General features: G+C 45.9%; 1 protein-coding gene across 1 annotated transcript; it reads left to right on the top strand.

Moving 5' to 3' along the window:
• Positions 1 to 27,123: 27,123 nt before the first annotated feature.
• IFNAR2 (interferon alpha and beta receptor subunit 2) lies at positions 27,124 to 62,622 on the top strand. Its single transcript, XM_068266371.1, has 6 exons — positions 27,124 to 27,222; positions 33,775 to 33,955; positions 41,593 to 41,762; positions 52,235 to 52,409; positions 54,777 to 54,901; positions 61,598 to 62,622. Exons 1-6 carry the CDS (start codon positions 27,124 to 27,126, stop codon positions 62,339 to 62,341), a joined length of 1,494 nt encoding a protein of 497 aa, XP_068122472.1. The 3' UTR covers positions 62,342 to 62,622.
• Positions 62,623 to 72,089: the final 9,467 nt, after the last annotated feature.

Here is a 72,089-nt window from a genome sequence, read left to right as displayed (position 1 = left end):
CCCCCCGGGATCCATGCCTCATTCATTTTGATAAAGGTGAGGTACTGAACACTTTTTTTGACCTAGGTGACTTCTTCTCACTGACAATGCCTCCAGCTGCGCTGAAGGTCCTTTCTGACAGGATGCTTGAGGCAGGGCAAGCCAGAAGTTGGATGGCAAATTGTGACAGTTCTGGTCACAGGGCAAGCCTGCGTACCCAGTAGTCCAAGGGTTCATCGCTGCTCAGTGACTATATCCGCATTTAAGGCCAGGTAGTTGGCTACCTGTTGGTCGAGGAGTTGATGGAGGGTGGATCCGGAAGGGCTAAGGCAAGGCGTTGGAGTAAAGAATGTCCGCCATCATCATGAGATCGCTAGAGCAATGAGACGTTCACAGTGCGGTTGTGGTTTTTTGATGGAGTGTGGCATCCCCAATAAGAATTATTTATTTATTTCGCCAAGCATGACAGGATCGCGCCTGGAATTGGGTTTGGCACATTACAGAGCTCAACATCTACAGGGACATGAATAATAGTGCACTAAACAAGAGACATACATGATAAGCATTTAACAATATACAAAAGATAGTGGAGGCAGGCTATGAGGGCTCGGCCCATAAGTTCCAAGCGCGTCTGAGTCTAAGAAGGATGGGGTGGAGGTAACAACAACAACAACAACAACAACAAATAACATTTGTAAAGCGCTTTTCTCCCGTGGGACTCAAAGCGCATAAGCATGGCTCCGACCATCGTGGTACAGAGGAAGAATTTCATAAATCTGGAAATGCCAGGCTAAACAGGTGGCTTTTCAGTCTGGATTTGAATAGCTCCAGGGATGGTGCTGTCTTTACTGGGTGTGGTAGGGAGTTCCAAAGAGTAGGGGCAGCATGACAGAAGGCTCTGTCTCCAGATTTTTTGAGGTGCACTCTGGGAGTGACCAAGTTTATAGAACTTGCTGATCTGAGGTTGTGAGAGGTGTGGTGCAGCTTCAGCAAGTCCTTCATGTATCCAGGGCCCAGATTGTGCAGGGATTTGAATGTCAGCAGTCCAATCTTGAAGAGTATTCTCCATTCTACTGGTAGCCAGTGCAGTGAGCGAAGGATCGGTGTAATGTGACAGTGGCGAGGCTGGTTTGTTAGCAATCTGGCAGCAGCATTCTGCACTAATTGCAGGCGACGCAGGTCCTTTTTGGGGAGGCCAGCATAAAGGGCATTGCAGTAGTCCAGCCGTGATGTGATGAAGGCGTGGACTAGGGTTTGAAGATCCTCTGGGGGAATCAGATGTTTAATCTTTGCAATGTTCTTCAGATGAAAGAAGGAAGATTTAACTACAGATGAAATTTGGTTTCTGAAACTCAATTCCCCATCGATTAGTACGCCAAGGCTGCGCACAAGGTTGGAGCTGTTTATGTCTGAATTCCCAATCCTGATTGGTGTTGCTTTAGGATAGAGCTGTTTTGATGGCGAGCACTGGCTTTGGACAAACAGGACCTCAGTTTTGTCAGCATTCAGTTTCAACCAGTTATCATTCATCCATGCCTGAAGCCAGTGGCGTATCTAGGCAAAATTGCGCCCATGGCAAACACTGAAATTGCGCCCCCCCCCCCCCCATCATTTAGCGTGGGTATGGGGAGAAGAAAGGACGTACTGCGCATACACAGCGCAATATGTCTGGGTCCTTGCAGGTTATTATGCGAGTCACTTGGGTCAGCCAAAAGAACATCAATTACTGCATGAGAACAGCGAGTGACAGAGGGGAACGGAAAGTGGTATTAACTTATCTAACCTTACACTACCCACAACATATGCCTGCCTATTTAACCTTCTGCAAATGGTATCTAAAAAACTATCTTCCTTTAAGGGAACTTTACTAGTTGGACAGTAGTGGGTGAATGATTGATTAATCACTTAATATATGTAATGTTACCTTATATAACTTATTTTCACTGTGCAGCCAGATCGCTCTCTGTAGTGATGGGCTGGGCTGGGCTGGCCACCTAGCTGCTCTTCACACACACACACACACACAGACAGTCAGTGGTGTGCACTATGTGCACTCGCTGTCTGCGTCACCTGACCGCCTGCTGCACTGCAGTGCTACATACACGCACTGTCTGTCTCTCCTCCTCCTCTCCCAGCCACCCCATCAGCCCCAGCGGTATGGCAGCCAATCAGGAGGGGGATCGCACTCGCAGGGGATGACAGACAGATGCAGCAAGTCATTGGCACTAGCCTGGCCGCTGTTGCTATGGCGACCATCACGCTGGGAAGAAGAGCAGCAGGCAGCCAGCAGGGACAGAGGATCTGGTCTGGAGGCTTGAGCAGCTTTGCAGCCACAGCGCATGGAGGAGGAGGATTGCGACTGGCACTGTCTGGACTCTGGCAGCCGCAGCAAGTAGACTCCATGTGGTGCCCAGGTGCCGACATTACTATGGCAACCAGATGCTGGGGGCGGGCCGGCAGCGCAGCGGGGAGGATCAGACCGGCGGAAGTAAAGGAAAGCCCACACTGAAACAGTCCCGCTCGCTCGCCTCTCTCCTTCTGTGGGCGCCGGGCGGGCGGCACAATATACAAAACAGCGCTGGCGGTGAGCCAGCCCAGCTATTTGGGAGGGCGCATGACCACATCCATCATGCCAGCAACACTCGGCGCAAGAAACATACTTAAAGGGGTGATGTAATGATTAATGGGGATGCCCCCCCCCCCCCAGGTGAGGGGGAGGGGCGCCCATGGCAGGTGCCCTATGTGCACCCCTGTAGATACGCCCCTGCCTGAAGCTCAGCTAAGCAAGAGTTTATTTTTGGGGTAGGGTCTGTTCCACCAGGTTTGAAGGACAGGTATAGCTGTGTGTCATCGGCGTAGCAGTGGTACGTCAGGCCATGTCGTTGGATAAGTGTACCGATTGGCAACATGTAGTTGCAAACAGCAGAGGGGATAGGATTGATCCTTGTGGCACTCCGAATTGTAGAGGTGCAGGTTTGGACATTATAGGTCCTAGGGATACTCTCTGTGTTCTGTCAGTCAGGAATGATCTGAACCACTGGAGGACTGATCCACTGATGCCACAGTACTCCTGCAGTCTGTTAAGCAGGATTTTATGGTCAACTGTATCAAAAGCAGCTGAGAGATCCAACAGGATTAGGATGGAGCATTCCCCTCTGTCCCTTGCCATGAGCAGATCGTTGCAGACTTGGATGAGGGCTGTTTCACAGCTGTGGTGTTTCTTAAAGCCAGATTGTAGAGGGTCCAGGATGTTGTTTACTGACAGCCTGGTTTCAAGTTGCAGATAGACAGCCTTTTCAATAACTTTACCTAAGAAGGGGAGGTTGGAGACAGGTCTGTAGCTGCTCATAGCATCTGGATCCATGGAAGGTTTTTTAAGAAGGGGCTTGATGATTCCTTCTTTTAGAGAGGTAGGAAACCTCCCTGCTTGCAGAGAGCAATTTACTATTTTGTGAAATGCTGGACCAAGCAGGTCAGGGCATTTCAGCATATGTTTAGTTGGTCCAGGGTCCAGGTCGCAGGTTGTCTGGCGGAGACGACAGAGGATGTCTGAGATCTCTTCCTCACTAATACTTTTGAAGTCAGTCCAGGGTGTTAGGTTGTTTTTGCAGCTATTTCCATTAGTTGCATGAGGTAAGACGTGGGTGGAGTTCAGGAGATTGACTGCTGAAGGGAAAAAAGAGTTCCTGTGCCTCGTGGTCCTGGTGGGGATGACCCGGATTCTTCGCCCTGACCGCAGGCGGCTGAAGTAGCAGTGGCCAGGATGTGAGGGGTCCATGGCTATCTTCAGCGCCCTCTTGTGTAGTCTCGAAGTGTAGAGTAGATCACGCGGAGGAAGGGATTTCCGGATGATTTTCTCTGCTGATCTAATGACCCTCTGGAGTTTTTGTCTATCGCTGGCGGAGGAACCAGCACAGACCAGGATGGAAGAGCAGAGGATAGATTCTGTGGTGGCAGAGAAGAATCTTGTGAGGACATGATGGGGCATGCCAAACTTTTTCAGCTGACGGAGAAAGAAGAGTCTTTTCTGGGCATTTGCCACGGTGGAGCTGGTGTTAGCCTTCCACCTCGGGTCGTTTGAGATGGTGGTACTCAGGAGGCGGACGCAGGGAACTATCGCCACTTCAGTTCCGTCAATGTGGATTGGTGATGGTGAAGGGGCATGCTTCCTTAAGTCTATTATCTCCACAGTTTTAGCTGCGTTAAGGACCAACCTGTTCTCCCTGCACCAGTGGCAGATACTGTCTACCTGCTGACGATAGGCACTCTCGTCTTCTTTAGTGATAAGGCCAACGATAGTTTGATAACCTTGACAGTCCGCTGTAGATCTGCAGTTGTTGGTGTAGAGGGAGAACAGCATTGGAGACAGGACGCAGCCTTGTGGAGCCCCCATGTTCGTGGTCCGTGGTTGGGAGGAAATGTCACCCAGCTTGACAGATTGTGACCTGTGGGATAGGAAGTCCGTGATCCAAAGGTGTAGGCTGGAATGGACACCGAGTGTAGCTAGACCCTCCTGAAGTCTGCGTGGACAGATGGTGTTAAATGTCGAACTAAAGTCCAGGAGGAGGACTCTGGCATACGAGTCTGGCCTGTCCAGGTGGTTGCTGATGAGCTCCAGGCAGATATTGATGGCATCGTCGGTGGACCTGGTTTCCCTGTATGCAAATTGGAATGGGTCTAGGAGGGGCATGGTGGAGGACTTCAGAAAGGACAGGACAACCCTTTCGAGTATCTTCATGATAACGGAAGTTAGTCCAACAGGCCTGAAGTTATTGAGGTCAGTGACGCCCTGCTTTTTGAGGACTGGGATGATGATGGACCTCTTAAAGGGGAACTGAAGAGAGAGGTATATGGAGGCTGCCATGTTTATTTCCTTTTAGACAATACCAGTTGCCTGGCAGCCCTGCTGATCCTCTGCCTCTAATACTATTAGCCATAGCCCCTGAACAAGCATGCAGCAGATCAGGTGTTTCAGTGGATCAGACTTATAAGTCTGATCTGACAAGACTAGCTGCATGCTTGTTTCTGGTTTTAATCAGATACTACTGCAGAGAAATAGACCAGCAGGGCTGCCAGGCAACTGGTATTGATTAAAAGGAAATAAACAGGACAGCCTCCATATACCTCTCTCTTCAGTTCCCCTTTAAAGCAGGCAGGAACCTTGCCCAGCTGAAGTGACTTGTTGAAAATAGTGGTGAGAATAGGGGCAAGTTGTCTAGAACAGGACTTCAGGCAGGCAGGGGACACTCTGTCTGGGCCAGAGGCTTTCCTGGAGTTCATAGCTGACAGGTGATGTGACGTCAGATTCACAGACGTTCACAGCCATGGGTGGTGGGCTTAGACTCAAGGTGAGGTCCGCATGGGCCAGAGGGGAAGTGGGCGGTGACAGATCCCCCGCCGGCGAGTCCTGGCACTTGAACCTGCAGTAGAATTTACTGAGTTCTTCAGCAAGTTCGATGCTAGGTGGAGCGTGACGGTGGGGAGGCTTGTGATTGGTGGCAGCTTTAGGGCCTTTCCATACGGCTCGTGAGTCTTTTGAGCAGAGGATTTGTTCCATCCAGTGCTGGGCCGAAATTACGCATTAGCGTAATTACGCATCATAATTCACTACAAATGCACCGTAAGCGTTACGTGTAAGGTTACGGTATTACACGTAATTAATTACGCGTAGACCGTAGGTTACGTTATTACGCGTAACAAATTACGCGTAAGACCGTAAACTCCTATTGAAATTACACAGTCTGCCGTAATCGCGTAATATTACGCTCCCGTATAATATAAAAAAGCCGCCGACTTTAAGGGTTAATAGCAAAGCCCCCTTAAGTGCTAAGAGCCTCAAATTTGGAGAATATATTAAGGAGATCAGAAGGAATAAGAGGAAAAAATTTTTTTTCAAAAAGACCTTATAGTTTTTGAGAAAATCGATGTTAAAGTTTCAAAGGAAAAATATATACATTGAAAAACCCGCCGACTTTAACGGTTAATAGCAAAGCCTGCTTAAAATTTAGGAACACCAAATTCCCAGGGTATATTAAGGGGATCAGTGGGAATAAGAGGAAAAAATTTTTTTCAAAAGACCTTTTGGATTTCCCAAGGCGCTTTATGTGTGTTTACTGCATAACGCCCATGTTTACAGTACAGGGAAGCATACTTTTCACTGTATGATTTTACTTTATGCGACGCAATGTACAGATAACGTTTGGCGCCGCTTTCCAGTTCCATTGCGATCTTGCTTTGTCAACCTAGTCTTAGGGTTGCAGGTAGCTGCTGCAACCACTAGTATGTTGGAATTAGAATAACTCTTAACCACTTCAGCCTTCAGTGTTATTGTAAACTTATGCATCCAAGCAATTTTCATATTTCAGTGCTCCTCCCATTCATTCACCAATAACTTTAACATTACTTATCACACCCAAATTATATTTTCTTTTGCCACAAGTTAGGCTTTTTGTGGGATATCTATCTATACTGTATATTATTATTATTAGCTATGGTATTCTCTGTGCATTTTAGAAGAAAAAAAATGAACTATTTCACTATTTCTCCATTTCCATCCACTATAGTTTTAAAATCAACAACGATACCATAAATAAAACCCACAAGTCTTCCTAATGCTGTGACTGCCTATAGAGCATGCCCTAGTGGCTGTGTGATATAAATGTTATTTGTCTTGTCTAATTTTTCTCTTGGATTGAGCGTAAATGGTACATGCTAGGCTAGTTTCAGCTAGTAGTGTTGGTGGTATAATGGATATGTTAGTTACCTACCATACACTGAGACCTGGGTTCAATCCCCAGCCACGGTATGTAAGCTGGCTTTTGAAATACTATAATTCCCTGGCAGATGAGACTCTCCTCCCTCCGGTAGGAGGGAATAGGTAGAAGGGGAGGAGAGGAGGAGGAGGGTGGAGCTCCAGGTATTAGAACCCTTGAAACATGATTTCTATCATTTTTCTAGCCAGTAGAAATTTTTCTAAATTTTGAAGTTCGCCTCCCCATTGAAGTGTATTGTGGTTCGCGAACTTTTTCGCGAACCGAACTTTCCGCGGAGGTTTGCGAACCGAAAATTGGAGGTTCGCGACATCACTACCTGTGACAACAGCAATTTACTCATGGGAAGACCAGCACCCACGGGGGAATAATTTGTAATGTATTAAAAATAATTTAAAAAAATGTACCTGGTGCATTTCAGTAGTAATATAAAAAAATGTAATAAATTATTTAAACTTTTTAAAATTTGGCTGGTGCATGCTAGTACAAATAGAAAAACGCGTTCATGAAAAAAAGGGCGCCAGGAAAAAATGGCCTGGCTGGATAACGAAATCTCAATAACGATAAACATTGTTAACGAAATTGGTTAAAGACACAGTAAATACTGTTTTAAAACAGATGGGAGTTGATAATGAAAATATATTAACGTTAAAAATCAATACGTAATTCAACAATACAGCTTAACCCAACCCTACCCTCACACAGAACCCTCCCCTGGTGGTAACTAAAACTAACCACTCCCCTGGTGGCGCCTAACCCTAACCACCACCCTGGTGGTGGCTAACCCTAGCCGTTTCCCGGGTGGTACCTATCCCTAACCACCCCCCTTGGTGGTGCCTAACCCTAACCACTCCCCTTGCAGAAACACCTTTTTACACATAGAAACAATAATATCTTTGATAACGTAAAATCTGTACATTCAAACAAAATAATATGACAAAAACTATCATGTTACAAGCTTTTAGAATGATAACATACTTCAACATTTTTAATGTTCTAATGTTGTTAATGATATTTTTTGGGCACCCTTTTTTTCTGCTTTTTTTTTTGGGCGTATTAATGATAATTGCATTAGAGTCTATGGTGGCACCCTTTTCACCCACTAGCCGCCAGTGTAAATTATGTAAAATTTAAAAACTTTACCTGTTACACTAGGCCTCATGCCCTCCTTGGCCACAGGGGCAGCTATTCTGCACCACTTTCAACATGCAGTATATCTTTTGCTCTTATTAACAGTGGAGTATGCAAAATGATTTGCCTGGTGCCTGTCAGTAATATGAATTTTTTTCAATGAAATTATTTAAAATGAATTAACTTTGTCTGTTACACCACACCAGGCCTCATGCCCACCTTGGCCACAGGGACAGCTATCTTGCCTTTAGCACACAGGATGTCATTGGTTCTTACTGACATTACTGACATTATGACTGAATTATGAAAAACGACTTGCCTGACGCATGACTAATTTCAAAATTAGTAAAAGTTGAAAATTTGAATAGACGATGCCTGATATTTCAGGCCATTCTTACAGTGAATGCAATTACAATGTTGTACACCACTTGACATGACATATTTGAATTTTAAAATTTTGATGACATATAATGTTCGAAAATGTATCAGATAAATTTGGAAAAACACATATTTTAGCTCTGAGGACTGGCGTTCTTTTCCGTTGGGTAGGAAGGATGGTGTGGCTGTAGAGTGGAGTCGTTGGCGTTCTTAGTTGAAATATTTACGCAACACACACTAAAGCCTGGTGCACACCAGAGGAGTTTTTCTGAGCGTTTTGAGTTTTTAAATCTGCTGCTAATGTTATCTTATGTGTCTGTGCACACTGGAGCAATGAGGTTTTGTAAAAAACCCCATAGCATTACATTGGGAAGATATTTTGAAACCTTTCAAAAGCTCTTCCCAATGTAATGCTATGGGGTTTTTTACAAAACCTCACTGCTCCAGTGTGCACAGACACACAGGATAACATTAGCAGCAGATTTAAAAACTCAAAACGCTCAGAAAAACTCCTCTGGTGTGCACCAGGCCTATGCAGGTGTGCTAGGGCATTGGATAACATGCAGAGGATAGCTGGTGGTTCTCTTTCTGCAGTTGAAATATTTGAAATGTTTATATTTGAAGTGTAATAGATACATGTGTAATGACACACATTTTTGGTCTCTGCAAAAGTGTCTGCAAATAACAATTTTGAGATCGGTAACCACAGCGGCATTTACGAATAAAAGAAAAAGCCTTTATATAAAATACGTATTTTTTTGTGGAACATTTCGCCCTTGATCCCCCTCCTCCATCCAGGTTTTGATACATTTTGTACACTTTTTAAAAGAAATTGTGGCTGCAGAGATGCCCTAAAGGTTTTTGATGTTTGCCTGCCATTAAAGTTAATAGGGTTCATCGTGAATTTCTGGTTTGTGAACTTTTGCGGTAACATTTGCGAACACAAAACCGCGAATACCTAAGGTAACAATTTGTGTATTCTATTTTAAATTCTTGCACTTTATTTTATTTTTTATTTCCTTTTTACAAGCTTTTTATTTTGTGTAGAATATATGAAAATAAAAATGTTGTTGTTTTTGACTCAGTTTCTCATTGTTGTTCACTAAAAATAATTTACAAGACAAAGACCTCAACCCTAATACACCTTAAAATCTATTCTACAGCATAACACATTTAAAATATTACCACATTGGCATCTAGCAAGCCATTAACTCCCAAGTGTGCACATGGTTGCGTAATATGTTGGCGCTTTATAAATACAATAAATAAATAATGGCTTTGTACAGGCAAATTTTTTCCACCAAGTATTTTAGCCCCATACTTTGTTTGCATAGCCCCAGAAGCGTCTGAACAGCAGAAAAGGGCCATAAATGTCACCAATATGGAAAGATAACAACCAAGACTGTTCAAAAGTGGGTGTTTAGTAAGCTAAGTTGTGCTGCAAACTTTTTTGACATTTGATCAATCATAACAAAAAATATTTTTTCATGGTGGATTGAGGCTGTCCCTACCTATTTTTTATGTGACAGGGGCCCAAGCTATAGGACACAACTTTTTTTTTTCTACAACTCATAATTAAAATTAGGTCACAGTCAGATGTCATTTGATAACAAATTGGATGCACAGCAATCCATTATTCTTAAAGGAAACCTAAACTAAGAAGTATATGGATTTTTCCTTTTAACCATTTCAGCCCGCTGGGATTTTTCACCTTATGCATCAGAGCAATTTTCAACTCCCATTCACTCGCTAATAACTTTATCACTACGTATCACAATTTATTGATCTACATCTTGTTTTTTCTGGCACTAATTAGGCTTTCTTTGGGTGGTACATTTTGCTAAGAATTATTTTTTTATAAATGCATTTTAACAGGATTAATAAGAAAAAATTGAATAAATGCATTATTTCTCAGTTTTTGTCCATTTTAGCTTTAAAATAATCCACTCTACCATAATTAAAACCTATGTATTTTATTTGCCTGTTTCTCTCGGTTATGACACTATTTAAATTTTGTCCCTATCACAATGTATGGCGCCAATATTTTATTTGGAAATAAAGGTGCATTTTTTCCATTTTGCATCCATCACTATTTACACCTTATAATTTAAAAAATGTTCGTAGTATACCCCCTTCAAATGCATATTTAAAAAGTTCAGACCCTTCGGTAACTATTTATGTCTTTTTTTTGGTGTGGGAAATAAACAGTTAATTTTTAATGTTATTATATGTGTAAATTGTAATGTAAAAAATATGTAGATGTAGTTTTACTATTTGGCCACAAGATGGTCACCTTGAATTTTTTCAAGGGACGCAGAAGATTTTACGTGCAGAAAGACTGAAGCCTCTTGTAAGAGCGCTTCGGTTTTTCTGCTGGGGACACGAATCGGTGATCGGAACCATGTTCCCGTTCACCGATCCCAGGGCTACCGGGGGACAGCATGGGGGCGCGATTGCACGCGGGAGCGCGCCGAAGTGCGGCACCGCAGCAGAGCAGCCGCCCAGATGTGAGCTTCACGTCGGGGCGGCAGAAATGGTTAAAGTAATACCTGTTGCCCGACTCTGCTGCTTATCGTGTGTCTCTAATACTTTCAGCCAAAGCTCCTGAACAAGCATGCAGATTAGGTGCTCTGACTGAAGTCAGACTGGATTAGCTGCATGCTTGTTTCAGGTCTGTGATTCAGTTACTACTGCAGCCAAACAGATCAGCAGGACTGCCAGGCAACTGGTATTGTTTAAAAGGAAACATCCATATTTCTCTCTGTTTAGGTTCCCTTTAAGGTGCTCCTATGGCTTTTTTGCAGTTCATTTAAATAGGACCTGGTTAGTGTTAGTGGTAGGTGGTGGGTGTTTAGGGTTAGGAGTGGTTATCAGAGGGTTCAAGTAAGAGTTAGGGTATGGTGGGTGATAGTAGAATATCTGTTGAAATATTGATATTCTACTAAAGTGGATAATAGAAAATCGTTCCGAGTTCTCACAGGATTATGCAAATGTATGCAGCATGAAAATGGACCAATCCAATTCCACCTTGGCAAGATGCGATTGGCTTGGTTTTTTTATGCTGCCCAATTGCACACAATTTGTAACAAGTGTGAACCCTGCCTCATGGATCCTGTCACTGGGAAGTGATTGTGCCACTATTACAATCAAACTCTTAGGGGTTACGTTTACCTACTGCATGTTACTGTAGTAGCCAGGAAGCCACAAGCCTCTGCCCTCCTGTATAATGACAGATGCCAGCAAGCCACATGCAGCTCCTGTGATGAGTGTAGTGGGCAGTGAATGTGCTGCTAGCTCACATCACATGTGGTCCTATGAGAAGCCTGCAGAGATGTAGGCAGAGCTGTGGTTTGGACTTTTTTTCTCCTTCTGTAAAGTCAGTGAAGTTGAATAAACAGTTTAGAGAAGATCAGACTGAACATCGGTGAGTGGAAAACAGCGTCTGTCCCAGCCTCCCCATAGCATTGTAATCCTAATGTAGATTCAGGCTAGGAGTTGGCTAGATGCCAGGTCCCTGTGCATTTTAGGTGGACGTGAACTCTTGCACAGGACAGAAGGAAAACATACAGAAATGCACCCTGTATGTATTTAGAGAGTTTAGTCTTATTCCACCTCATCTGTGACTAATCATAACTGTAATTTGATCTCTCAGCTGTGTCAGCTGGCTGACTCGGCAGAGCAGCTGAATTGTAAACACAGGATGTTAACCCTATGTCTGCTTCCATGACAGCAGGAAGTCGACACACTGCTGATGTATTGAAGGATTTGTATCAGCTGTAACAAAGAAATGTTTTTCTTTATAGGTTATTGTGCTGTTGCTTATCTTTTAGAGCAGAGAGGAAGTTCAAAGTTTAGGTCCACTTTAATTAGAATCTCTCCTTTTTGCATTATTTTATTAAATGTACCTAAAAAACTGTTTGCTCTGGAGACTTGCTGAAACTGAATTTAAATAATGCGGATGGTGTAGTATTGTTCTCTGTACACTGGAGGGCACATTAGGCCTTTGCCTGAATGCCCTATGCCTAAAAATGCCTGACAGAATGTTCCCGTTGCTAGAAACCGGGGCACTATGGCCAGTGTAGACCCTTTGTCACCTGTTTTATCAGCAGTGGCATAGCGGATGCAGAGGTTGTGACTGCACCTGGGCCCCTGGACCAAATAGGCCCATTAGGGGTAGAGATGTCGCGAACATCAAATTTTGGGTTCGCGAAGAGCAAACGCAAACTTCCGCTAATGTTCTCGAACAGGCGAACCCGGTGAACTGCCATAGACTTCAAAGGGCAGGCACATTTTAAAACTTTTTCTGGCCACAAATGTGATGGAAAAGTTGTTTCAAGGGGTCGAACACCTGGACTGTGGCATGCCGGAGGGGGATCCATGCCAAAAGTCCCGCCAAAAATTAGTTGGCGCAAAGTCGGGTTTTATTCCTAAAGGGCAGAAATCACAGTAAATACCTACAAATAATGCACTGGAGTGGTACTGTGCCTGCAACTTAATGTGGTCACAATAGCAGTAGTGTGCACAGCTCTGGGTGTCATTGGGCTGTGGAGTGTTACACATGAAATAAAAAACAGGAGACCAATGCACTAGCCCTCAAAAGGTCTATTTGGGGTGCTTTCAGCAAGTAGTCAGTGAGGAACAAGAACACAGGCCTAGCTAATGCTTTCCCTACTTATCTGCAGCAAGTCTGACCCTGCTCTCACTAGCAGAGAATGAATCCAATATGGCCACCGCAACTGCTTGTTAATTAGGGGGTACTAGCTGATTGGCTGCCATGTGTCTGCTGACTGTGAGGTAAGGGGTCAAAGTTTGGGTCCATGATGAAGTATAGGTGCAGTGGCATAGCTAGAGATCATGGGTCCTCATAGCAAAACTTTCATGGGGCCAGGGGCGTAGCAATAGACCCTGCAAGGGATGCAGCTGCAGGGGGGGGCAGAAGCTGCAGGGGCCCCATGGGGAAAGGAGTTTCTTTTCCCTGTCCTTACAGACTGACAACTAAGGGTATGGAGAAAAAAATTCTGCTCTCTACACATTTTTTGTAATGACTGCATCTGCTCAGCCACTGATAAGGAATCGTACAAAGGTTTGCAGACACAGATTTGACAGTCCCTATTCAGTGTTCAGTAGGGTCAAGGGGGACCTCCATCCAAAGTTTCGCAGGGGGGACCAATGAGTTCTAGTTACGCCACTGCATGGGGCCCTCAGATGCAGGCACTCTTAGGCAATGCCATCTGCCCCTACCCTATGGATATGAGTTATTTGGGCAATTTACATTATGATGCAATCAAAACTGCTCCGAGTTCATGGGCAGTGAGACAATGTCAGAGGGTGGAGAAACACAAAAAAATGTATGGTGAATACATTGAGTACTCACTTGGGCACCCTCTGCTCCAGGGCTGCTATGACTATTGCTACGCCCCTGTATAAGGGGCGGGTCGAACACGCCAAATGTTCGCAGTTCACCAAAAACCGCGAACAGCAGAACTTCGCCAGGAACTGTCCGCTGGCGAACTGTTTGGGCCATCTCTAATTAGAGGGCCCTCCTTTATCCATCTTATTAGCTTTTAATTGGCGCTATGCTGGTAATGAACACCTCTATGTGTACAATAAATACAGTAGCAGTAAAAGTATGTGAACCCTTTGGAATTATATGGATTTCTGCACAAATTGGTCATAGAATGTGATCTGATCTTCATCTAAGTCATAACAATAGACAGTCACAGTCTACTTAAACTAATACCACACAAATAATTAAATGTTTCCATGTTTTTATTGAACACACCATGTAAACATTCACAGTGCAGGTGAAAAAAAAATGAACCCCTAGACTAATGTCATCTCCAATAGCTAATTGGAGTGAGGTGTCAGCCAGCTGGAGTCCAATCAATGAGATGAGATTGGAGGTGTTGGTTACAGCTGTCCTGCCCTATAAAAAAACACACACACCAGCTTTGGGTTTGCTTTTCCCAAGAAGCGTTGCCTGATGTGAATGATGCCTCGCACAAAAGAGCTCTCAGAAGACCTACCATTAAGAATTGTTGACTTACATAAAGCTGGAAAGGGTTATAAAAGAATCTCCAAAAGCCCTGCTGTTCATCAGTCCATGGTAAGTGTAGATGTGTCTGTACAGTGGCTGTCTCCTCAATTTCACAGCAAATTCTGTGTTTTAACAAGGGTACAGATATCAGTTAGGAATGGGACCCACTAGCGCATTTTTGGCAGCGTTTTGGGTTTGCCAACAATCACTGGCTATTCTCAAAAACGCTTTGCCAATGAAAGCGAGTGTTTGGGAACCCACTAGCGTGGTTGCGATTAGGGGTAAGCGCTATCGCAGAACATGCAGCATTTTGAGCTCTCAATGTTAAGTATGTACCGTAAGCGCTGCAAAATCACTTTTGCAAAACAATTTTGCAGCGCTTTGGGGGGGCCAAGTGATTACGATTTAAATAAACTTTATTATACTCACTAGGTGTCCAGATTTCCTGCTTCAGTCCGTAGCCCCACCTCCTAAAGAAAGAGGTCACAGGAGCTACAGAAGCACCTATGACCTCTTCCTTTATGGAGCGGGGCTACAGATGGAAGCCGAACACCTAGTGGGTATAATAAAGATTAGTGGAAAAAAAAATACGCAAATTGCTAATCGGAAGTGCTGTACAGTTTACTGTGGACCCCAGGCTGAAACTTTCCTGGTTGGCCCTTATTGTCCCAGTCCAACCTTGCCTCCATCTCTGGTGCATCGTACTGTACAGCTGCAGATGATGACATCATCACATACGGCATGAACTGTGATCATGTGACCAGAACGATAATCTAGCAATATAGCAATTGACAATACAGCTTGTTTTAATTACAACTCAAATGTGTTGTTGTAGAGTAATGTGCAGAGAGGGATTAAGAGATAATGGGGCCTAAAGGTGGCAACACACCATACAATTTTTAAAATATCTTTTCAATTCAAGAGTTGCAATCAATTTTTCTGACCGATTGTAACATTTTAAAAATCTGACCAATGTACCAATCACCAATTATTAAAAAAAACTAGTAGACCCAAGCCCGTTTTAAAAACAGGCTCTAGGTCTGTTTTTTTTCGCGCACCGCCGCAGCCGCCTGGCTCACTGGCCCCGTCCTCCAGTCCCAACTGTTGTCCGAGCTACACAGAGACAGCGCTACGCAGGGACACAGGGGTTTTATTATATGTAATAATTGAAAACTCTGAGAAAATTGCATGGAAGTATATATATAAGAAAACTGACAATCTACCCTACACCATTCAATTTTCATAAAAACTGATCAGAAAAATCCAGCAGACTTTTGTAGGATAAAAATGGGAAATAAGACCAAATTTCTTGCTCGAATGAAAAAAAACTTTAAAATTTTTCGGAAAATCCAATCAATTTTATAAAATTGCCGTAAAATCGGATCATTTTATTGTATGGTGTGTGTGGCTACCTTTAGGCAAGGTAATAGATTGTGGACCTTTTAGTAAGCTGAAGTGAAGAGGTCAAAGAAGTTGCTTGGGGCCCCTTCACAACCACTAGGCCCCAACCACCTGCCTTGGTTGCCTGGTGGATAATCCTGCTCTGTCGGTGCTCTAAGCCATGGACTTAATATGTTGTTAATAACAATGAAAATGACCATTCCTTCCTATGCATTTATGAAATGTGTTTCTTTTGTGTGTGTTGCTGTTACTGTTTAAAGGTTTGCCCAGCTGGATCTCGGGAATGGGCCGTCTACAAACCCTTCTGCAGTTCTGCCACCTGCCACTGTTAGGTCAGTGCTTGTGCTTCAATTATTAATATGCGGATGAGAACACATACATACTGTATACTGTTATACCCTCCCAAACTGTGTGTCTATCTGCCCCCGTGGTTATTTTGTTTACTCTTTACTTGGTAGCTGGTCTTAAAGAGAACCAGAGGCGGGGTTCTAGGAATGAAATCCCAATACAGAGGCTGGGTCTACCTAAAGAGCCCAGCCTCTGTTGCTATTTAGATTCCCTCTAATTACCCCCTGCGCTCAGCGAGACCCCATAATTCACAGCCGCACTGTGCGGCTGTGTTTACCTTTGTAACGTCAGTCTCCGCTCTCCCCCGCCTCCTGCAGAGCTCCGGTCCCCGCCCACGTCCCTTCCCTCCAATCAGCGTGGAGGGAAGGGACACAGGCGGGGACCAGAGCGATGCAGGAGGCGGGGGAGAGTGGAGACTGGCATTACAAAGGTAAACATCAGCCGCTGCTGACACACTCAGTGTCGGCAGCGCGGCTGTGAATTTTGGGGTCTCGCTGAGCGCAGGGGGGGCTTAGGGGGAATCTAAATAGCAACAGAGGCTGGGCTCTTTAGGCAGACCCAGCCTCTGTATGGGGATTTCATTCCTAGAACCCCGCCTCTGGTTCTCTTTAAATTGGAACTAAAGTTAGTTTATTTACTTATAGAGTACCTGTAGTTAAGTAACGTGCCCCTAGGAGGCGGTACTTGCCTCAAGAGGGGGAAGCCTCTGGATACTAATGAGGCTTCTCTTGTCCTCCTTAGCACTCCCGATTCAGTGCTGGCCCCTGGAAAGTCCCATCATCCCTTGTGAGTGCTCTGGTGAAAACTCATATCGCAATGCAATGTGCATGATCGCAAGCCATCTACTGCGCTATGCGCTGCTAATCCCATTCACTACAGTGACTGGGTCAGTGCTGCGCTTTGCCAAAAAATGCAAGCAGCAATGCGATAGCGCATCGCACTGCTGCGCACCGCATATAGTCTGAACATCAGACAGCTCAATCTATGCACGTCTGATGTTCTTGCTAATCGGACGCCATATGCGATGCCGAAATAAGTAACGCATCTAGGGGTTTATTTATAAAGGTTACTTTTTTCACATTAACTGTAAGCAGTGCTAATGCAGGAGATAAACAAATGAGATATTCATGAGATAAACAGATAAGGAGAGCTAAACCATGATTTAAGTCAGTTAAGGAGAGTTATACAGTGAATTATGGCCTCGATTCATCATTGTCTTTGAGATAACTTTTTCCAGTTTGTTAAATTACCGAATTATAAGTTTATCGATTTCTAATTTTCTAGTTGTATTCATCAAGGTTTTTCCGCATTCGGTGTGAATTCGATAAAATATCGGTAACAATTCGGTAACCATTCAGTAACGTGTCGATATTTCCATTTTACAGCGGTCATTTTACACAAGGCCATAAGATTCCCATGGAATTGTGGGTAAAAGGTAATACCTGGACCAGGATTCTGGAAGTGGCTTTGGGACAATCCCACAATTTTGCCATCTATGGCTTGATAGGAGCCTTTTCTAAAAAAAAAAAAATATAGTGCAGCTACCAAATTTGTTAACCCTGGCACTGCCTGTGTTCTCTTACAAGATGATTCAAGAGAAATGCAGATGTCCTGTTATAGCAAATAAATCCATTCTCTTGCAAATTGATGTAGTTCTAGACCTTATTCTTGCCCTTCTGCGCCTTTGAATCACTCTCAGCTGATACATAACCACTTCAAATGGCTCCATCTTCTCTGTCAGCAATGATCTGACAGGAATAACGACAGAGCAGTGAAGGAGATAACTAATCCTAAATGTAACGCTAAACCACGCCCCCACTTTCATTTTCATGAACTGCACTTTCTTCCGTTTTATCGCATCATTACCGAATGATTACCGAATGCTCGCTAACAGCTGTAGAAAACTTTGTTGAATCCTGAAATCAACTTATCGAGTTCGGTATTTTACCGAGCTGTTGGTACTTGATTCGATAAGTCTTGATGAATCGCAGCCTAAGTCAGCTAAGGCGAGCTAAATCATGAGTTAAGTCAGTTAAGGGGAGATAAATAATTTATTATTTATTTATTGTATTTATAAAGCGCATAAGGGGGCATTAGGCACAAGCGACTGTATAGGGAAAGGAATAGGCATTAGACAGCAGGGAACTATATAGGGGAGGGAGGAGAGGCACTAGAAACTAGGGGAGGAAGTGTGTGTGTGGGGGGGGGGAGGGCAAGATACACCAGTGAACTATAGAGAGGAGGGAGGGGAACATTAGAAAAAAGGAAGGGAGATGGCCACTAGACATTAAGGTTGGCCCGCGACTTGGTCCCAGAGTTCAGCTTCGTCCCACTCAGGGGCGTATCTGGGTAATATAGAGCCCGTGGCAGACATTGAAATTGCACCGCCCACTCCCCCTTAGAAAGCCCTTCACCTCTAAACCAGCATCCTTTCTTGCGTAAATGTGTTATGGTTGCCTGTGGTTTTTGGCTCAGGTTATTACTGAAGTTACTTTTTTAGAAGTATCTCTTCTTATTCCCTCTCTGTCCTCTCTTTTAACACTAAGCCAAGTACACCCTACATACATAAATTAAGTAGCCATGTTCCCCAGATAATATAATTCATCTGATCAGAGGTTTGAGTGAGGGAGAGGCATGGGGCAGGCATGGCGGCACAGTACAGGAGCAGGCATGGTGGCGCAGAAAAGGGGCAGGCTTGGGGAGCAGCACAGACTGGTGCAGCACAGGGACAGGCATGGTGTTTCAGCACAGGGGCAGGCATGGGGCGCAGCATAGGAGCAGACTTGGAGGAGCAGCACAGGACAGTGCAGCACAGGGGCAGACATGGGGCGCAGAACAGGGGCAGGCATGGGGCACAGCATAGGAGCAGGCTTGGGGGAGCAGCCCAGGGCGGTGCAGCACAGGGACAGGCATGGTGTTGCAGCACAGGGGTAGGCATGGGACGCAGCATAGGAGCAGGCTTGGGAAGCAGCACAGGGCGGGCAGCATAGGGACAGGCATGGTGTTGCAGCACAGGGACAGGCATGGGGAGCAGCACAGGGGCAGGCATGGCGCCCATGGTGCTATGGCGCCTATGGCATGATCCATGCTTGCACCCCTCTAGATACGCCTCTGTTCCCACTTTGTATTTGAGTTTGACATCGCTAGTTGAATGGGAGTTATCTGACTACAGCTGGGAAACCTATTCAAAAACACAACTGCTGACTGTGTATATCTATTAGTGTTTGGCATACATGGCACTTTGTGGTTCACGGGGCAAATGATGAACACGCCTGCCAGTTCATGAATGGGCAGATCTTGGTATGAAGGCATGTTACTTACTCCTGCATGTGTCAGTTTATTGTTCATCACTTGTATGGTTTGTATAGATAAAGAACAAAAATACACACTTCGTGCTGACTGGAGGTGAAATTAAAGGGAAGGTTCAGGGAAACGCTTAAAAAAATAAAAATCCATATCCACTTACCTGGGGCTTCCTCCAGCCCGTGGCAGGCAGGAGGTGTCCTCGCCGCCGCTCCAGAGGCTTCCGGTCGTCTTCGGTGGCCGACCCGACCTGGCCAGGCCGGCTGCCAGGTCGGGCTCTTCTGCGCTCCAAGGACGGGCTCTTCTGCGTCCCACGCGGGCGCGCTGACGTCATCGGACGTCCTCCAGGCTTTACTGCGCAGGCGCAGAACTACTGCGCCTGCGCAGTACAGCCCGGAGGACGTCCGATGACGTCAGTGCGCCCGCGTGGGACGCAGAAGAGCCCGTCCTTGGAGCACAGAAGAGCCCGACCTGGCAGCCGGCCTGGCCAGGTCGGGTCAGCCACCGAAGACGACCGGAAGCCTCTGGAGCGGCGGCGAGGGCACCTCCTGCCTGCCACGGGCTGGAGGAAGCCCCAGGTAAGTGGATATGGATTTTTATTTTTTTAAACGTTTCCCTGAACCTTCCCTTTAATCAACCCGCACTGGCTCGCCCCTCTGTTTACAATAGTAATTAACACCAAAATCAGAGGTTGGCGCTCACAATGCCACCTACCCCCCAACCTTTACTTAATAAATATTTCCCCTTTAAGATACCAAATATATATGGGTCAGTGGTTATATACACAATGTCCACTTATAAAGTTGTTTCCAGGTTTAAACCTGAATGTAAACCAGGCTGCAGCCCAAACCAGTTCCAATTCCGGTATCAACAGTCTGTATATACTAGGTGGTCCAATTACAATCTGTAGTTCAACCACAAATCACACTTCTTAGATTGCTGGCAGATTCATATGTCCAGACACAAAGCCCGTCACCACACCTCTGCGGGATACACTCACCAGATGCTTAGACCTGCTGATAGGTCAGATGGCGCTTTGGGACAGTCACAGGGTCGTCCCTCACCCCTCTGGCAAGATCCAACAGACTCCAGGGAATCCAGTGAGCTCTATATCCTCCTCAATGCACCTCAATAAAAATGCTCCACATAGCGTAATACTGTCACTTTAATTAAAACTTTTAAAATCAATTGCACTTACAATTTCCACAGCAACATCTCAGCACAGAGTAATTTATCCTGCGGGCTCTCCCCAGCCTGGCAGCTGTGACGAAACATGTAAGGCGGGGCCTAACGCGGAAGAGACAGCAGGATACACGCGGCTACGGCGGGACCCGGGACGCTAGAGGAGGACAGAGCTGACTTAGCGCGCGGCGGTCGGAAGTCCACCATAGGCGAAGGGAGACCCAAGTCAGCCGGCCACCTAGGCGGGTGAGAGTAGGGTTAGGTTAGGATATAATAAAATATCGGTAAAGATTACTACGTAATATGTTGGCGCTTTATAAATACAAAAAATATTAAATAATAATGTAAATAATTCCATCTTGCCTGTAAATTTAATGAGAACGGTATACATCTTGGCATTGGATGAATCCTAATTGACAGGAGGTGTATTTCAATGGCTGGTTTCAAGCTGCTTAGAATTCACAGTAAATTTGCAAGCAAGCCAGAATTGTTTGCATCTCATTGACCATGTCAGCTCCTAATACAATCATGTGACCCTGGGGTTCCGCACAAGTATCTGATATGGCCATACAGAAGCCTGTGTGTGCTGGTGACTCGCTGCCTAACACCTTGTACACGACTTTGTCCTTGTGTCTGTAGTGTCAGCGGTTCTGCTTCCACCGACGAATCTCACATTCACATCCCGAAATTTCCAGCACATCCTAATGTGGGAGGAGCCGAATAATCGATCTGTCATCTACTACAATGTGGAATACAAAAACACTGGTAGGGATAATATCTACTGTCTATCTATCTACCTATGTCCATCTATAGTTACAAATACAAATCAGACAGCAGGGTTAGTGCTGTAAGTACAACACTGCCCTGATTGTCTTTCCTGCTAATACTGGGGGAGTGTCCAGACTGCACCCTTCTATTGTGTGACTACTAAGAGGATTACTGGAACTAATCTGCAGCAATGCAGTCCTAGCTCTCAGCACTAGAGAGGGGGACTGGCTGTATTTGTAGCTAAGACAGCGGGCAGTGTTATACTCACAGCCCTAACCCTTTGTAATCATCATAAGTAATATGTCCAATAGGCAGATAGATCTACCAGACTGTCTCTTGATCTGTCTGTATTTCTAAACCAAGAGGTCCAAAATCAGTGCAAAGCTTGAAGTGAATAGTGACGACTGTAATCTGCTAATTACAATTACGCAAAATTACGCGTAAATTTACACAATTACGCATATACGTAATTACAAATTCGTAATTCAATTGACTTTAATTTTGTGAACAGTTTGACAGTGAATAGCAAAGCCCCCATACATGCCATTGCTACCAAAATTGCTACATATGTTAAGAAGAATAGTGGGTACAAATTACAACAAAAACTGTTCAAAAAGACCTTGTAGTTTTTGAGAAAATTTTAAAGAAACAGTTTTTAAACCCAGAAAAAAATGACCGTTTAAAAACCATTTTTGTTTTGTATATTTAAAATCGATTTTCTCAATAACTGCAAGATCTTTTTAAACAATTCTTTTTGTAACTTGTACCAACTATTCTACTTAGCATACGCAGCAATTTTGGTAGTAATAGCATGTATGGGGGCTTTTCTATTCACCTCCAAATTCGGCACAAAATGACACGTAAATTAATGCGTAATAACGAATGGTAACATTTAACAACAAAATTATTTCTGCTATTCCCGCATGGGCGTAATTTCTGCTCATCACTAGAAGTGAACCTTAACTGTACCAAAAAAATGAGTTTAACTTACCAAGGGCTTCTACCAGCCCCCTGCAGCCGCCCCGTGCCTGCGCCGTTACAAAGCGATCCCGCCGTCCCCCGTAGTAACCCTCTGTCACTTGGATGCGTGGCCCTGGTCCGCACGCCTCCTAATTGTGCTCCTGTGGACGGGCCCCTGTGGATGGAAAGGCAGCGTGCCGTTCTTTTACTGATTACAATGATGTACATTTGCATACTTCCCTACTTTTTAATATATATATGTGTATGTATGTATGTACATGAACAAAAAAATCACATTTAAAAAGATGTAGTTTTATCATTCAGACCACACTGGTCCTCTATCATCAGTAGTGTCACGGAATAGCCGTGAGAAACTAGAAGGCAATCAGTTTATTGCGCCGATCGCCCTGGATGGTAGTCAGGCCAGCGATTTAGAGATTGACATTCCGGGTTTTTTTAAATAGGAAGTTTTTTTTCCCCTGTTAGCAGCTGGCAGGAAGACTGGCCCTGTGACTGGTGATTAAGCCAGAGGTGTAAACTCAAAGTTTGTCTAAGCTGATCTCACATTCAGATGTTAATTGAAGGAGCCAACAGGGCCATTTCATAGACGGAGATCCCAAGAAGCAGACACAGCTGGACTCCAGTCAGGCTGACTCCAGCCTTAGCAGGAAGAAATGAATGTACTATATAATCTTTTGCCCATTTACAGAATACAATAAATAGGGTGGTTATGAGAGCGGTATCATTGGATCCGTAGGGTCATGCTGGATCTCTTGATACCAGTCGAGAGGGGCCCGGGGCCCCTACAACCCAGGTATGAATCTACCCAGGACCCTGATCTGCTGCACTAGCCATGTCGGATATCATATTAATCTGTATTTTCCTCCAAGTATGAAGCTGTTACCCCCCTAAATGTAACGTGTATGGTTCAGGAGTTACAGCAATTCATAAGTTTAGCTCTAAAATCTCTCAGAGGGAATGAACTGTCATTTGCTGGTAGCACAGAGGGGGCCGGCATTGCCACACCCCCAAACCAGCTTCATCAAAAGCACAGAGCCAGCAGGCGGGCTTGAGTCCTCCACCCTGAAAACATCTTGAACTCATCGGTGCCAGCTTGAGGATATGCTGGCATCCACCTGGTCTGAACTCTGAACTTTGATTGAAACCCAGAACTCTGATTTTTCCCACAAAAAGGACATCTTTCCAGGAACTAAGTATTTTTCTCCCTTCTTTTATTTTTTATACTGGCTATTACTGTTTTAATAATTGTTGATTTTAATAATTGTCTGTATATATTAATTATTTATATTGCTGTGAATAAAAGACTTCCTCCAAGTCATTCACTGTTCCGCTACCCTGCTTATCAGCACACACAGAACTGATCCCGGGTCTCTGAAGATACGCTACTGTTTGTTTGTTGTTGGCTAGACAGAATACCGTGTGTTTAACCGTTTTATTCGCAGGTCTAGTCAGTCAGTAAATCGGGTCCACTGGCCCCTACCAGTGGTGGTGGCAGATACCGTGGAATCGTGTGTACGTTGTAATTACCCGTGTCTCACAGGCTCCCTTCTGAGTTGTCTGCGGCTAATTCTTAACGGTTCCTGCGCATTGACTGCGACCAGAGTTCGCACGATCCGTGCGCTGGCACCGTTTAGAAGGCTAAGTGCGGTCAGCCACTAGGGCTCCTGTGACAGTGTTAGGCAGCGGTTGGGACCTGTGTTGTGCTGAAAGTATCTAAGATAGTGCTATCAAGAAACGAACTAATTCGTTGGTGTAGCTGGAAGGCAATATATTTTTTATATATACAGAGAGACTGTGTAGCCAGTACCCCTCCCCAAAAGTTTTATTTTATTTGGCGTGTAAATGTCCGGGAACTACAAGAAAATGTGCCTGGCGGACCTGCAAAATCTTTGCCAAGAGAGAGGCATTGATGTCGGCCGCAAGAAACAAGGGGACCTGGTAACAGAATTGTTTCAATGGGATACCCAGCAACTGCAGGAGCTGGATGTGTCTGCTGAGGTAGACGCTGACCCATCTGACTCAAGGCAAGGGGAACCAGAGACTGAGACTCCTGACCGTACAGAGGTTGTGCATCCTGAGGGCCCTGCATCAACAGTTACGCAGGAGAATGTCAGTGTGGACCCCAATCCCAGAGTTTCTGAAAGTACTCGCCCGGAACTGGCCAGTACTGGACTGTCCGTTTGTACTGATCCGATAATGCAGCAGGCATTACGACAGCTGATGGAGACGGACCTGGACAAGTACCTGCAGTACATGCGTGAGGAGCGCCAATCTGCTGCTGCTGCTGCTGCAGAACGCCACGCGGAGAGGGATGCCGCTGAGCGAGAACTGGAGCGCCAATCTGCAGAGGCGCGGGAGAGACGACAGCATGAGCTCGACATGGCAAAGGTTCAACAGGCCAGCCGGAGTTCACCGCCCAGCCTCCCTGCTGAAGGAGCTGCAGCACCCGTAAGTGCAAAATTTAAATTTGCTAATATTGAGAAAGACACAGACATTGACTTGTTTTTGCGGGCTTTTGAAAAAGCGTGCCGTCAGTATCGTCTGTCCCAAGACCAGTGGGCAAGACATCTGACACCTTTGCTGCGCTACAAAGCGCTTGATGCCTTCGCAGAATTGCCTGCGGAGAAGGATAATGATTATGCTGCTATAAAAGACGCTATCATTACTAAGTACCAGCTGACGCCAGAAGCCTATCGGAAAAAGTTCAGGGCCTGGCAGAAAAAGTCTTCTGATTCGTACCGAGATGTGGTCAGCAGCTTGCTCACCACACTCCGCCAGTGGACTCTAGGCCTCACCAAAGGGTCTTATGATGTCCTGGAGGACTTGATAGTCCTGGAACAATTTCTGAACATTTGCCCTGCTGATGTACGCCAGTTTGTGCTAGAACGCAGGCCGGCTTCAGCAACTGTCGCTGCAGACCTTGTTGAGACTTTTGCAACTACCCGGGTGTCTGATACACCCAGAACTGTCCCATCCAGCTGGAGAGGAGGTCAGCCCAATACCTCGGCAGACTCCCCTGCCCCTGTGAGCCGTCAGCCACAGAGGCCACCCAGCACAGCTTCTGCACCCAGGTCTGCAGCCTCTGGAGAGGTCACCTGTCACTACTGCCACAAGACGGGACACATGAAGTTCACCTGTCCGGAGCGGAGGCAGACCACCCCAGCACCTGGACCACCCGCACCTCGCCCGCGGCAGACACCAACCGCCAGTGTACCCCAACCAGGAGCCGCATCCAACCTGATGTTTGCCAAGGGGGCAGGGAACTCCCCCATCACAAGCAATCACCAGCTGGTTACTGTGAATGACCAGCTTGTCACGGGTTTCCGTGACACCGGAGCAGATGTCACTCTGGTGCGTGCACACCTTGTCCCCGCAGAGGCCATCATTCCTGACCAGTACCTCACCCTCACTGGAGTGGGGGGCACTCTTTCTCACATTCCCCAAGCTCGGGTGTCCATCGACTGGGGGGTGGGGGTCCACGAGAAGGTTGTTGGGATCCTGGACCAACTGCCGGTCCCTGTTTTGCTGGGGACCGACTTGGGCACGCTGGTGTCGTACTATGAACCTGCACCAAGCCCTGTGGAATGCCAGGACAGAGACGGACTCTCTGCCCACACCCAGGTACTTTGCACCCAGGGGCAAGAACAGGGGGGAGGTGGGTTGAACGTGCCCAGTTCACGGGTACCTGTGTTTGATGTACAAACTGTCTGTGATGAAAATGTTCCTGTTACTGTTATCAATGCTTGTGACAATGATGTAGGTAATGCCAATATGTGCCATTCTGAAGGGATACCTGTGCTAGCGGTAACACGCAGCCATACTGCTCAGAACCTGAGCTCAGAACAGGTGGAGGAGGAGGTTCCGGCCTCCTCCCCCTCCTCTGACCACAGGGATGGTACCCTTCAGCCCCTAACCTCATACGCCACGGGCCAGCTGGCTGAGAGTGAGAGTGCTGCATTTGTGCAAGCACTCCAGACTGACCCTAACCTCGAGGCCCTCAGAAAACAGGCTTCTGAGCCCCTCACAGACGAGGCTACGTTCAAGGTATACTGGGAAGGTGGGAAGTTGTACAGTGAGCCTGTACACCCCACCGAAGGTGAAATGGGGATGGGTACCAAGTTGCTTGTGGTACCTAGTGCCTTCCGGGGGCATGTGCTGAAGTCCGCACATGACATTCCCCTGGCCGGGCACTTGGGGATCCACAGGACACTTGATCGTATCCGGGGACATTTCTACTGGCCTCAAATGCTGATAGATGTGACGAACTACTGCCGCACATGTACCATTTGCCAAAAGGTAAAAAGGGCTGGGAATCCCCGCAAAGCTCCCTTGTGTCCACTGCCAATCATAGGTGAGCCCTTTCACAGAGTGGCAGTCGACATAATTGGACCGTTGCCCACTCCCAGCAGCAGTGGCAAAAGGTACATCCTGACGGTGGTGGATTACGCCACCCGCTATCCTGAGGCCATGGCACTTTCCTCCCTGAGGGCGGACAAGGTAGCCGACGCGCTACTTAACATTTTCTCCCGAGTCGGGTTCCCTGCGGAGATGCTCTCTGATCAGGGAACCCAGTTTATGTCCGGACTCATGGAGGCCCTGTGCAAAAAGATACAGATGACGCACATTGTCTCCAGTCCCTACCACCCGCAGACCAATGGACTGTGTGAAAGGTTCAACGGGTCGCTGAAGCAAATGCTGACCACGTTTGTTGAGTCGCAAGGTGGGAACTGGGAACGATACCTGCCTCATCTGTTGTTTGCATACAGGGAGGTGCCGCAGGAATCTACCGGGTTCTCCCCGTTCGAGCTCCTGTATGGTAGGAATGTCCGAGAACCCCTACAATTGATGCGGGAGACGTGGGAGGGCAAGGGGGACCCCACAGATGTCTCTGTAGTTGATTACGTTCTCAGGTTCAGGGACAAGATGGAGTCCCTCACAGAAATGGTAACGGAAAACATGGCCCAGGCTCAGGCCAAACAAAAACTCTGGTATGACCGCACTGCTGGAGAGAGGTCATTTGAAGTAGGTGACAAAGTATATGCCCTTCTTCCAGTGAGGCAGAACAAGCTGCAAGCGGCCTGGGAGGGACCCTACACTATAGTGCAACGGTTAAACCCTCTGACATACCTGGTGAACATGGGAGGCAGGAAACAGAAAAGCTTTCATGTCAACATGCTGAAGGCCCACCATGACAGGACCAAGTATGTGCTGCCAGTGTGCAGCCGGTTAGAGCAGGGAGAGGCAGACCCCCTGTTAGACCTGCTGGCTGACATACGAGATGTGGACAGCGACCTAAGCGTCAACCCACAACTCTCCTCGTCCCAGCAAGAGCAGTTACAGGAGGTGCTGGGTCCGTACCAGCACACCTTCTCCGGTGTCCCGGGGCGGACCAGTCTGGCAGTGCATAGGGTAGATACGGGCACCCATCCCCCCATCAGGCAATCCGCTTACCGCGTCTCCCCTGAGGTGCAAGCGGACATGCAGAAAGAGGTGAGGGAGATGCTGGAGCTAGGGGTGGTTCAAAAGTCCTGTAGTGCCTGGGCAGCCCCTGTTGTCCTGGTCCCCAAGAAGGACCAGACAACTCGGTTCTGCGTGGACTACAGGAAGTTGAACGCCATCACCACTACAGACGCCTACCCCATGCCTCGCATCGATGAGTTGTTGGATACGCTGGCGTCCGCCAGGTACCTATCAATCATGGATCTGAGCCGGGGGTACTGGCAGATACCACTTGCACCTGACGCGAGGCAGAAGTCGGCCTTCATCACCCTTTTTGGCCTCTTCGAGTTCATGATGATGCCCTTTGGGATGAAGAACGCTCCTGCCACGTTTCAGCGGGCCGTAAACGACCTGCTGGAGGGACTGCAAGGGTTCGCTGTAGCGTACTTGGATGACATTGCGGTGTTCAGCCCCACCTGGGAGGAACACCTCAAACACCTGTCCCAGGTACTAGAGAGGCTGGCCGCAGCCAATCTGACAGTTAAGCCGAGTAAGTGTCAGATTGGTATGACCGAGGTGCAGTACTTAGGTCACCGGGTGGGGGGTAACACCCTGAAACCTGACACGGTAAAAGGTTGACGCCATCCTGGCATGGCCTCGGCCTATCACGAAAAAGCAGGTCCAGGCGTTCCTGGGGACCGCCGGCTACTATAGGAAATTTGTTCCAGCCTATAGTACCCTGGCGAAGCCCCTGACCGATGCCACTAGTAAGAAACACCCCAAGGTTGTTAGCTGGACCCCCGCTTGCGAGAACGCCTTCCAAGCGTTGAAGCAGGCACTCGCGAGTGCCCCTGTGCTGCAAGCCCCGGATTTCAGTCGTCGGTTTGTTGTGCAAACCGATGCCTCTGACTACGGTCTCGGCGCAGTCCTCAGCCAGGTGGATGGAAAGGGAGATGAACACCCTATCCTCTACCTGAGCCGGAAGCTCCTGCCCCGAGAGGTAGCCTACTCCACCACTGAAAAGGAGTGCCTAGCGATCGTGTGGGCCCTACAGAAACTACAATCGTATCTGTACGGCCGCTCTTTCACGATCATTACCGACCATAACCCCCTCAGTTGGCTAAACCGTACTGCTGGGACCAATGGCAAGCTCCTACGGTGGAGCCTGTCATTGCAACAGTACGACTTTACGATCCAACACAAAGCGGGCAGCCGACACCAAAACGCTGATGGGCTGTCCCGGTGTCAGGGGGAACTAGGCCCAACAGCGCCAATGGCTGCTACGACGGATGTCTTGCTGACAACCCTCCACACAGCGTCAGGAAGGGGAGGTGTCACGGAACAGCCGTGAGAAACTAGAACGCAATCGGTTTATTGCGCCGATCGCCCTGGATGGTAGTCAGGCCAGCGATTTAGAGATTGACATTCCGGGTTTTTTTAAATAGGAAGTTTTTTTTCCCCTGTTAGCAGCTGGCAGGAAGACTGGCCCTGTGACTGCTGATTAAGCCAGAGGTGTAAACTCAAAGTTTGTCTAAGCTGATCTCACATTCAGATGTTAATTGAAGGAGCCAACAGGGCCTTTTCATAGACGGAGATCCCAAGAAGCAGACACAGCTGGACTCCAGTCAGGCTGACTCCAGCCTTAGCAGGAAGAAATGAATGTACTATATAATCTTTTGCCCATTTACAGAATACAATAAATAGGGTGGTTATGAGAGCGGTATCATTGGATCCGTAGGGTCATGCTGGATCTTTTGATACCAGTCGAGAGGGGCCCGGGGCCCCTACAACCCAGGTATGAATCTACCCAGGACCCTGATCTGCTGCACTAGCCATGTCGGATATCATATTAATCTGTATTTTCCTCCAAGTATGAAGCTGTTACCCCCCTAAATGTAACGTGTATGGTTCAGGAGTTACAGCAATTCATAAGTTTAGCTCTAAAATCTCTCAGAGGGAATGAACTGTCATTTGCTGGTAGCTCAGAGGGGGCCGGCATTGCCACACCCCCAAACCAGCTTCATCAAAAGCACAGAGCCAGCAGGCGGGCTTGAGTCCTCCACCCTGAAAACATCTTGAACTCATCGGTGCCAGCTTGAGGATATGCTGGCATCCACCTGGTCTGAACTCTGAACTTTGATTGAAACCCAGAACTCTGATTTTTCCCACAAAAAGGACATCTTTCCAGGAACTAAGTATTTTTCTCCCTTCTTTTATTTTTTATACTGGCTATTACTGTTTTAATAATTGTTGATTTTAATAATTGTCTGTATATATTAATTATTTATATTGCTGTGAATAAAAGACTTCCTCCAAGTCATTCACTGTTCCGCTACCCTGCTTATCAGCACACACAGAACTGATCCCGGGTCTCTGAAGATACGCTACTGTTTGTTTGTTGTTGGCTAGACAGAATACCGTGTGTTTAACCATTTTATTCGCAGGACTAGTCAGTCAGTAAATCGGGTCCACTGGCCCCTACCAGTGGTGGTGGCAGATACCGTGGAATCGTGTGTACGTTGTAATTACCCGTGTCTCACAGGCTCCCTTCTTAGTTGTCTGCGGCTAATTCTTAACGGTTCCTGCGCATTGACTGCGACCAGAGTTCGCACGATCCGTGCGCTGGCACCGTTTAGAAGGCTAAGTGCGGTCAGCCACTAGGGCTCCTGTGACAAGTAGTTTTTCTCCATATTAACATTTGAAAATAAGAAAATGTATCCATTTAATTGATGGGGATAATGTTCAGAGTCAGTTAAACACATTTTCAGGAGAAAAATACATATATTTACACAGATCTGGACATCTGTCTTTATAGGGGGACAAATGGGGAAGAAAGAGGGACTGGGTTCCAAAGAGTGACTATCCCTTCGAAAGAGGGACAGTTGGGAGCTACGCATTTGAAGCCCTCGAGGGCCACATAAAATGGCAAGGAGGGCTGCAATCGGCCCCTGAGCCTTGTGTTTGACACCTGTGCTTTAGATTATTAGCTTGCAAGGGCAGGGCTCTCTCGCCGTTTTGTGTTTTGGAATTTGTTATGAAATGAAGCAAATCTGATTGGCTGTTTGTGGCTTTACCCCCTTTTCTGAATTTGAACCCTAGTCACCCATTGACCAACTGTACCAGGTTTGAGGCTTGTGCCATTAACAGTGCAAGAATAGCAGCAATTAAATATTTCCCTTGAAAATCAATAGGTGAATTTTGATTGGCTTTTGTAGGCTCCACCCACTTTTCTGATTATTAATCCCTGTCACCCAGTGACCAACTGTGCAAAGTTTGAGAACCCTAACATCCAGTGTTGCCAACTCAGCCCTTTAAATACGGACGCTTTTGAATTATACATGTATTGTGGCTAGTTAGATGCAGTTTAGGCACTGGTCTGTGAGAAGCCCCAGAACCTGTATAACTTAGATGTGTCAGTATTTACAGTGGGATGCAAAAGTTTGGGCAACCTTGCTAATCGTCATGATTTTCCTGTATAAATCGTTGGTTGTTACGATAAAAAATGTCGGTTAAATATATCGTATAGGAGACACACACAGTGATATTTGATAAGTGAAATGAAGTTTATTGGATTTACATAAAGTGCGCAATAACTGTTTAATCAAAATTAGGCAGGTGCATAAATTTGGGCACTGTTGTCATTTTATTGATTCCAAAACCTGTAGAACTAATTTTTGGAACTCAAATTGGCTTGGTAAGCTCAGTGACCCCTGACCTACATACACAGGTGAATCCAATTATGAGAAAGAGTATTTAAAGGAACACTATCGATCTACATATAGTTTTTTCAGTTGAGATAGGAACTGTTTGGGAAGTGCTGCCAAGTACTGGTATATACATTTCACTGGCAACCTCTTTGTTTACTGTTATCAAAATACTTTCAAACTTTACTGACGCCAAAACTGACGGCAGACTGAGCCATGAGGAGAGGGGAAATTCCCCTCACACTTGATCAGTTAATCCTGTGTGTAACTCTGTGAGAGAGAGAGAGAGAAAGCTCACAGCTTTTGTCACAGCTTTTCATACTGTTTTTGCTTTCTGAGAAAAATACTCTGTAGCCTGATATGCAACTCTGGCTGTGCATTGAAGCAGACACCCCTTCTGCAATTGATTTGTCCCAATATAGCTAAATCCTACTCTCAATAAATTAAAGATTTTGCCTCTGATGTTTAACATGAAAAGTAGGAAAATAATTACACAGCTACTTAGACATTATTTGTACATTGTCATTTTAGAACACTTGGGCATTGATAGAATTCCTTTAAGGGGGTCAATTGTAAGTTTCCCTCCTCTTTTAGTTTATTCTGAAGAGTAGCAACATGGGGGTCTCAAAACAACTCTCAAATGACCTGCAGACAAAGATTGTTCACCATCATGGTTTAGGGGAAAGATACAGAAAGCTGTCTCGGAGATTTCAGCTGTCTGTTTCCACAGTTAGGAACATATTGAGGAAATGGAGGACCTCATGCTCAGTTCAAGCTAAGGCTCAAAGTGGCAGACCAAGAAAAATATCGGATAAACAGAAGCGACGAATGGTGAGAACAGTCAGTCAACCAACAGACCAGCCCCAAAGACCTACATCATCATCTTGCAGCAGATTGAGTCACTGTGCATCGTTCAACCATCGGGCGCACTTTACACAAGGAGATGCTGTATGCAAGAGTGATGCAGAGGAAGCCTTTTCTCCGCCCACAGCACAAACAGAGCTGTTTCAGGTATGCTAAAGTACATTTGGACAAGCCAGCTTCATTTTGGAATAAGGTGGACTGATGAAACTAAAATTGAGTTATTTGAGCATAACAAGGGGCATTATACAATCAAGGAAAAATAACACAGCATTCCAAGAAAAACACCTGCTACCTACCGTAAAATATGGTGGTGGTGCCATCATGCTGTGGGGTTGTGTGGCCAGTGCAGGGACTGGGAATCTTGTCAAGGTTGAGGGATGCATGGATTCCACTCAGTATCAGCAGATTCTGCTGATGTCCAGGAATCCCTGACAAAACTATGGTTGCGCTGGGGCTGGATCTTTCAACAAGACAATGACCCTAAATACTGCTCAAAATCCACTAAGGCATTCATGCAGAGGAACAAGTACAACGTTCTGGAATGGCCATCTCAGTCCCCAGACCTGAATATAATTGAAACTGTGGTGTGAGTTAAAGAGAGCTGTCCATGCTCGGAAGCCATCAAACCTGAATGAACTAGAGATGTATTGTAAAGAGGAATGGTCCAAAATACCTTCAACCAGAATCCAGAATCCAGACTCTCATTGGAACCCACAGGAAGCGTTCAGAGGCTGTAATGTCTGCAAAAGGAGGATCTACTAAATATTGATTTAATTTCTTGTTTGTGGTACCCAAATGTATGCACCTGCCTACTTTTGTTTAAACAATTATTGCACACTTTCTGTAAATCCAATAAACTTCATTTCACTTCTTACATATCACTGTGTGTGTCTCCTATATGATACATTTAACTGACATTTTTAATCAAAACAACCAATGATTTATACAGGAAAATCATGATGATTAACAAGGTTGCCCAAACTTTTGCACCCAACTGTAGGTGCTGCTTTAACTACCTCTGACTTATACTCGGGTCAATCATTTTTTCCCTGTTTTTTTAGGAAAAAGTTGGGGGGGTAAGCTTATACTTGAGTCCGCTTATACTCAAGTTTATACAGTAGTCGGTATGATAAATTAATTGCACATCTCTTCTGCCTGGTTGTAAAAAGGACTCCTATTAGTCAGTAGGGATGGCCCTGCTTAGAAGAACTCATGGAGAAGCATGTGATCAGTTTGATCAGCTGATAGATTTGTAAGGTTCTGATTTGCTGGTCCTGATCATGTGTTAAACCAGGAAGTCATCATAGCAAATAAGGACCTTACTAATCTATCAGCTGATCAAACTGATCACATGCTTCTCCACGAGTTCTCCTAAGCAGGGCCATCCATATTAGTCAGGCAAGTGAGTCGACACTCGACAGAACAGGCTGCAGCCATTCACTTCCTTTTTGTCTTACACTTATTTTCTCATCTCTACCTGCGTATTGAGACAGCAACGAGTCATTTCACCGTCACCAGTTGTTCCAACATCACGGCCCGCCAATGCGACCTCAGCAAAGAGTTTACAGACTGCTTCTCACATTACACTGCAAGAGTGTACAGCTTCACGCCCAATGAGAAGTCACCAAGTGCCGAACTAATGGATTCCCTGGCCCTGCAACCTTTAGACAGTAAGTACACTTTTCCAAGCTCGCCCTTCCCACACCCCCAAAAACTTTTCTTCACTTCAGTAGAGTTCCATAATTTAATCACCTGGAAAGGGTCAGACTCAAAGCTAATTATTATTATTATTTTTTATTTATAAAGCGCCAGCATCTTCCGTAGCGCTGTACATAGCGCTGTACATAGCTGTACATAGCTAATAAAAAAAAACTGCAGGTAAAGCAGGGCCATATTTACCAATAGTAAGTAGGCGGGTGTTTAGAGGGGGCTTTTACTACACAGAGGGGGCTTTTACTAAACAGGTGGTTAAATGGGATTGCATGGAACAATACACCAACACCCAAATATAAATAATACAAATACAGTATATCTAAATGACTAGCTAAAAATAAACCACAGACACTTTTATTTGGGGGTTAATTAAAAAAGGAGGGGTTGTATTGTTATTTAACCTTCCAAACTTTATAAATGCACTAGAACATTATACATACTGTATATAACCTAAAAAGTAAATACAGCTCAGTCACTGTGCTCAGGATGACCATGTCATGCACAGGTATAATAGCCCACTCACTATAATGGGCAACTATAAAGCCCAAATAATTCTTGCCTATGACAAAAAGGTGGGTGCAACAGATTGGACTGACAGCACCAATTTTGTGAGTGGGAACACAAGCTGACAGGAGTTTATATAGTGGACACCTGCCCCCCACCCCGGATTGGACCAGGTGTTTACAAACATGTAACAGCTAGAGATGGCCCAAACTGTTCACCGGCAGACAGTTCCCAGCGAATAATGTGTGTTCACATTCGTATCAGCCTTCGAACACATGGCGTGTTCGACCCGCTCCAGGTCAGGCCGAGGCAGAGGCGATAGAGGCTCCTGCCTCAGGGCGCAGTGTAAGAGGGGGGACATAACTCACTCAGCTATCATTCCTTTATTTTGTTTGAAGAAGAGAGAAAAGAGGATACAGAAGATTAGAGATTAAGGTATTGGGGGCCCTGGGGCCCATCTTTGTCTAATAGCAATCAGTGTGTGACGGCTGGGGTGGGTGGGATGGGCGCACTTTGGTGTATCAGCCTTGGATGCTGGAGGACCTTGTCCCGGCTCTGGAACCGCCCCTATACATCATCATGGAGCCAAACTTTGACCCTTACCTTACAGTCAGCAGACACGTGGCAGCCATTCAGCATACCCTCCCTCCCAGACTCCCCTGCCCCCTGTAAAAATGCTAGGATGGCAGCAATCCTATGCTCATTCGGAGGCTGCTGCTGCTTTATGAGTGAGAGCAGGGAGAGGGCTACTCAAGATAAAGTGTTAGCTAGGCATGTGTTCTTGGTCCTCACTGACTTACTTGCTGCGAAAGCACCCCAAATAGCCCTTTTGAGGGCTGGTACATCGGTCTCCTGTTTTGGGGGTTTTTTTTGTGTATGACACTCCACAGTCCACTGGCACCCAGAGCTGTGCACACTACTGCTATTGTTACCACATTAAAGGGATACTTAAAGGGGAACTGAAGAGAGAGGTATATGGAGGCTGTCATGTTTATTATCTTTTAATCAATACCAGTTACCTGGCGGCCCTGCTGGTCTATTTCTCTGCAGTAGTATCTGATTAAAACCAGAAACAAGCATGCAGCTAGTCTTGTCAGATTAGACTTATAAGTCTGAACCACTGAAACATCTGATCTGCTGCATGCTTGTTCAGGGGCTATGGCTAATAGTATTAGAGGCAGAGGATCAGCAGGGCTGCCAGGCAACTGGTATTGTCTAAAAGGAAATAAACATGACAGCCTCCATATACCTCTCTCTTCAGTTCCCCTTTAAGCCTGTGGAAAAAAAATAGTTGTACTTACCTGGGGCTTCTACCAGTCCCCTGCAGCCGTCCCGTGCCCTCGCAGTCACTCATGGATCCTCCGATCCCATGCCAGCTAGTTTCATTTTCGACCTACAGGTTTATTGCGCTTGCGCATCTCCTTCTTGGCGTTACCATCCGCAATAGCGTCCTGCGCTGGTGCAGGACACTATTGCGGATGGGGCGGAAGAAGGCTATGTGTGGCCAGGCATGTCGGTGAAACGAAACTAGCTGCCGGCGGGGGACCGAAGGATCCATGAGTGACTGTGAGGGCACGGGACAGCTGCAGGGGGCTGGTAGAAACACCAGGTAAGTACAACTGATTTTTTTTTTGCACAGACTTAAGTATCCCTTTAACTTGCAGACACAGTACCCCTCCAGTGCATTATTTTTCACTGTATTCTGATAGTACTATTGCATTTCTCTGTGTGTGACAGTCCAGCCCACTAACATCCAGAGCTGTGCACACTACTGCTATAGTTGCCACATTAACTTGCAGGCACAGTACTCCAAATAAAAAAATTAAAAAAGCCACCCGGCAGGTGTCGTCGGGGTCATGCTGCTGTGATTTCCTGCAGCCCTAGAATAATGCCCTCCAGTGTTCAGAAGGCACGTACCCTGAACTCCTAAAATTCTGAGGACGCAGTTGACTGGCTTACACAGCACACCCAATTTCTACAGCTTCCACTCGGAACCTTGACACACCATCCTCCTCCTGCTCTGATTCGGGCAACCCAGAACTTACCACTCGCCTGGCAACCACCACCACCACCACCAACACCACAGCTGCTTCACTTGATGTCAGAGGAGTTATTTACACATCAGTTTGTGTACTAGTATAACTAGTGATGCGCAAGCATTATTGCCAGAGGATGGAGATAACAGTTTTACACCTGATATATCTCAGTCAGGCGACATTACACACATGGACGTAAGGTGTCATAATGGTGATGATGTTGGTGATGTACCCGCTGATGCTTCCTTTTGTGAGGTGTCTAATACAAGTGAAGCAGTTGATGATGACGATGTGTGCATGGATGTCATGTGGGTGCTTGCAAAAAGAGATGAAGAACAGGGGGACAGTTCAGATGGGGAGACAGAGAGGAGGAGGAGAGGAGTTGGAAGCAGGGGGAGCTCGTTGTAAGGTGCTAGTGGCGCTGTCAGACAGCATGTATCAGCACCCAACACGACCTTCAACGCCTGCTGTTGCCACCACCAGAATGCCGTCCTCCCAAAGCTCACCAGTGTGGCATTTTTGTGTGTGTCTGCTTCTGATAACAGCGATGCCATTTGCAACCTTTGCCAAAGGAAACTGAGTCATAGGGAGTCCAACACTCACCTAGGTACAACTGCTTTACGAAGGCACATGATCTCTCTTCACAAATGCCTATGGGATTAACACATGAGGATAAGCAGTACAAAAAGTCAAAGCCACCATCCTCCTCCTGGTCCAGCTTCTTCAGGCACGTCAACCTCTGCTGTCCTTACACCCTCTCAACCACCCTCCACTCCGCCTCTCACCTTGACAGAAACCTAACAGGAACTCATCTGCCCACAGTCAGGTTTCTGTCAAGGACATTTTTGTGTGTAAGAAGCCAATGTCTGAGTCACCCCCTTCCCAAGCATCTAACAGCTGGCTTGTCGGAACTGTTAGCCCGCCAACTTTTACCATTCAAGCTGGTGGAGTCTGAGGCCTTTAAAAATTTGTTGCAACTGGGACACCACAGTGGAAGGTACCCAGCAAAAACTTTTTCTCCAAAAAGGCAACACCCAACCTGTACCGTAATGTGGAAAGCCAAGTCATGACATCTTCTCTGGCACACAGTGTTGGCGCAAGGATCCATGTGACCACTGATACCTGGTCTGCAAGACACGGTCAGGGCAGGTATATCACGTACACTGCGCATTGGGTAAACCTGCTGACGGCTGCCAAGCATGAATGGTGACACCGCCACGACTTGCAGACAGGCCTGCTGCCAGCCTGCCACCTCCTTTTCTCCTCCTACTCCTCCCCCATCCTCTTTGCTATCCTTCTCACCAGAGTCAGCCTTGTCGTCACTTGCTGTACTTGCGGCAATACAGAGAGAGAAGTATGAGGAGGAGGAGCCGTAGGAGGAAGGTGGCTTTGTGGAGGTGGAAGACCAACTGGAGCAGGCGTCCCAGGGGGCTTGTCCTTAACCTTCGAAGACCCTTGGTATTGTACATGGCTGGGGGGAGGAGCAGACCTTCAATGACATCAATGAGGATGAGGTCTTTCATGCTGTCCTGCCTGCTGAGAGACCCTTGTATAAAAGGGCTCAAGTAGAAGGACCAGTACTAGATGGCAACACTACCAGACCCTCATTATAAGCACAAAGTGGTGGAAATGTTACCAAATTACCAGAAGTTGGAAAGGATGCAGCATTTCCAAAACAGCCTGAAAACTATGCAGTACAATGCGTTTAAGAGTGATGTCACAGCAGGAAGGGAATCTAACAGGGAAGAGGTTCAAGTAATCCTCCTCCTCCCACGGCCACCCCAGGAAGGACAGGACACTGTGTTGGTGATGGCAGACATGCGGACCTTTTTTAGTCCAATGCATCGCCACAGCCCTTTGGGATCCACCCCTAGAGAACACCTCGACCGACAGGTAATGGACTACCTGGCCTTAACTGTGGATATCAACACTCTGAGGAGCAATGAAACTCTGGACTACTGGGTGTGCAGGCTTGACCTGTGGCCTGAGCTGTCACAATTTGCCATCGAACTTCTAGCTTGCACTGCCTCAAGCGACCAGTCAGAAAGGACCTTCAGCGCAGCAGGAGGGATTGTCACTGACAAGAGAAGTTACCTAGGTCACCAAAGTGTTGATGTAACGAATTGGTGCTGCAACTTAGACGTCTGATTATTTGTGATCTGCAGAATCACCAATAATACAGACGCTATACCTGATTATGTGGTGATCTGCAGTATCACCAATAATACTAGTATAGCTAGCTGAGAGTAAGGTGTGGTGTTTGGTGCAACAGTATAGACTACTCCAGAGGAGCTGGAGGGTCTACCAACACAAATAACAATACCTTTACCAGAGGAGCTAGCAAAGTACTAATAATGAGAGAACTAAAGAAGTTTGGCTAAACCTTAAAGGGAAGGTTCAGGGACTGTTTAAAAAAAATAAAAATCCGCATCCACTTACCTGGGGCTTCCTCCAGCCCGTGGGAGGCAGGAGGTGCCCTCGGCGCTGCTCCGCAGGCTGACGGTGGTCTCCGGTGGCCGACCCGACCTGGCCAGGCCGGCGGCCAGGTCGGGCTCCTTCCGCGTTCCAAAATGCGCCTCACGGCGGGGCGCTGACGTCATCGGACGTCCTCCGGGCTTTACTGCGCAGGCTCACTGTCGCTGCAACAACAAAAAAATGTCATGTATATATGTCAATTAACCTTCGTCACAGAGACGCTATATATGCTACCTGAGAGCTACTGTTTTGTCCCCTGTTTTATTGCCTGATGAAGCGGGCTTGGTCCTGCGAAACGCGTTGCATCTATTGGGGTACTAATAAAATGTTTATTTATGTCAGACAAGTAGTCTAGTCTGCTTTCGGAGGTAAGTCCACCACTGCCTCCCCAGCATATTTTAAAACTTTTAATTATTGTTTTTATTCTGCTGGCGCCTCTGTTCATCAAAGTCATTATAGTGTTCACCCTTGGTGGAAGGAGGACCCACCCCTACCTTTCTTCTATCTACGGAGAGCGACTTCTTAACCCTGAGTGAGGACAGGTCTAATCTCCTCACCTGCATTCACAGTGGTTGCCTCAGCGGTAACCCTTGTTTGTGAGTATAACCTTCTCACATTACATTATTCACTATTGTCCTGAGCATACTACACCATATTGGGCTCTCGGTGTCTTTTTCTTATCTAACCTTCGTCATTGTTACCTTATTTATGAAATTCTTGAAAGGATGATCGTAGCTTTACAGCCTTACGGCCCTAGTGTACATGTTGCGGTGGAAAGTCAGTACTGTAAAATAGAGGTAAAATCTGTATTATGAGCATTAGACAGTGATAAGCAAGAAATTGTAATCCAGGAGCATAGATGTCTTCATCATGTTAAAACCTCCATTTATTGGAAAAATCATTAAAAGTCATATCTATAATAGTTTGTAAGAGCAAATATCACCTTAAAGGATACCAGAGCAGAAAGCTTTAGGAGAAACAAAAGGAGCAGGCATGTATGAGGACCTGATGGACATCCCTACCCTGTTCTCCTCTGCCCAGCTCCTTCCTTACCTAAAGAGTCACCGGAGTCGGCTTCACTGCGCAGGCACTGGCCTGGCTGATTGCATCCTACAGTGCGCGACCATGGCCAGGAGCGCTCTGTGCATGCCCATGATGTCACAATGTCATGCGCATGCACAGTTGTGCGCTGTAGGACGCACGCAGCAGGGCCAGCTCCTGCACAATAAAGCCAGACTCCGCCGACCCGGTAAAGGCTGCCGGGGGCATTTAGGTAAAAAAGGAGGGGGCAGAGGAAAATGGGGGTGGAACAGTGTCCATCAGGACAGGTCAAATACATGCATGCTCCCCTCATTTCTCCGAATGGTTTTGGCTCTGGTATCCTTTAACAAAGGCACAAATACACACTGGGAGATGAGGGAGGGATGGCCAATGATGCCACTATTAGTGCTTTATCAAGACAGAGAAAATCAGCTTCTAATCACATGTTTCCCCCCCTCCCCCCCCCCCCCACAAGATTCGCTGAAATCTATCCTTGTTTATCTTATTAAAGAGGAGCTGTTAGGTATAAGGTCTCAGAGAAAATAAACACATATATCCAGAGCCGGGACAAGGTCCTCCAGCACCCAAGGCTGAGACACCAAAGTGCGCCCCCCATCCCTGTCTCCCGAGCCGTCACACACTGATTGCTATTAGACTAAGAGGCGCCACAGGGCCCACAATTTCCTCAACACCTTAATATCTAGTTATCTGGCTTGCAGTCACTGCCATGTATCCCCTTTTCTTATTTCTTTCTGCTTCAAACACAATTAGGAATGACAGCTCAATGAATTCTGCGCCCCCTCCTACACTGCGCCCTGAGGCTGGAGCCTCTCCAGCCTATGCCTCGGCCCGGCCCTGCATATATCAGTAGCTAAAGATTGGCTGTACTTACATTACATATGCATTTCACTGTCCACGTTTGGATTTCACAGAATTTGTATATAGTATATGCAGAGATAGATGCTCCTGACAGCTCATGGCAGGCTCCATGTTTTTCTGTCAAATGTGTCGTCATGTCCTGCCTGCTTCCTGATCACAGATAAGCTCCTACTTGAACAACACGGTGTGCAGTGAATATTAATGAGCCATGTGGCTAGGAACAATAGCTGACTCCTGCAGTGTACTCTGCCCGGATATTTATCAGTGCTACGCGCTGGACTGATTAGAAGCTCCTGTACCGTCTCATTAGCAGCCGAGGGGAGGGCCCCAGAATGCTTTGCAGTTTAGTATGCGGCTTGCGTCCTTATGGTTCTATAACAGCCTTTCTGATAAGCACACATCAAAGGTAACTGAGATTTTTATCTTCACTAATTGCTTTATGGCTTCCTTCTAAACTGTTTAACACAGGAGAATAGAGGTTTAAATTAGCTTCTGCAGCCTGACAGTTACTCTTTAAATAAAGAAGTTATCCACAAAAATGACAAAAATGGATAAAAAAACTCTTCACATCAGCGCACAAGCTGCACTGATAAGACAATATGTAGATGTGTATTTAGTATGCAGTCTTATTAGAAAAAAGTATTTTTTCCTATTATCAGCTGAGATGGATCCTCCAATAGTCGAAGTTTTTCCAGCGGCCACTGGTATTGAAGTTTTTATCCGCCTGCCAGTTTCATACTTATGGGATGAATCAGAAGAGCGTTATGTTTCCATACTGAACGCCTATCCAGCCATCGATTATGAGATTTCTCTGGAGCCCTCCACAAAAGTAAGATTTTTTTGCTACCCTCACTGTTCAGTAAGTACTCCCACAGCTAACAGTAGCCACACACATGGGAGGCCTCTATACAAATGTCAGGAAATCTCTGTAGAGAACCAACTCTCAGGGAATCTCTGTAGAGTACCAAATCTCAGGGAATCTCTGTATAGAACCAAATGTCAAAGGATCTCGGGAGAGAATAAAATCTCAGGGAATCTCTATAAAGCACCAAATCTTAAGGAATCTCTGTAGAGTACCGACTCTCAGGGAATCTCTGTATAGAACCAAATCTCAAAGGATCTAGGAAGGGTACAAAATCTCAGGGAATCTTCATAAAAGCACCAAATCTCAGGGAATCTCTGCAGAGTACCAACTCTCAGGGAATCTCTGTATATAACCAAATCTCAAAGGATCTCGAGAGAGAACAAAATATCAGGCAATCTCTGTATAGAACCAAATCTCAGGTAATCTCTGTAGAGTACCTAATCTCAGGGAATCTTTGTAGGGAACCAAATTTCAGGGAACCTCTAAAGCAGCCCTTCTTAACCTGGGTTCCATGGTATTTCTCCCTCTGGTAAAACTGGCCTCAGTTGGTGGGGTGAAAAATTATCTCCTTGGTTCCTCTTCTATAAAAAGAAGGCCTAAACTGGGGGTCAGAATAATATGGAGCGCAGTAATTATAAAAAAGTATGATATTGAGGCAGTATAATAGAGAGCCCTATTATAGGGGTGTACTACAATAACCCCTTGTTTCCCCGACGCACAGCTGAGGCAATTAAGCCTCATTTAAATCACGTATTCGAGGGCTTCGCCACTCGTGACTACTGATGAGCCCATGCCTAGGAATGGCGTCTAAACGAGGAGGCTGTTACAGTTTATAACGTTTTTAGCTATACCTTTTGAAGACTTTGCTACCTGCAAAATAAAGCTCCACTCCCTCCCGTAATGCAGGGGTTCCCTGAGTCCAAAAATTATTTGAAGCGTTCCTCCAGGGTGAAAAGGTTAAAGAAAACCTGAAATCAAAATTAACATTATACTTACAGTACCTCCTGCGTAGTCTTCTTATCAATCTCTTTCTCCTCTCCTGTATCCTGTCCACTGTGATCAATGGAATTCTCCATACTCCATTTTAAAAACGGTGATAACCCCATAACAGCTTCCTGGGTCAGCACTCTGTTTGCTTGAGCTATAGAAAAACATGGACATTACTTTGCACATCACTTGTCCTTTCAGTTATAACTGACAGCAACTGATACAATATAGTGAAAAGGGGCCCCAAGGCTTTCAGCTTCCTGAGAGATAAATCTATTTTGTCAGAACTGGAGGGAATCATTGTTAGAAAAAAATAGTGAGCTTCTTTGATGAACTGACAGCAAGGTAAGTATGTAATATTAATTTGCAGGCACACCATGTGTTTATTTTAGAAAATCTTACTCAGTTCTGGTTCACGTTAACGTTTACCTGAGATGAAGGTAAGGACACTCCGGGCAACAGGAGCATGACGGAGTTGCACGATCCGTTGCACGATCAGGCCACGCATGCACAACAGGGCAACACTGAACAAATATAACACTACACTTTATAGAGAATTTACGTGTGCATCAAACCAAGTAACACCTGACAAATCTGGCTTTGCAAATTTGGCCTAATTGGCTACTCACGAGACATAGTGTGGTGATATATTGGGGTGCTGATGATGTTAAGGATAATACAGGAACATATTTTTCATTTTTCATTGTGTGTCACATGTGTATGGTTGAAGGAGGCTGCTACCTTGAGTCTGTATTCAGTTCTCTGGAAGTGGGATGTTGCTAATTGGATCTCCTGTAGTAAATTTGCATCTGAGGGTGAACAATAGCAGTCAGGTCTTCACCTTTGATTTGCTGTCTCAGATGTGATTGTCTGTGTCTGGGTACAGGTAATTACATAACAACATTGCTTGGAACTCTGTGTACATGTAAACAGCTACCTGTTGGCCAAAATACAATCTGACTGTAATGATCGCTGCTGCAGCAGCTATTGCTGGAAGTAGTAGTGCTGCAGCTCAGGCAGTTCTGATCTATTTCCATGCAAGCTGCATAGCTTTGTCTGTCTTTCCCTGCTGTCAGCTTGTGACTGATTATCATTCACCTGTGTGGGAATCTGCATGTCTGCTCCCATTGGATGACCTCAGTATAAAGATCTGCTTCCTGCAGGGTTTCCTTGGGTTTTCATAGCTTCAGTGTAAGCCAGTCTTGCTGTCGCTTTAGCCCCCGATCGTGTTTCTTGTTATAAAGATACTTTGCTGGTCTTTGCATCATATATTGGTTCATTGCCAATATATATGCATACCAGCACGTTTATTATTTTCCTTGTATTTGTGTTACGTTGATACATCAGTGTCGCTGATGTATACGTACACGAACTGTTTATATTCTGTGTGCAGTTAGTCAGCTTTCCAGCACGTTTTGGTAGGTTGCGCGTACCGTGACCACCCGTGCTGAGGTAGTTACCCTGCTCCTGGTTCTGTTTGTGGATTGCGTTCATCTCTGCGAAGAGATAACGAATCCTTCTGAATCCTGTTCTGTTACTGTTTGTGGATTGCGTTCATCTCTGCGAAGAGATAACGAATCCTTCTGAATCCTGTTCTGTTACCGTTTGTGGATTGCGTTCATCTCTGCGAAGAGATAGCGAATCCTTCTGAGTCCTGTTCCCTGTATGACTCCATTCCTAGTCAGCGTTCCTGCTTATGTCATATATCGGTTCATTGCCGATATATACATATGTTAGTCAGACGTTACAAATACTTTCATTGATAGCTGTAATTGTAATACGCTAGGAAAACATACTTATTGTATATTTATCTGTGTTACGTTCATCTATCTCGATCCTGCTATTTCCTGACTGTCCTGTCCTGTCTTTGTGAGGCACGCCATCGCCGCAGCGCATTGGCTGCCTCATTCCAGTCTGTCTGGTTTTGGACGCTTGCTGTCGCTAAGTAGCCGCTAGCTAGCAAGCGTTCATTCTGTCTACCTGTCCTGATCTCCTCAGTTCTGGTTTGTGCGCTCAGCGCTACTTTGCGCTGAGACGTTATAACGAAAGCATTGTTTGTGGCTGTCAGATCTGCACCGACTCTGTGCGCCACAATCTCCTATTGGAGTCAGTCCTCCCCTCCACTATACTAGGGATAGCCTGTTTCCTGGTGCTAGTGTGTGTACCTCCTCCACGCCAGCTCATGCGTTGCATGCTGACTGTGGAGAATACACCACCAAGCCTTACATTATGAAAACCCCATTACCAATCCCCATTGTGGGGGGGGACTCCCAGAAAGTATGACACTGTTAATTATGGTTCCTGTTCCTTTAAGAAATTTGAAGAACTTAGCTCTGAAACAGAAAATGAGTTTTTCTCTGAATGTGCCAGGTTCCTGGCCAATCCTGATCTCCAAGCGACTCCTGTTTCAACCTGGGCACTCCAACTAAGTTATATTTTGTTTAAAGGGGAATTATTCCAGTGGGCATTTGATGTTCTCAATCATTCCGATTTGAAAGAGAGACCGCTGGAATTTCTAGCGTTTGTGATCCATAACTGGTTGCGCATAGATCCATTGCCTTTTCCTCTTAATGAACTCCTGGCAGCAGGTCAATCAGCTACTCCTTCAATTGCTTGCAAAAATGTTCAGCAAGCAGAAGGTGTTACTGATAATTTTCCTGCAGCCTTGAATAAATCACCAAGAACAGCAGGAAAAACAGCAGGGTCTAAGGCCAAACGCAAACGTTCTAAGAAACGTGTCCGATCTGCAGAGTCGTTATCCTTAGCGACTGAGACCTATAATGAGATTCTGCCATTAACAGATAATGAAATGCAATTGTCTTTCAGGGGAGTTAAATGGACTTATGAAACTACTAATGAACTTTCCTCCCTGGCTAGGGAAAATAAAGATTTTTGTTTAAAAGAATTATCTGAGTATGATTATGAGGAGATATTACAGAGTATTGAACAAATCAACTTATTTGTGAAGCAAGGAAAGTTTGCATACACTACAGTTCAGCACTTGCTACAGGTATTGGAGATTCTTAGGAATAAGGAATCTGCCAATCACCTGCTAATTAACCCAATATATGTCCCTGCTACAATCATATCTGCAAACCATGATCTGCCTGTTAAGTATGCTTGGAATCCTCCATTTGAGAAAGGAGAGATGGAAGCTCTGGTCAATGAATGGAAGAATGATTCAAGTTCATTTTGTCAATTTTACAGTGCAAAAAGTGAATTAGTATTGAATGCATGCATTAAGTCTGCCTATAACCTAATAAAAACTGGTGTGTGTGGGTATGACTTTGTGGCTCCATTGATTGATGTGTGGGAACTGATTTTGGATGATTTTTATGTGACTCCGAATTCGCAAATTTGGCGTTCTGACTCGCCTGCTTCAGCACCTTTGGCTGATTCAGCAGGTGATTCGGAGCTCTGTTTGTGTGAAATTGAAGTTCCTGCAATTCCACCCTGTACCATGGATAACTCAGTGTTACTTACCAGTAACACAGAAGCCACTGATACATTCTTAACCTTGCCCTGTGCAAATTTCTCAGCAGAGAATCCAGAGGTCCTGCTGACTTCCGAGTCCAGCCTAGCCAGTACTCATGACTCTTTGTTCAGTGAAACAGACACCAGAAAAATCTTGCCTGTCTCTGCAAACACTTCTGCAGAAATTACCTGTGTTAATAAAGTTCAACTCCTGTCTGATCCAGCAGATGCCAATAGATGCACTACATCAGTTTCCGAGTCCCAGCAATCCTGTCTAGAAATCTCAGAACCCCAGCATCTGAATTTTCCAATTTTACAAATGAATGGTGATTCAGATGCGCAAACATTGTGTCTTGATCTTCCTGTTTCTACACCTCGCTCTAGTTTCGTGAATAGCTCAGAGCATCTGCTCTGTGAACCTGAAATCGCAGAATTATTACCTTGTTCAGAAAATGTTCCAATAAATTTGCCCTGTACCATGAATTGTGCAGTAGATCTCTCCAATGAAACTCAGGTCACAGAATCATTATGCTGTCCAGCAGGTGCTTCCATGGTTTTGCCCTGCAATATGGACTGTTCAGTGATCCTGTCCAGTGAAGCTGTGGTCGCAGAGTCTTATGCTTCACCCAGTACTTTGGATATTTCAAACCCTCTAGCAGAAGGGTCTGAGGCACTGCTTACCTCAGTTGGTGTTGCAGTAATATTCACTTGTCTAGCAGCTGTTTTGGAATTACAGTCTGCTCTAATAAAACTTGGTGAATTTCTGCCCAGCAAAGCAGAAGCCATTGAAATATTGTCCTCGTCAGCAATTGTGTTAGATACCTTGCCCTGTACACAGTCTGATTTAACCAATGTTGAGTTCCTCTCCAGTGTTGTAACAGCCGAGGAACTCCAGCCCTGTCCTCTGAATGTTTCAGAAGTCTTGCCCTGTAACATGGATAATTCTGATTCTCTGGTCAAAATAATAGAAATCTCAGAATTTCAGTCCGGTCTGATGAGTGTTCCTGAAACCCAGCCCTGTATCCTGAAAGATTCTGGTTCTCTGGCCGCTGTGGCAGAGGTTCCAGAGTCCCCTTCCTGTCCAGGGAATTCCTCAGTTTTGCCTAGTCCAGTGGGGGCTGCTGCAATACTGACTTGTTCTGCAGCGCCTCATGAGCTCCAATCCAGTGTATTAAATGAGTCTCTGTCCAGTCCAGAGGTAGTTGTGGAGTCCCTATCTGGTTCAGTGCATACATCAGAAGATTTGTCCTGTCTTGTTAGTGCCCCTGAATCTGATTTGTTACTGACTTTGCTGGAATCAGCGACATCTAAGTCTGATCCAGCATTCTCGTGTAAAAGTCCAGTAGTTGCGAAGTTTAGTCATGATGATTTTTTTTTGGCCAGTCCTGGTTTTGGTCCTGTCTTGGCTGACCCTGAGGCTCACAGTTCCTTGACATGCCCAGAGGTTTCTCTTGTGCCGGTGTGCCCAGATGTTCTTTGTGTGCCAGAATGCCCAAGTGTGTCTAAGGTGTTAGCGTGCTCTGATGCTTCCTTAGAGGGAACACGTTGTGATGTTGCCAGTCTGCCTGCATGCCCAGAGATGGTTCTGGTCCCTGAAAGCCCTGATATTGATGTTTGTCCTTGTGGCCCTGACTCGGGAATTGCCCTAGGTTCCATAGGGGTTCTTGATAGTTCTCCATGTGAGCCTAAGGGGCATTCTGACCTATGGGGATCTCTTTGGAGCTTCAAGGTGTTCTGGGAGGTCTCTGAGAAAACTTGTCCTGGTGCCTTGGACTGGTTCAACAGTGGGTTTTGTGTTGGTAAAGACAGTACCGGTGGGCATTGCAAAGGCTTTGGCGTTTCTGAACGGTTCCTGGAAGGCGGTGGGTATCGCTCAGGGAATTTCGGAGGGCTTTCTTCTGGAAATCATGGTTCTGATGGGTGTCACACTGGGGCTTGTAGTACTGATGGGCATGGTTCTGTAGGTTCTGGTTCTGATGGGTCCAGTCTTGTGGGGACTGATTCTGGAAATCGGTCTTGCCGGGCTGTCCCGGTCATCATGAATTATCAGTCAGACTGTTTTGTTGGGAATTTCAGTTTTGAAAAGCGTCTGGAATCCGCTTTTAAGGGCGGGGGTACTGTAATGATCGCTGCTGCAGCAGCTATTGCTGGAAGTAGTAGTGCTGCAGCTCAGGCAGTTCTGATCTATTTCCATGCAAGCTGCATAGCTTTGTCTGTCTTTCCCTGCTGTCAGCTTGTGACTGATTATCATTCACCTGTGTCGGAATCTGCATGTCTGCTCCCATTGGATGACCTCAGTATAAAGATCTGCTTCCTGCAGGGTTTCCTTGGGTTTTCATAGCTTCAGTGTAAGCCAGTCTTGCTGTCGCTTTAGCCCCCGATCGTGTTTCTTGTTATAAAGATACTTTGCTGGTATCTGCATCATATATTGGTTCATTGCCAATATATATGCATACCAGCACGTTTATTATTTTCCTTGTATTTGTGTTACGTTGATACATCAGTGTCGCTGATGTATACGTACACGAACTGTTTATATTCTGTGTGCAGTTAGTCAGCTTTCCAGCACGTTTTGGTAGGTTGCGCGTACCGTGACCACCCGTGCTGAGGTAGTTACCCTGCTCCTGGTTCTGTTTGTGGATTGCGTTCATCTCTGCGAAGAGATAACGAATCCTTCTGAATCCTGTTCTGTTACTGTTTGTGGATTGCGTTCATCTCTGCGAAGAGATAACGAATCCTTCTGAATCCTGTTCTGTTACCGTTTGTGGATTGCGTTCATCTCTGCGAAGAGATAGCGAATCCTTCTGAGTCCTGTTCCCTGTATGACTCCATTCCTAGTCAGCGTTCCTGCTTATGTCATATATCGGTTCATTGCCGATATATACATATGTTAGTCAGACGTTACAAATACTTTCATTGATAGCTGTAATTGTAATACGCTAGGAAAACATACTTATTGTATATTTATCTGTGTTACGTTCATCTATCTCGATCCTGCTATTTCCTGACTGTCCTGTCCTGTCTTTGTGAGGCACGCCATCGCCGCAGCGCATTGGCTGCCTCATTCCAGTCTGTCTGGTTTTGGACGCTTGCTGTCGCTAAGTAGCCGCTAGCTAGCAAGCGTTCATTCTGTCTACCTGTCCTGATCTCCTCAGTTCTGGTTTGTGCGGTCAGCGCTACTTTGCGCTGAGACGTTATAACGAAAGCATTGTTTGTGGCTGTCAGATCTGCACCGACTCTGTGCGCCACAATCTCCTATTGGAGTCAGTCCTCCCCTCCACTATACTAGGGATAGCCTGTTTCCTGGTGCTAGTGTGTGTACCGCCTCCACGCCAGCTCATGCGTTGCATGCTGACTGTGGAGAATACACCACCAAGCCTTACATTATGAAAACCCCATTACCAATCCCCATTGTGGGGGGGGACTCCCAGAAAGTATGACACTGTTAATTATGGTTCCTGTTCCTTTAAGATGGAGAATACACCACCAAGCCTTACACTGACTAATTGAGTCTGCCAAGTTCCAAGTGGACAGGAAAAGCCTTGGAATTTACATATGACAGGAGGAAGCCTCCCTTCACAATCTTTTGATGTATGGACTAGGCTATAGTTTTACCTGTGGAAATTGGGTTTATGGAAGTGTCCTGAAATCTCTGAAAAGATCAAACACTAACACAGGAACTCTTTGAAGTTGCACACGTTAAACATGAAATTGGATTATTCCTGGACCTGGGCAGTAGCGTTCCTACCTAAGGGCGCAGGGGGGCGGGGCGCACCGGGTACCAGTCAGCCAGGGGGGTGTCGCCACGACCCCCCTACACCTGACTAAGGAGGGGAAGAGCAGCGCTAGGAGGAGGGGTGACAGCAGGGATAGCGGCGGGGAGGGGGAAATATCCCCCCCTCCCTCACCTGGGTCCCCTCCTTCTGCCTCTCTTCTCCCCCCAAAAATGCAGGCAGCGGGCGGGTGGCAGTGGGCAGCGAGCAGGCGAGCGCGGAGTATACTCACGTTACTTCCGCGTATCAGCCTGGAACGCTGCGTCACCGTCACGTGCCTCTTCTGCGCCTCCAATCATTGCCACGCCCATTTTTTTGCCGCATGTTATAGCGCCACCCATTTTTTGCCCCTTTACCTTTTTTTGGGGGGGGGGGTGTCTTATAATACCCAGCACCGGGTGTCAAATGCCCTAGGTACGCCACTGGACCTGGGACATTGGGGTGGCCACGGGGCACACATTTTGCTATAAAACAGCAGCTAGGACAGTCACAGATCATCTTCTCCCGAGAGTAGCTCATCGCTAGAGATGATCCCGAGGGAATCGGAAAATTCGTGTCTCTCCACGGTTGGACATTTGCGCTGGTAAAAGTTCAATTAACGTTTATCCCATTTTATTTTTGTGCAAACTTGTCTTGCTGTGTATCCTTGTAAACTTTTATTTTGTAACTTTTTACTTTGTTTTTGTAAATCTTATGTATATATTATTTTCTGCTATGTTCCACTTTTTTCCTGGAATATTAAATCGTTATTTAATAAGTTTGACTTCTGCTGTACTAAACTAACACTCATAGGGCTTGATTCACAAAAGAGTGCTAACTGTTAGCACGGCCGTTTTTCGCGTGAATTTTCGCATTCGCGCGCAATTAAACATTTTCGCGTGAAGTAGTTATCATTTTTGCACGCTTGAAATCGTTACCGTTTTCACGGGAAAATTCGCAATTAAATGGTTTCTCGCGAAATCGTTATCGTTTGGCCGTGCTAACAGTTGAATCAAGCCCATAGCCTAGTAGAGGAGACTGAAGTGTAATGGTGTATAAGTCCATGCCTGATTGTATGATTGAGCAACACTACCGTATAAGATTGTAATTGCATTGTGTGTATGGGACACTTCCGCGCTCGACAGCAGAGTGGGAAGTCTCGGAATGGCTAACAGTATTGTTCGGAACGACTGTTAGTGGTTTTGCTTCACTACAGTGTAAGATTGCAACTGTGTGTGTGTGTGTGGCGTTCCCGTATTCGGCCTAAAGCGCAAAGCTGACCCGAATACGAAAACGCAGATTGCGTGCTGAGCACTCGACAGCAGAGTGGACGTGTCTAGCAACAGCTAGTGGTGGCAGTGAGAAGTGTTTGAGGGGTCACAGCCTTGTGGTAGCTCAACTAAGGCTGCTTTCCCTCTCGATCTGGTCAAACCCGCAGTCGGGAACCGTATACGCAGGTGTGCCGCGGGCCGGTTTCTGACACATAGCTCATGCAAATATGCATTTGCTTTCACATGCCAAATTTTGCAGGCTAAAAACCAATACCGCAAAGTGGTTGCCCTGCGGGAATTACTTTATGCTACATTAGCACTATCCAGGTGTGCCACGGGGAGGCTTACCAATGCCCCCATACAACCGGGGTGCCGTGGGGCCCCAAGCTCTCTCACTGCCTGGAAACCACAGCGGCATCCCGGAGGGGGAGGCTGGGAGGTGCAGGCGACCCCCCCCAAGCATGGCCAGCGCCGGTAAGAGCCGCCCGCACCCACCTCCCAAAATTTATAAACAGGCACTTACCTTAACGACCATTGCGTTCTGCTACATGAGCGCGTCTCGTGAGTAGCCAATTAGGCCAAATTTGCAAAGACAGGTTTGTCAGGTGTTACTTGGTTTGATGCACACATAAATTCTCTATAAAGTGTACTGAACAAATATACTGGGATGGCCAGCAGGTAATTGGAGCGGTCTGGGGAGATGATGAGGAAGCCCCCGGCCTGAATTGGGCTGAAATAAGTATGAATGTTGGTTTTAAAGAACAATAAAAACAACAGAATAAAAAGGCTAATAAGCAAGTCAGTGACAGTCTGTGCCACTGCCCCATAGCAGGGTCTGTGGTTGCAATGGCAATTGTTACACCCCCAATATTGCTGTATAATATATTGTATAGGAAAAAGTGTTATGGTGTGTTAGTCTGGTTAAATAATGATGTTCTGAACCACCACCCAGGTACCAATAATAATGGAGGCTGTATCTACAGAAAACACTACCAGACTGATTCCATCTCTCCTGCCCAACACCAATTACTGTGTATCAGTTTCCATGATGTCGGAGAATATGAAAAGTCCTTTTGCCTCAAGCAAGAAGTGTGTCATTACCAGAGGGTCACAATTAGTCGATAATGGTAACATTAATGGATCTGTGATATTTTTCTGACTGTTGCAGGGAGAACTGGTTTGTAACATCATTTATGGTTAATTTGGATGGCTTATGGGTTCCCTTTAAAGAGAACCTGAGTTGGGTTCTAAGAATGCAATTAGCATACAGAGGCTGGGCTGCATATAATACCCATCCTCTGTTACTATACCGTCTCCCCCAGTCTCCCCCCTGCGCTCTGCTATGCCCCATAAATCAATTGACGTGCTGGCGACGGCTGTTTACATGTGAAGTGTCAGTCTGCCGCTCCCCCGCCTCCTCCATAGCACTGGTCCCCGCCCGCGTCCCTTCCGTCCCCACCTTTACATGATCCTGGTGGTTTTGGTTCACTGTGAACTAACTGGGCACGCAGCAAGACTCGATTTCCCAAGTCCACCCATACAGGCGCATTAATCCTTGCCTTGGGTGATGAGGGCAAATGAGCCTGAAGCAGCTGTGTGCAGGTTAGACAAGGATAGCTCTATAAAATGAATTGGCTATAGCAGTGGTGTCAAATTCAGTCACTTAAGGGGCCTAACTCTAAAATGCAGTCTAAGCTGTGGGTCAAATTGCTTTTAAGAACGCATACCGTATGTAAACCAGTCACCATTTGGAAGCGAAAGAGGCCAAAGTGGCGAGGAACATGTGTTCAATTGTGGATACAACAAGGGTGAAGAGGCACCCAAGATAAGATAAAATAAATTTTTATATGATAAAATTATTATCTTTATTAGCACTGGAAATGCGTTTCGTGGGTTCATGCCCATTTCATCAGGCCAATCAAGTGCCACAATTTAACAGCCATAAAGCTCGGAGCACCTCCAAGCTTTTTGACGATCCAAGCTTTATTAAATTGAGGCACTGGATTGGCCTGATGAAGTGGACATGTACCCACGAAAAGCGTTACCAGTGCTAATAAACAATATATCTTTTTCAAATTGATTGTGATCTTGAGAGGTAAGCCACCTCTACTTTTTTTTTTCATTTTTAAAGAGAATCTGTATTGTTAAAATTACACAAAAGTAAACATACCAGTGCGTTAGGGGACATCTCCTATTACCCTCTGTCACAATTTCGCCGCTCCCCGCCGCATTAAAAGTGGTTAAAAACAGTTTTAAAAAGTTTGTTTATAAACAAACAAAATGGCCACCAAAACAGGAAGTAGGTTGATGTACAGTATGTCCACACATAGAAAATACATCCATACACAAGCAGGCTGTATACAGCCATCCTTTTGAATCTCAAGAGATCATTTGTGTGTTTCTTTCCCCCTGCATCTCTCATGCACTGAAGTTTCAGGCTGCTCTTTTCCTCCTGCAAACAGCTTTGCCCTTGTCTGTAATTCCTCACTATGTGAAAGCCCAGCCAGCTCAGAGGACGATTTATCCAGCTTGTAAAAGATAAGAGAGAAGCTGCTCTAATCTAAATAACACACAGGCAGTGTGCATAGAGGGGCCTGGAAGGGGGAGTTCATTGCAGAACCACAACACTGAAGAACTTGGCAGCCTTCCAGACACAGGCTGACAAGTCTGACAAGAGAGAGATAAGTTGATTTATTACAGAGACTGTGATAGTACAAAGTGCTGCAGTAAGCCAGAACACATTAGAATAGCTTTTGGAACTTGTAGGATGATAAAAAACAGGATGCAATTTTTGTTACGGAGTCTCTTCAACCCACTTTTATCATATCCTGGGCTCCTCTTCACCCTTGTGCTAGCTCAGCTCCCCTGCTTCTCCGAAGGGGGAGGAAGTTATGGTCTACAGTGGCTTTGCCACTAGTAGGTCCAAGTTTATTTTTTTCCACCTTGCATCTAGCTATCTCTGGAGATCCCCAAATGGAGACAGGCTTGTGTTCTCCACCTGCTTCATGCGGTTGGTTGCCCCTTACACAACCTACCCTTGTGAGTATAATTCTATCACCCCCTTTTTCCTTCAATAAATTAAGTGAAATATTGCGCTATTGGGCTCCGTTGTCTCTGTGTTTCTTTTCAAGGTGGACATCACATTAATTCTTTTCTAGCAATTGTGGATACGCTCATTACATGTGTAGGATGTGGATGCATCCACCATTTACGTAGGGACCCCACTAAGATATTGGCCCTGACGCCAGCAGAGGAGCTTAACCCACATGCTTGTTGGATATGTGGCACCAACAATCTTGTTTATTTTGAGATGTTGAGTTAGCCGCTGGCTATCTGTGAGTTTAGAGCCAAGGTCCCTTTAAATTTTGCTCTGTGTATTTGCCCAGCCTTGTGAGCTCCCCGTATGATGGTCATTAGCCTGATTTAGGCTTCTACCAGCTACTGCAGTTTCTTACTATTCAGACCAATATCATATCTTCTATATTCCTCCCCAGGTGATAACTCAGCGTATTGGATTGCTGCAGGAGTAACACTCTTAGTTATGTTGGCTGTGCTGCTAATCGTCCTTCATCAAGCGGGATATATCGACAAGAAAAAGATTTTCACCCCACATGTTCTGGTAACATCACCTTCTGCTTGTTTCTCACTAAAGCTAGACAAACGTATTAAGACATCTTAAGCACAATTAACTACAATCCTTTGCACATTTCCAATTTACAGTAAAACCTTGGGATGCCAGTAACCTGTTTTTAAGAGTGCTTTGCAAGAGGGACAACATTTTTTATGAAATGTTGACTTGATAAGCAAGCAACGTCTTGATATACAAGTGCTGAACGTATATGTAGGTCACATCATCACAATTGAGCCAATGGTTCTTCTCCCTATGATGCTGCAGGATTGTACTCAGTTGTACTTAATATGAGTGTAGGGACTGTACAAGTTCACATTTCCATGAAAGCCTCAATAGTAGGAAAAAAAAGGAACTGTCATTGGATAAGTTGCTTGTTAAAGCCAGTTGCGCGTGATCCAATATAAGTAATGAAGAGAATCCGAAGACATAACAACAAAAGATGTTTAGGTGATAGCTTTAATGGCTAACTGTACAAGATTTTTCTGCAAGCTTTTAAAAGTTTAAAGCCATTGGAAACCATAATTTAAAAAAAAGCCAGATTCTTACCTAAAGAGAGGGAAGGCTCTGGGTTCTATAGAGCATTCCCTCTCCTCCCCCGGTCCCCGTTACAGTGCAGGATTCCCTGTACCAGTATTTGATCAATTTGGTCAAATACTGCTATCTCCGCCGCCGAAGGGAGGCTTTGGAAGACTTCAAGAGCCTGAGTGCTCCCGAAGACAGGCCGCTCCAGACTGCACATGACACACACAAGTGCCCTTCCTTGGGCACTCACGCATGCGCAGTATGGAGCCACCTGTCTTAGGAAGGATTCGGCTCCTGAAGACTTCCGAAGACCCCATGGTGGGGGATTCAAACGGAGGAGTTGCCGCCTCAATGAGGGCACTGGGAGAGGAGAGGGAAGGCTCTACAGGACCCAGAGTCTTCCCTTTCCTTAGGTAAGTATCTTGTTTTTTGTTTGTTTTTGTTTTATTACGATTCCCATTGGCTTTAAGTGTCTTCTTCTGTCATGTTCCGGATCTGATCCAGTTCTGAATAAAGCCTGAAGAAGAAACTTAAAGTTTGCAGAGAAATATTGTACAATTAGTTATTAAAGGTATCACCTGTAGGGGGTGCTATGCTATGCAGGTGCTGGATCTTTTCTAGGGGTAGCCGTGAACTTGCATGCCGCCCAAAAAAATCAGGGGTCGTGACCAAAAACCAGGGGCATGGTCAAATAGGGGCATGTCTATGCACTGGAAAGTGGGCGTGTATAGGTAATAAAGTTGCCCCAGTATAGATAGTATAGTTCCCCAGTATTAGTAGTATAGCTGCCCCAGTAAAGGTAGTATAGCTACCCCAGTATAGGTAGTATAGCTGCCCCAGCATAGGTAGTATAGCTGCCCCAGCATAGGTAGTATAGCTGCCCCAGCATAGGTAGTATAGCTGCCCCAGCATAGGTAGTATAGCTGCACCAGCATAGGTAGTATAGCTGCACCAGCATAGGTAGTATAGCTGCCCCAGCATAGGTAGTATAGCTGCCCCAGTATGGGTAGTATAGCTGCCCCAGTATGGGTAGTATAGCTGACCCAGTATGGGTAGTATAGTTGCCCCAGTATGGGTAGTACAGCTTCCCCAGCGTAGGTAGTGAAGCTGCCCCAGTGTAGGTAGTACAGCTGTCCCAGTGTAGGTAGTCCCAGCGTAGGTAGTACAGCTGCCCCTGTGTAGGTAGTATAGCTGCCCCAGTGTAGGTAGTACAGCTGCCCCAGTGTAGGTAGTACAGCTGTCCCAGTGTAGGTAGTCCCAGTGTAGGTAGTACAGCTGCCCCAGTGTAGGTAGTCTCAGTGTAGGTAGCACAGCTGCCCCAGTGTAGGTAGTCCCAGTGTAGATAGTACATCTGCCCCAGCATAGGTAGTACAGCTGCCCCAGTGTAGGTAGTCCCAGTGTAGGTAGTACAGCTGCCCCAGTGTAGGTAGTCACAGTGTAGGTAGTACAGCTGTCCAAGCGTAGGTAGTGTAGCTGCCCCAGTGTAGGTAGTATTGCTGCCCCAGCCTGCTCCCCCCTCCGCTCCCGCGGCCGTTGCTCATGCATCCTTCTGAGCTGGTGGCCGCTACCTCTATGCCTGTTCCCACCGCCTCGTGTTCTGTGCTTCTCCCCACCTCCTCTCCCTCTGTAGTGCTACAAGAAAATGGCCGCCGATGTCTGCATTTGTGGACATAATTTTCCTGTAGCACTACAGAAGGGGGAGAGAGCGGGGTGGCGAGCGGTTGCCGCTGCAGGTGCTCAGGCGGTGACTGGACAATTTTAGGGGTGCTTCAGCACCCCAAAGCACCCCCCTGGCACCGCCCATGCACCTAAACAGCTGTCCTGCGCCCTCCCCGCTTCTGGAGCGTCCTCTTGTCCCAACTGTGCTTAGCCACGTGTATTCTTCTCCGCCTTGCTGACGTCCAGCGCAGGCGCGCGGGTGTAGTACCCCTGCGCCTGCGCAGGACGCACTTGATGCTGGCAAGGCGGAGAAGAATATGCATGGCCAGGGGTCGACTCCCAGTCAGCCAAAGACAAAACTAACGTGCAGCGGGGATCGGAGGACACTCGAGGAGTGATGAAGGCACAGGATGGCTACAGGGGGCTTGGGGAAGCCCCGGGTAAGTGAAACTTTTTTAGGTGCCTGGGTTAAGGTTCCCTTTAACTACCCTGGGACCGCCTAACGCCGATGGGCGTGGCCGTGGCAGCAACCCCAGGGCCACCTAACACCAATTGGCGTCAAGTCCTGAGGTTGCAGTTTCCCAGGGAACGGCCGCGCGCGATAGTTCCCTGCCACTTCACAGAACGGAGTTCCGTGATTAGCCTGCTAGCCGGCGATCGCGGCTAGCAAGCTGTTTGTAAACGAAAGGGGAAAGAAATCCCCTTTGTTTACATCCGTACAGCGCTGCGGTCCCCAGCAGCGCTGTACGAGATTGGCGATCCCTGGCCGCTGATGCCTATGAGAGGCGGAACAGGACGGATCGCCGTCCTGTTCAATTCTGAGCACCGAGGGGAGGAGGGAAGGGAGTAGGGAGGTAGGGAGAGACAGCATCAGAGGCTGGAATAAAAAAAATAAAATAAAAAAAAACACTGCCACAGCGATCGGACACCTCCAGCGGCATGTACCCTTAGGGACAAAAAAAGGAGGTGAGTCCGATCGCTGGGCTCCATAGCTGGGCTGTGTAGGAGACTGAAAAGCCTGCACAGCCCAGCGCAACAAAAAACAGCCGGGCCGTTAGGGGGGTTAACACCGTGGTCGTCAAGTGGTTAAAGCCACACAAAAAAAAATGTTGGGGTGAGCCCAGGGGCGTAGCAATAGGGGGTGCAGAGGTAGCAACCGCATCAGGGCCCTTGGTAGCAACCGCATCAGGGCCCTTGGGACCGCCTAACGCCTTCCTAAACTGTAGTATTAGCTCTCTATTTGTCCTGTACTCATAATAATGACTTCTATAGATACTTTGAATAGTGGTAATCATTAACAAGCTGTTCCCCATTCCCTTCTGGCACTTCTGACACTGTAGTTGTTATTGGCAGGTTTTGGTGCGCCGTATCATTTGTTATGTAGAGAGTGCTTGGGGGGGCCCAATGTAAAACTTGCATCAGGGCCCACAGCTCCTTAGCTACGCCACTGAGTGAGCCAACAGATAGAAATGATTCTATTAGAGTAAAAATCTTTTTTACATTTTTACTTTATATAGCACTGTACAGTAATTTAAATTAAATATTTCTCTATAACTGTTTTTGGATTGTGGAATGAATCATCTGACTTTCCATTAATCTTTATGGGGAAGTTTGCTTTTATATACAGTAAGAGTGCTTTGTATTACGGGCATGTTTCCGGAACAAATTAAGCTTGCAAAGCAAGGTTCCACCGTAAATAAAAACAGAATGTCATGATTTGCAATTCACATAAACCCTATATTTTTAAAATAGAAAGATAGTAAAAAGACTAAGAAATCTAAATTCAAAGTGAGAGATATAAAAAATATGCTGATCTTGATTTTGATGCTGGCAAGTGGCAACACTTTTCAAAAAGTTGAGACCGGAGCATGTTTACCGCTGTTTTGTATCCCCTCTTCTTTTAATGGATTCTAGAGTCAAACATTAACCTCCTTGGCGGTAACCCAGAGCCTGGCTCGGGGTAAAAAAAGATGCTTGGAGCAGTAATCCCTAGCTTGATTCGGGGTGACTGTCAGGAGCTATAGGAACGCAGCGCAGTACAGCTGCATTTGTAACTCACCTCCCTGGGATCTGGATGCTTCTTTTGGTCCCGAGAGGCTTTCAATCCCTCAGTTGAGATTGCCGTTTGTCACATGATGACGTATGGCAATCTAACCATAGGGGTAGAGTGCCACCCGGTGGACAGGAGGAAAAATTGCAGTGTTGGATCCTGGAGAGGTGCGTAATGTGCAGGGCTGCAAGAAATTCTACTACTGCTATAGGATTTTTTCCTGATGAGAGTGTAAATGAGAGGTTACTCCCCTGCTCTCAGCATTCCACTGACAGGATCTTTCTTCAGTCGGGGCACCTCTAGCTACTTAATACTGAGGTTCCTCTAGCTTCCTAACACTTGGGGGCACCTCTAGCTACCTAATACTTGGGGGCACCTCTAGCTACTTATATTGAGGGTACTTCTGGCTACCTAATACTAAGGGGCACCTGTAGCTACCTATGACAGGCAAGGAAAGTATGGGGAGAAGTGACAGCTGGGACAGCCAGCACACTTGCAGTGCGGTTCGGTGGGGGTTTGTAGGTTCATGAAGGCTAAGTCTAAAGTGCCAGGATATCTGTGCCTATAGGCTCCTGTGAGATAAATCTGGGACTGGCTGTAAGGGGCAGGGTATATTCAATAGTTAGTTGTGAGAATTATTTTAAACAGCACTTGGAAAAGAGCTGATGTAAAAACATGAGACCCTTATCTATCCATAATCATGCTCTTGACTGGGTATTTAAAAAAATATGTAGACCATCGTCTGATCTAGGACATTTTACACAAATAAAAAAAAATCTCTGATATTGAGTGCATCATAGGTCTAGGAATGGAATTTGGAGTTTTACGTTAATGAACATCATTATTAGCCCCCATCACCTTAAAGTGACTCCGAGCTCATCAAAAAAATGAAAGTTGTACTCACCAGGGGCTTTCTCCAGCCCAGTGCTGGTCGGGAGGTCCCACGTCGGCGTCCTGGCTCCTCTCCTTCTCCCCGCTCCGGAATGGCTGACAGGCAGCAGCCCGGGCGACACTCTCCCGAGTGTCGGGCTGCTCCTTCCGCATATGACGCGGATTACGTCACACGCCGGCCGCCTCACGTCATCACGGCAGCCGGCGTGAAAGTACTGCGCATGCGCGCTTTAATCGCGCATGCGCAGTACTTTCACGCCGGCCGCCGTGATGACGCGAGGCGGCCGGCGTGTGACGTAATCCGCGTCATATGCGGAAGGAGCAGCCCGACACTCGGGAGAGTGTCGCCCGGGCTGCTGCCTGTCAGCCATTCCGGAGCGGGGAGAAGGAGAGGAGCCAGGACGCCGACGTGGGACCTCCCGACCAGCACTGGGCTGGAGAAAGCCCCTGGTGAGTACAACTTTTATTTTTTAGATGAGCTCGGAGTCCCTTTAACCACTTTACCCCCCGCGGTACGGATTTCTCCGTCCCTTTTTCCACCCTTATAAAACCAAGGAACGGAGAAATCCGTACCTCCCGCCCAATCGCCGCTGTCCATGCTCCCGCCGCTCATGCACGCCGCCGCCCGCTCGCCCGGAGATCAATGAACGGGAAAATCCATTCCCGCTCGCTGATCGAAGACCCCGCAATGATCTACTGCTTCTATGAGAAACAGCGTGATCATTGTGATTTTCCCAGCCTCATACTGCTTCCTGTAAGCGTCCTATCGGACGCTTACAGGTCGCATGAATACAAACTCACTGTGGCCATCTTGTGGCCAAATAGTAAAACTACACCCTAAAGCATTTTACATATACAAATACATTAGTTTTACACAATAAATTAACTCATTACCTCCCACACTCCCCAATTTATTTATTTTTGTAATTAAAGAGAAAAAAATACAATTAAAAAAAAACATAGTTACCTTAGGGACTGAACTTTTTAAATATTTATGTCAAGAGGGTATAACACTGTTACTTTATAAACTACGGGCTTGTAATTAGGGATGGAGGCAAAACAGAGAAAAATGCACCTTATTTCCAAGTAAAATATTGGCGCCAAACATTGTGATAGGGACATAATTTATACAGTTTTATAACCGGGACAAATGGGCAAATACATTTCATGGGTTTTAATTACAGTAGCATGCATTATTTAAAAACTATAATGGCCGAAAACTGAAAATAATAATTTTTTCCCACATTTTTTCCTATTTTCCCATTAAAACACGTTTAGAATAAAATAATTCTTGGCATAATGTCCCACCTAAAAAAAGCTTAATTGGTGGCGAAAAAAACAAGATATAGTTCATTTAATTGCGATAAGTAATAATAAAGTTATAGACGAATGAATGGAAGGAGAGCTGAAAGGTGAAAATTGCTCTGGTGTTCAAGGGGTAAAACCCCTCAGTGGTGAAGTGGTTAATGTCTGCTCACAATCACAGGTACACTAACTTTATATTTGACCTTAAATAATAGTAGAGTGAGGAATTTCTAATAACGTTTTTCTCTCTGTTTAAGACTTTTCTACCTGAATTACCAAATTTTGTGCATGAAGCAAGTCCACCGATTTACACACCTGTCGAGATCTTCAGCATCCCTCACAATGAAAATGTTTCCCCACACCTACTGAGATCCTTGAGCAATGCTCCTTACCTTGTACATAATCATCGTAATGATGCTATAGCCCACCAGGAGGACCAGAACCATGATACTGATTCACCTAGCAATGGGGGACTTGCCAGAGAAGATTTAGCATGTCCACTCTTGGAGCTTACAGGAATCAATTTATCTGAATGCCAAAGTGCTCAACCCACAACATATCTGGATAACGATATTTCCACTGCAAAGAACCATATTTCTATTGGACATCACGCAGGTTTCCCAGTGCTAGAAAGGAGTGTGAGAGTCACATCTGAACATGAAGGGGATGAGAGTACAGAGAACTTCCTGCTAAGCACGTCAAATAGATTCAATCACTCTTTTGATGTCTCCCTTAATGGATGTGTTGGCTTGAGCATTGATTTAAATTCTGTACTTCTAACAGACTCCGGAAACGACTTGCCAAATCTTATGTTTCTGACTGGCGAGTCAGATGTGTTAAGTAGCAAACAACCAGAACATGAAATAGACCATCAAGACCTAAAGCAGTGTTCTACAGTACTGGAGGCAGATACACCAATTGTAGACCGTAAAGACAATGAGGATGAAGATAACGGTACTGACTTGGATGAGAACAGTGCCTCTGATTATGTTAAGAGATAAACTCCATACCATCAGAAAAGAGAGAGGATGTGGGAAATTGTAGGCTTCGCACATTTATGTACTGGGTTGTTTTTTGTCAGAATGTAATACACCTTGCCTTCATCAGAGGCCATGAAGTATAAACAGGAGAGTACAAGAAATCTCTCCATGGACAGCAGCTTTCAATTGATGGACACGTCAAGGCAGGTGTGATGTGGCAGGGTTGATGAACATACAGAATATTTGTTTTTTTTAAAGGGGTTAAAATCTTTGCAGAAAAAGTGGATTAAGTGTTTGGAGTTATCAGGAGACTAGAGGCCCATACACACGTTGGATTTTCCCGAACGACGGGTCGTTTGAACGTCCAGTCATTTAGTCATCCGCACGCCAAATTGGGCGTGTGTACAGTCCATCGTTCGGGTGATAAGACTGGTCCTGAGCGATCCGTCTTATCACCCGAACGACGGACTGTACACACGGCCGATTTGACGTGCGGACGACGGGACATTCAAACAACCCATCGTTCGGGAAAATCCGACGTGTGTATGGGCCTTAAATTAAAAAAAATCCCAGCAAAGATGTGACAAATGTGTGTGACCTTGGGCTAATATATATTTTTGGGTTTTGGTTACATCTTAGAAAAACACCCTCATGTGGATATGTGATTCCTAAGAAACTTAAAGTTTTGAAAGCTTGCAATAACCAATGTACAATTATTCATTAAAGGTATTACTGGAATCACCGTTTATTCATTTGACAGCTGCATTTCTGCTCCTCAATATCCTCATATACAGTAACACTTAACCATGCTTCACTATGTTTTCCCAAATCCTATCTTTTATGTTACTCCCATATTCTGGAGGTGAGACACTTTACATTGGGTTACATCATTATGTTTTATTTGTATACCTTTGGGCTGATTTAGTGAATTATGAACTACATACGTGATCCTTCAACCTTGGCCCTGGTTAATTAAAAATTGCCCACTTTTATGTGGCAACATTCAAGAACACTTAACTGGACAATAGTGAGTAATGATAAATTCATGGTGTACTGATGCCGAGAGAACCTTGGATCATAAGTTGATGGCATTTCTTATGCACACTCACTCTGTATGTAGCATGCAGTCACAGAATAATATGTAGGGAAATACACAGTTCAGATACCTAATCAAATGTATTGACAATGCTTGATAATCTACTGATGTTCACAAAATAAGTTGATTTCCTTCAAATGCATATCAGATTAATTCATCAATACTAGACACATATCCTGCTTAGCTTGCAGCATTTTGGAAACAGACAGCGCCTGTGACTTCTTCGTATCCAGGGGTGTAACAATAGGGGCTGCAGCTTCTGCACCCGCGGTGGGGGAGGGGCCCGCTCAGTGTCGTTTTGGGGAGCTGAAGGGGTCGCAGTATGAGGGGAGAACCATGGCCACACATCGGCAGGGAGGGGAGACGGTCACCTCGGGCTCTCTCACCTCCCTCACCTCGGGCTCTCCCCTCTGCGCTCCCCTCCAGCATCAATATCAGTCTCTGTGCAAGCAGCGGACAGCAACAGATACACATACCTTCCTGCGTCCCACCGCGGCTGTTCCTCGATGTGTGGCCATGGCTTTCCCTTCATGATGAGACCCCTCAAGCACCCCAAAAGGGCCTGGGGGGGGGGGGGGTTGGGTGGCTCGTCAGAATTTCTGCTGGGGGGCCCGGTGATTCCTAGTTAGGGCTGGTTCAGACAGGCGTCTGCGGAGTATTTACCGCCAGCATTCGGGACTTGGCGTTAAACGCTCCCATTCAAGTGAATGGGAGCATTTGCACCAGGCTTTTACGGGCGTTTACGTGAATGCAGCGTTCCGGGCCCAATTTTCCCTGGCATTCAAGGCGACTCTGGACGCTACATGTAGCATCCTGGGGCAGTTAACCGCCATGGTTAATGTTCCCCTAGGGGAAGAAAAATGCTGACCGCATCCGAAAGCTACGTGAAGGCTGCTGAAAGTCCGAATGCGTAGCTGCCGCAAAGCCACAGAAAGCCGGGCAGACGCCTATGTGAACCAGCCCTTACACCCCTGTTCATATCACAAGATATTACTCAGCCAGAAGAATGCTTATATCAACAGATTTTGCTAGCCAATGGACAATGCAGCCCATCTTACAAGGGTCATAAAACAAGTGTGGACATTGTAATCTTCACAGCCATTACAAGTGTAGCCATAAAAGCACCTGATCTGAAGGATGGACCCCTTTATCGGAGGGAGTGAAGCAGTAGTTTAGATCCCCAGTATAACCCATGCGGTGTTGGTAGTAACACATTACTTCAAAATGCAGTAAAGCAACTACAAGATGTCACTGTCTGTAGAATGATGTGAAAATCTCTATGGTACTCTTTTTCCCATGTTCATTCTGTGTTCCTCTCTTTTCTAAGTAAGCTGCATTACCTAATGGTGGCGTATGGTTTATCTCTGCATGTTTTTCCTCAATAAAGGCTTCAATTTACCAAGTATTACCGTATTCGGTAATGCTGAATACAGCTGATTTTACAGAGCACTTAGGAAAGTGTCAATTCATCAAGGCTGTTACTGCATGGCAAGCTGAAATTACCAAGCAGTGAGGTAAATTACTGACTTGTGCAGTAAATACGTCAACAAATGTCAATAAATGTCAATTCATCATTGTTACAGCATGCGGTAAAGCCCTGGATGATTACCCGCAGTTCTCCTCATGCGGAATCAGTGCGGGACTCACAGAACTCACAAAAGCAGAGACAATTCGCTATGACTGACAGGAGCAGAAGCCAATAGGAACAGCCCCTATCTTCTGCGATTTGGATTGGACCCGAAGGCTTCTCTGGCGGGTCTAGCTTTCCTATCCCCCCTGGCAGTGAGCAGAGAGAGATAGAACAAAAGATGCTTCCCTGCCTCCCTTCAGCAGTTTTAGATGTTCTGTTCCTGTTTGAAGATGCAGAGGAGCTAATGGGGAAATCCCCTAAGCAGGGCATGTTTAAAGTTTCTTGGAAGTTCATCTAAGCTATGGCAAAGAGTTATAATGTTAAGAAAGACTAATGCAGACTAATAGAAAGATTCATACCGAGCAGAGGTAATATAACAAAACATGTCCATCTAAAGGGATGTCAGGATGCCTCTTACTATTGTAATGCTATCTCTACACGGAGAACAGATGTAACAACACAGACAACTCTTGTGCTGTTACCGACAACTGGGCTTCGGAAAATTACCAAACTTCTACCGCACCTGTGAAAATATTGATGCATTAGCACACAAAAGTCTAAAATGCCGAATGCGGTATTTTCCCAACTTGTTTTTTGTTTATCGAGCAGCCTAGATAAATTGACGCCACAGAGTTTTAACTTGATATACTGGGTGCCTATCTGCATGTACAGACCACTCTGCTCCATCATGTGGGAGTCATGGGCCCTTACCACCTAGTAGCAGACAGTACTTTATAAATCGAAGCAGGTCAGCAATATCACTTTTGTCTGATGATTTCCAGCCTAGGCAAGTCCTAACTCTACATTGCTTGTTTTGCCTATTATGTTGTCTTATCCTTAAAGGGGTGTGTGGAGGGTATTAAAAACAAAAAAACTGACACTTACCTGGGGTTTCTATCGGCCCCCGGCAGTTGTAATGTCCTGCGCCGTTCTATGATTTTCCGTTCCCCGCCGCGGTTCCCGGTCTAATTATTTGTCTAATGCTCCCGCTGGCGTCTCTGGGAGCTTACTGCACAGGCGCAGTATGAGAAAACCTCGTACTGTGCCTGCGCAGCAAGCTCTTGGAGACGCCAGTGGGAGCAAGCACGGGCTGCCGTGGCAGCCGCATTTGTATTAGAAGACCGGGACTGGCGACGGCGAATGGAGGATCGTAGGAGGATGGCGCGGGACATCACAGCTGCAGGGGGCAGATAGAAGCCCCAGGTAAGTGGCAGTTTTTTGTTACCCTTCACACAACCCCTATAAAGATATACAGATCCCGAGACAACTGTCTTGCACAATTATGTAGCTCTTCATTGTTTTGTTATACTCCTGAGCATTTATTCTGATGCGATCACTCGCCACTTAGACTATGCCGATCGCCACTCTCGCTATGCCAATCCATGGATGGTCAGGCGCATCCATGGATCGGCATAGCCATAGCAGCGATCAGCATAGCCTGAGCACCTGAGCAGTGGAGAATAGCGGCATATGTGGTAAGGCGAGCTGTCACTACCTAACGCCTAACCTTAACCCCCCCCCCCCGCAAACACACACACAAACTGCCTACCTAATGCCTACTACTTAACCACTTCGGTACCAGCAGCCTCTGCCCCCTTAAAGAGACATTGAAGCGAAACAAAAATTATGATATTATGATTTGTATGTGTAGTACAGATAAGAAATAAAACATTAAGATCAGATACATCAGTCTAATTGTTTCCAGTACAGGAAGAGTTGAGAAACTCCAGTTGTTATCTCTATGCAAACAAGCCATTAAGCTCTCCGACTAAGTTAGTTGTGGAGAGGGCTGTTATCTGACTTTTATTATCTCAACTGTTCCTGGACTATTTACTTTTCCTCTGCCAGAGGAGATGTTATTACTTCACAGACTGCTCTGAAAGACTCATTTTGAATGCTGAGTGTTGTGTAATGTGCACATATTATAGAATGATGCAATGTTAGAAAAAACACTATATACCTGAAAATAAAAGTACGAGAATATTTTCTTTGCTGCTAATCTTCTAGTAATTATTCATAGTACACAACCAATTCATTATATCATATTTTTTTTTCGCTTCAGTGTCTCTTTAAGGACCAGAGGCTGCTGGTACACTAAAACGCTGTATCCCGACGAATCGTCACAATATTCCGTCACTCCCGCCGGTCACGCCGCTGTCCCCGCCGCAAGCTGCTCTCTCTGCCGTCAGAGTGCTAATAAAATCTACATTTTCGGGAACAGTAGGCTCCCAAATTTCCTTGCGCCTTTTTTTATGTATGCAAAAGGCTCATCCTCACCTCCAGTTCCCGGGAGAAGGTTGGGTAACTACGCATGTACCAATAGGCCCTGGGGGTGAATTATGGTGGAATGTGGAAGCTCTTTAATATTAAGGCAGCTCCCAGATAGCCAACCCCCCAGGTAAAATGGGTATAGGAGACCGTTAGTACCCCTTACCCATTCCCACAAAGGTTTCTCCTCCTATTGGTTAGAGTGGACCTGAACTCTTGCACAGGACAGAAGGAAAACAGAGCAATATGCCCTGTATGTATTCAGAGAGTTTAGCTTGTCTGGTCCCCCCCCCCCCCCCCCATCAAGTGTAATTTGATCTCTCCCTGTGTCAGCTGGCTCCCTCAGCAGAGCAGCTAATTTGTAAACACAGGGGGCTTGATTCACTAAGACAAATAGCATGCCTTATCAGAGATAACACGCCTTATGAAAGTTAACACGTCTTATCAGAGTAGCATAGCGAGAGCTACGAACCGGCAGGGGCTCAGGGCAGGATGAGCGGAGCTCTCGTCATTGCCAGTTTGCCACTTAGCGGGCATAAGCTTGTAGCGTTCGCTATGCTACTCTGATGAGACTTTGATAAGGCATGCTATTTGTCTTAGTGAATCAAGCCCAGGAAGTTAACGCTATGTCTGCTTCCATGAAAGAAGGAAGTAGAGACACTGCAGATTTATTGCAGGATTTATATCAGCTGTAACAAAGAATTGTTTTTCCTTAAAAGTTATTATGCTGTTGCTTATATTTTAGAGCAGAGAGGAGGTCATGAGTTCAGGTCCGCTTTTAATTCCTCTGTGTGAGGGACAAGGGTTACAGTGCTAGTGCTTGGGAGAGGGGAGGGGACCCTATGCTGGCCATTTTCTGTGTATTGTCACTTTAGATTTTAAAATATGGAGAAACTCATGAGCAAAAACCTAAAACTGACACTGCATGGGGTATAACGTTTTTCAAAAACGATGTCTTTCCAAGACTTTTTTTTGACATGTTGCCACTTGTGACCCTGGCATATGTAATAAATATGGTGACTATAGTATGTTTGGTGGCTTTCCAAGCCAAAAACTGTTTGAATGGGATACTGGTTCTGTTTGTACTATTTTTGTCTTTGCCTAAACTTTATAATCATTCCATTTTCTCAAAAGCGCAGGCCTCTTTCACGGTGGGACATTAAAGTCACACGTTAAAAAAACAACATTTAACACAGAATAACTCACTGCAATGAAAAATCAATGCCCTATTCACAGTGCACACGTTGCGTTGGGGACTAACGCTGCACAAGGGGCACTATGCCTAATTTCTTTGATTTATGTCACTATAATATTATTATTTGTATGTGTATAATACTTAGGAACATGTATTGTGGCAGATTATTATTATTTTTTTTACACAGCTAATATCCTTTTACAGCTGTAGAGTCACGTCGGCAGGTTTACCTTCCTGACGCGACTCAGGCTAATCCATGTTGAAGTAGGAGGCATCTTTCTATGTTGTCGGAGAAGCCGTTATTGGCCACCCCTCTGGTCATCTCACTTTGGATCTTTCAGTTTCCAACTGCACTATTGTGCAGTTACAGAGGTCATCCCAATCAGCCGTAAAGTGCTGGACACCGCCGCTGTGGAGAGTGAGACGCATCCGCCGCCCAGACTGAGTGGGACGCAACCTCCGTGCTGAGCAGGATGCAGCCGCACGGATTACGCTGCCCGGCAAGGACCCCTGTAGCGCTGAAACGGACACCTATTGTTGCTGCCTTGCGCAAAAGCGAAGTCTGGTAACCATAGAAACGGACAACAATAGGTGTCCGTTTCATTGCCAGCTTCGCTACAGGGGTCCTTGGCAGCGTAATCCGTGCGGCTGCATCCTGCTCAGCACGGAGGTTGCGTCCCACTAAGTCTGGGCGGCGGATGTGTTTCACTCAAAGTGAGATGACCAGAGGGGTGGCCAATAACGGCTTCTCCGACAACATAGAAAGATGCCTCCTACTTCAACATGGATTAGCCTGAGTCGCGTCAGGAAGGTAAACCTGCCGACGTGACTCTACAGCTGTAAAAGGATATTAGCTGTGTAAAAAAAAAAAAAAAAAAAATCTGCCACAATACATGTTCCTAAGTATTATACACATACAAATATTAATATTATAGTGACATAAATCTAAGAAATTAGCCATAGTGCCCCTTTAAGTGAAAGTACTGCATGCTGTGCGTTATACACGTTATTAGCTTCGTGAGACTGTTTGCACATGCTCAGTAATGACTTGGAAGCATAACTTTCATTGCCTGTATGCTCTACCGTATGCGACGATAACGGGGCATTACGTTGCGTTGCGACTGTTTTGGGGGCGTGGCATTGTAATTTGCATTGCAACTTTAACGTCGTATCAAAACGTAACGTCCTACTGTGAAAGAGGCCTAAAAGGTCTTTTTTATTTATTTATTTTTTAACATGATCCCACCATTGGCCATGACATAGCAGATTTTCTGACAGTAGCATGTTTGGGGTGTTGCCCTTTAACCACGAATGTTGGTACCATAGACATCAATGCAAAATTTGCTTCATGTTGAATTTTTTTGCAAAAATGCAGTAGTTAAAAAGATAACACTGACAAATTCTCTCATCCCAAAATGTAAACCCACATGAAATATAGAATGCATACAGCACAGACAGAGATGTACAGTCACAGGGAAATAAATTGTGAAAACCTTAAAGTGTACCTGATACGAATGGAGAAAAAGATTTTTACTTACCTGATGCTTCTTCCTGTCCCCTGTAGTTTGTCTACTTCCTTCGGATGTTCGGATGTTCTCTCTGTTGTGTCGCTGTCAGCCCCGTAAAGTCTGCGACCCAGCTAAGAATGGAACTGCACTTGTACAAGGCACTCCCTGTCACGGGAGCGGGATGTAGGAGGCATGACCCAAACAGCGCACAACAGACAGGCTAAGTGTCACGGTTTCACCATGGCACTAACGATTTAAAGCCTCTATCGCGGGATCACGGGGCACCGGTCAAATGTCCCAGCCTCTTCACAGAGCAGGAAAGTTTGCAGTTAACTGTTTCACTGCCCAGAGACTTTGCAGAGAACACTAAAATACATGCATCACATCACACTCTGCAGCCTTGCTTCATGCTGAACTTCAACTACAGCACAACAACGTAAACTCCGGGCTCAGCAAGGAATGTCTTTGAAGTTGATAGAGAGTGAGAGATAGCGATATCTACCCTGGCTATCTGTTTACAGAGCATCTGAATAGTGAGGTGGATATTTATTTATTTATTGTATTTATAAAGCGCCAACATATTACGCAGCGCTGGACAATAAATAGGGATACATACTATATTCAAGGGTGACATACAGCAAAATGACAATACCTGAATACAAGAAAGATCAGATCATGCAGCACAGTATGAGTACAAGGTAATGCTTAGTCAGTCACTGGATGGAGCATGGAGATTAGGCAAGTTAGGTTCACTCAGATGCCTAGCATGGGTTCACAGTAATGGAGGTGCATGATCAGGTTGGACACAAAAGGAGGAGGACCCTGCCCAAAGGCTTACAATCTAAAGGGAGAGGTAGGGAGTAGGACACGAGAGGTAGGAGACCAGAGTTCAGCTGTGGGTTTAAAGCACTTGTGAGGGGTAGTAGGCCAGAGTGAAAAGGTGAGTTTTGAGGGCTTTCTTGAAGATGTTGAAGGAGGGGGCTGCCCTAATGGGTGGAGGTAGGGAGTTCCATAGTGTTGGAGCAGCTCTTGAGAAGTCCTGGAGGCGTGCATGGGACTGGGTGATGTGGGGGGCGGTTAGGCGAAGTTCATTGGAAGAGCGGAGTGAGCGGCTAGGTGTGTACCTCTGAGTAAGATCGGAAATGTAGGTTGGACAGGTTTTGTGGACAGATTTGTAGGTCAGACACAGTATCTTGAATCTGATTCAGGACTGGATAGGAAGCCAGTGGAGGGATTCAAGGAGGGGATCCGCCATGGTGGAGCGATGGGAGCAGTGGATAATTCTGGCTGCTGCATTCATGATGGACTGCAGTGGGGCTGTTCGGGTCATAGGGAGACCAGACAGCAGGGCATTGCAGTAGTCAAGGCGGGAAATTATGAGGGCATGGATGAGGAGTTTGGTGGTGGCAGCAGTCAGGAAAGGGCGAATCTTACAGATGTTACGAAGGTGGAAGTTGCAGGACTTTGTGAGGTTTTGGATGTGGGGAGTGAAGGAGAGTGCGGAGTCCAGGGTGACACCCAGACAGCGGGCTTGAGATTTAGGGTGAATGGTAGTGTGGTTAACAGTGACATGCACATCTGGGAGGTTTATGGATGTCCGGGGTGGGAAGATCATAAATTCCGTTTTGTCTAGGTTTAGTTTCAGGAACCTAGCGGACATCCAGGAGGAGATGGCTGATAGACAGGAGGAGACCTTGTCCATGGTAGTGGTGGATATGTCAGGGGTGTGGAGGTAGATCTGGGTGTCACCTGCATACAGATGATAGTTAAAACCCATGGAGGAGATAACCTTGCCAATGGAGGATGTGTATAGGGTGAACAGTAGGGGGCCAAGGACCGAACCTTGGGGGACTCCCACCGAGAGGTGGTTGGGGGTGGATGAGGACTCATTGAAGGCGGTCGTGAAGGAGCTGTTGGAGAGGTAGGATGAAAGCCAGGACAGGGCAAGATCGTGAATGCCCATGGACTGGAGGAGTAGGGGATGATCTACTGTGTCAAAAGCTGCTGAAAGGTCAAGAAGGAGGAGAATGGAGTATTTACCTTCAGCTTTAGCTAAGGCAAGGTCATTGACC

This window comes from Hyperolius riggenbachi, chromosome 2, assembly GCF_040937935.1.
Source record: "Hyperolius riggenbachi isolate aHypRig1 chromosome 2, aHypRig1.pri, whole genome shotgun sequence".
Classification (NCBI taxonomy): domain Eukaryota; kingdom Metazoa; phylum Chordata; class Amphibia; order Anura; family Hyperoliidae; genus Hyperolius; species Hyperolius riggenbachi.
This window is presented reverse-complemented; position numbering and strand designations above follow the sequence as displayed.

What these genes read in the sequence shown, in the direction of transcription:
- IFNAR2 (XM_068266371.1), top strand. Translation starts at nt 27,124, where the DNA reads ATGCGGGAGACGTGGGAGGGCAAGGGGGACCCCACAGATGTCTCTGTA. An exon ending in CTCTGGAGCCCTCCACAAAA is followed by an intron (nt 41,763 to 52,234) that starts GTAAGATTTTTT and finishes ACCACCACCCAG; the next exon opens with GTACCAATAATAATGGAGGC. An exon ending in GTCACAATTAGTCGATAATG is followed by an intron (nt 52,410 to 54,776) that starts GTAACATTAATG and finishes ATTCCTCCCCAG; the next exon opens with GTGATAACTCAGCGTATTGG.